The 72,089-nt window shown below is 37.9% G+C and overlaps 1 long non-coding RNA gene across 1 annotated transcript; it reads left to right on the plus strand.

The window, feature by feature from the left end:
- Positions 1–29,632: 29,632 nt before the first annotated feature.
- On the plus strand, positions 29,633–32,871 carry LOC122002547. The gene is made up of 2 exons (XR_006117672.1): positions 29,633–29,813; positions 32,564–32,871. It is a non-coding gene; the product is annotated as an uncharacterized LOC122002547 (long non-coding RNA).
- The last annotated feature ends 39,218 nt before the right edge of the window (positions 32,872–72,089 follow it).

The following is a 72,089-nucleotide window of genomic DNA, read 5'->3' on the forward strand; positions in this document are numbered from 1 at the left end:
AGGCAAAGGAGAAGCGATGACCTTATTTTTAAATAGCTTGCCATTTGTTTTAGTAAGGTATCAGAACCCTAAAGTCCAAGCATGAGTCAAGATTTGTTTTGATCAGGTATCAGATCTTTTAAGTACAGACATGCTTAAACTTATTATTTCCTTCACTAACTGTCTAACCATTTAGCTACTTGCTGATTGCCTAGAGGGCAACAGTGTTCACTTGGTTAGTCAAGTCAAGTCAATAGATCCAGTTAGATTTGACTAAGGCTGGAAGACTTGATTTGATTACTTTTAATCATGTATTTAACGCCCAGACTCATATTGATGCACAGAAATAAGCATTCTCGAGTCCAGGCTATACCCTATGCATCTCACACCGTTCTATGTTTTACATACACAATCAAGGTATACCTAGGTGTTTGTGAGATGCTCTGGCTGAGTCCTGGGGAAACATGATTTCTAGGGGGAAATCCTAGGCTAAATCCAACTTTTGAACGTCTAGTAAAGTAGGGATTTTGAAAAATTAGTTTTGCCTAGAATTTTAAAAAAAACCAAAAAGCATTAAACGGACTGAATTGAAAGTATATATTCTACCCAACACATTCCTATTTGTCTTCTAAGTGTACTGAACTCAAGTTCAGGTAAGGGTTTAGTAAAGATGTCAGCTAGGTTTGATTTTGACTCAACATAGTTGAGTACAATATCACCCTTAGCTACATGATCCCTTACAAAGTAGTGTTTTACTTCTATATGTTTAGTCCTTGAGTGATGAATTGAGTTTTTTGTTAGGTTTATTGAACTTATATTATCAATTGAGATTTTTGTTTTTTGATATTCAAGTTGATAGTCTTTAAGGGTATGCATCATCCATAGTAGCTGAGATGTGCATTCACCTAGTGCTATATATTCAGCTTCAGTGGTAGATAAGGCAACACAGTGTTGTTTTCTACTTGACCAACTTACTAGGCAGTGGCCTAAAAATTGACAACTACCACTTGTGCTTTTTCTATCTACCTTGCACCCGGCATAGTCAGAGTCAGAGTAGCCGGTTAGATCAAGGGTGCACGATCTAGGGTACCAAAGTCCTACGTTTAGGATTCCCTTAACATACCTAAGGATTCTTTTTACTAATGTTAAGTGAGACTCTCTTGCACAAGATTGGTATCTTGCACACATACCTACTGCAAAGATGATGTCTGGTCGACTTGCAGTTAGGTACAGTAGACTTCCTATCGCACTTCGATAGTATTTCAAGTCTACTGATTTTCCTTCTAAGTCTGAGTCAATTTTAACATTAGTAGCCATTGGTGTATTAATGATTTTTGAATTTTCCATTCCAAATTTACTAATTAATTCCTTAGCATATTTAGTTTGATAAATATAAATTCTATCCTTGGTTTGCTTAATTTGTAAACCTAAAAAGAAATTGAGCTCACCTACTAGACTCATTTCAAATTCATTTTCCATTAGTTTGGTAAACTCTTTTAAAAATTTTTGAGTTGGTTGATCCAAAAATAATATCGTCAACGTAAATTTGTGCTATAAAGATGTCGTTTTCAAGGGTTTTTACAAAAAGGGTTGGATCTATTTGACCTTGGTTGAATTCTTTTGATATTAGATAGTTGGACAGTCGTTTATACCAAGCCCTAGGTGCTTGTTTTAGTCCGTACAGGGCCTTTTTTAATTTGAAGACATAATTTGGATGTTCTATGTCCTCAAATCCTGGGGGTTGACCTACGTATACTTCTTCTTTAATAAATCCATTTAAGAATGCAGATTTTACATCCATTTGAAATAGCTTGAATCCTTTGTGTGCTGCATAGGCCAACAACATCCTAATGGATTCAAGTCTTGCTACCGAAGCATAGGTCTCATCATAGTCTAGTCTTTCTATTTGATTGAACCCTTTGGCTACTAACCTGGCTTTATTTCTGACTATTTCACCTTGATCATTTAATTTGTTTCTAAAAACCCATTTAGTGTCAATTATGGTTTTGTTAATGGGTTTAGGCACTAATTCTCATACCTGATTTCTTTCAAATTGGGTCAATTCTTCTTGCATTGCTATAGTCCAATCTGGGTCTGGTAGGGCTTCTTCTATGATTTTGGGTTCAATTTTTGAAATTAGGGCTATTTGACTCTGGTTTCTATATGATGACCTAGTTCTTACTCCTACTGTTGGATCACCCAAGATTTGATCCGATGGGTGATTTGTGCTTGTTCTGGTTGGTCGTATGTCATTTGAGTTAGTGACTTGTTCTTCAGATTCAATAGGTTCAGATTGAATTTCGTCATCTTCTCTGTTTATTGGATTAGCATTTCCTGTATTTTCAGTTTCATCTATAGTGTCTTCATCAAACTTTATATTTGTTGTTTCTTCTACTTTTAGGGTATTCTTGTTATGTACTCTATATGCCCTACTAGTGGTTGAGTACCCTAAGAATATTCATAGGGTTGTTTTTGATGTAAATTTTCCTAAGTAGTCTCTAGTGTTTAAGATAAAAGCTTTACACCCAAAAACTTTTAAGTAGTTTAAGTTAGGAATTTTATTATAATAGATTTCATAGGGGGTTTTATTTTGAAATTTGTTAATTAAGATCCTATTTTGAATGTAGCATGCTGTACTAATTGCTTCAGCCCAGAATTGATTAGATAGATTATATTCGTTTAACATGGTTCTAGCAGCTTCTTGTAAGGTTCTGTTTTTACGTTCTACTAAACCATTTTGTTGGGGGATTCTGGGGCAGGAGTATTCATGTTTGTATCCATTTATCTCACAAAATTCAGTAAAGTTGTGATTTTCAAATTCTCCTCCATGATCACTCCTTATCCTTTTAATTTTAGTATCTTTTTCATTTTCTGTTAGTTTGCAAAAATTACTAAATATTTCAAAGATTTCATCTTTTGTTTTTAGAAATTTTACCCAGGTAAACCTGGAGTAGTCATCAATTATAGCTAAGCAATACTGGTTCTTGCTTAGTGATTTGGCTCCATGTGAATCAAATAGATCTAAGTGACGGAGCTCAAGTAGATGGGTAGTTCTAACCGTATTGGTTGACTTGTGGGTGGACTTGGTTTGTTTTCCTTGTTGACATGCATTACAGATTGAGTTTTCAATAACTTTTAATTTGGGCAACCCTCTAACCAGTCCATTTTGACTCATTTTTGAAATGAGTCTTGTGTGCGTGTGACTGAGTCTTCTGTGCCATAACTCAGTTTCCTCTTATTGTGTTAGAAAGCACTTTATTGAGGATGATGGTAGATAAATAGTGTAGACATTATCTTTCCTAGTGCCCTTAAGTATGATTTTTGGATTATCGACATGTTTGACTATACATTCAGACTTGGTGAAATTGACTGAATAACCAGTATCGCATAGTTGACTTATACTTAACAAATTAAAATTAAAAATTTCAACTAACAGTACTTTTCGAATAATAAAATCAGAATTAAGTTCGATATTACCTTTTCCGATTACTTTCAATTTTCCATCGTTGCCGAATGCAACTGATCCTAGGTTTTTTAGTTTTAGCTTAGTGAACTTCAACCTATCTCCAGTCATATGTCTGGAGCATCCACTGTCCAACATCCATTGATTCAGTTCCTATACATAAAGTAGTTGATGGATCAAAAGACAGTTTGATTGAGTTAAGTCCCTAATTTAGCATCTTACCTAATTTGAGTTTGTTTTGGTGGTTTGATGTTTAATTGAGAATTATTTTAAATTTTAATTTGCTTAGTCATCTCACCCGATGTATATTTCAATCAGGGGATCCTATATTTTGTGAGATGAATTAGTTCAATTTATAGGGTTTTGTTTAACTTTATGTTAGATTCGGGTTTAGCTTTGGGTTCAACAAGTAGGCGTTCTTTGGATAAACTTCTGGGCTATGGTGAGTCACGAGGAGCTCATTAAAGTAACCATGCCTTCGAGGTTTCCCAAATAGTCCTACCCATTGAGCTTAATATTAAACCTTGGTCTAACTAGGTAGGATCCATTTAAGGGTAGCTTCAGTTAGTTCCACTTGGCCAAATGCACCAGGTCGAAGCCATATCTTCCTAAACATGCGATTCCCAAGTTTTCCCAACGTACTATCATCCAAAAATTCACCAGTACTGTGCTTCAAGTTAAAATTTAACCCTTTTTAATCTATCCTTATTTACCCATCCGGGTAATCTACTCTTGTTTACCCATTTCGGGTAGATTAAGTTTGGTTACCCTGTCGGGTAAAATAGATTTCGGAGTTGCCAGTTATTCTGGACTCTCCTTCTATTTGAATTTTGAATTTTAGATTTGAATTTTGAATTTTAGATTTGAATTTTGAATTTTGAATTTTAGATTTGAATTTTGAGTTTTAGATTAATTTCGAATTTTTAAATTTGAGTTTTTAGATTAATTTCGAGTTTTTAAATTTGAGTTTTTAGATTAATTTTGAATTTTTAAGATTAATTTCGAATTTTTAAATTTGATTTTTAGATTAATTTCGAATTTTTAAGATTAATTTTGAATTTTTAAGATTAATTTCGAATTTTTAAATTTGAGTTTTAGATTAATTTCGAATTTTTAAGATTAATTTCGAATTTTTTAAATTTGAGTTTTAGATTAATTTCGAATTTTTAAATTTGAGTTTTAGATTAATTTCAAATTTTTATAGTTTTGGCTCCCCCTGGATCATAGCCTCGATAAGGTTTATTGAGGTAATGTATTTGATCCTTAGGAACCCAATAATGTCCAAGTCCAACTTGATTGATCAGGTTGGACTTGGCAACCCATGCTTGGACCATTTTTCTATTTGGTTTGTTTATTAAGGATAGGTAAGATTTATATTTCTTTTTATATCCTAATCCAGTTCGATTGTAGATTGCCTTTTGTGTTCCAAGAATCAAGTCAAGGTTCTTGGATCCCAAGGAAAATCGTTCTAGGGTAGTTTCCAAATCCTTTACCTGACTTTTCATATTGGAATTCTCTTCCTCAAGTTTTTGAACTTGAGTTGAGGTTTCAGTCTGGACTTGATCAGTTAAGGATTCGTTGTTTGGCGTTTCTTTAAGGAGTGTTACCTCCTTTAGAAGCGTTTTGATTCGAATCTTGGACTTAGCTACTTTATACATTAAATAATTAATTAAGCTATATAAACGATTTTTACTTACAGAGAGGTTCGGTCCTTCTGAAACGGATGCGGATCCGTGGCTTCTTTCGGACTCGGTTTCTGATTCGTCCTCACTTCCGGATCCGTTGGTGTAGTCCTGGGCTGTCAAGGCGAGAAAGTTCGTCTGTTCTAGTTCTTCGTCGTCGGATTCCTCGGAAGAAGACTCGTCCCATGTTGCCTTCAATGCCTTCTTTCTTTTGGGTTTCTTTGGATCCTTCTGGTTCGAGCAATTTGCCTTGATGTGACCCTTCTGATTGCATCCGTAGCAGGTCACTTCGAATTTAGCCTTCGAGCTTGGTTGGGCTTCTCTAGACTGGATGGCCTTTCTGAGATCCTTTGTGTTGAAGCCCTTCTTTTTGCAGAGCTTCTTTACTAAGTTGACGAACTCGGTGGTAAGTTCATCGTCGTCTTCTGAATCTGGTTCTTCTTCTGATTCAGGTTCGGTTCTTCGCTTGATTTTTGACTCACGCGATCTCCCTGTTCCTGCAACCAAAGCCAACCCTTTCTCGGTCGGGCGTGCATTAGTTTGTTCATGAAGTTCGAGTTCTGCAAACAGTTCATCTAATTTAATGATAGATAAGTCCTTGGAGACCTTGTAGGCATCTACCATGGATGCCCACAAGGTGTTCCTTGGAAATGCGTTTAGAGAATACCTTATTATGTCCCGGTTGTCTACCTTTTGTCCAATTGCATGAAGCCCATTGAGCAGGTCTTGAATCCGGGCATGGAGTTGGGCAGCTGTTTCACCTTCCTGCAATTTGATGTTAAATAATTTATTAAAAATTAGGTCTCTTTTACTTACCTTGGTGTCGGATGTCCCTTCATGAAGTTCAATTAGTTTCTCCCATAATTCTTTGGCATTGTTGAAGGGGCCGACGCGGTTGAGTTCTTCTTTTGATAGGTCACACTGGAGGGTGCAGGTTGCCTTGGCATTAGCTTCCACTTTCTTGATTAAGGGTGCATCCCAGTCCTCGTACGGTAGTGGTTTGCCGGCACTGTCAGATGGTAGTTTGAATCCGGTTTTGACAATCATCCAGACTTCAAAGTGAGTATGGAGATATGCCTCCATTCGACCCTTCCAGTACCCGAAGTCGTCTCCGGTGAACAGAGGAGGGAGGGCAGTACTGTAGCCTTCTTGAAGAGCCATTTCAGTTTTACCTAAAGCGAAAAAACAACCAAAAAATTTCCCAAGACTTGGTCCTGGCTTAGTAGTGCGGTAAGAAAAAAAATGGACCATGAACTCGGGTGGTGTTGCACCAATTCCGAGAAAAACCGATTCGAGCGAAAAAGAATTAGAATATAGCTATGAGGCTAAATTCTAATCGACTCCGGAAAAAAATAAATACCACGAAAAAATATTTTGAATGGTGGTTGCACCGATTCAAAATGACCCTGCTCTGATACCAATTGATGGATCGAAAGCGCTAGAGGGGGGGGGGGTGAATAGCGCTCGTGGCTATTTCGTTTTTCGAAATCCGTAAATCGTACGTGAAGCTAATAGAGTAATAAGCAGCGGAATAAAGACAGTCAAACACAGAGACACAGGGAATTACTTCGTTCGGAGCCTAAGGCGACTCCTACTCGAATGCCCGCGATCCTTGATCGCTTCCGGTGGGCAACAACTATAATATCGTGAATAAGTACAAGGAAATAAGTACAACTGGAATTGAAATAATACCGACAACAAAATAATAACTGAAGCTTTAGGTCGTCGGCGACTGTAACAGCACTTTAGAGTCGTTTCTTGAGCAGCACACAGCAGAAGGAAAGCTTGTTGAATTGTTGTCCTTTGGCTGCACCCTCGACCCTCTTTTTATATTTGGTTCCGGGCGCTTGGGACCTTTCCGGGCACCTGGAGTGTGACGTGGCCAGCCAACTAGGTTGCTACACGTGGTAAAGTCGCACAGGGGATAGAGTTTGGTCCCGGGCGCCCGGACCACCTTTTTCCAGCAGGTTCCTCGCCTGCAAACAAAGGTTAGTCCGAGCAAAATACCCTGCAAGATAGTGTTAGAATATGATAAAACACAGTAAGGAATAAACGACAGTCTTCGGACTGTCCGAATCTGACTTCGGATTCCCAACCGGAAACCCTAGGTCGACCCGACGCCTACTGTTCCCTCTACGGGGAACGCGTCCTCACCTACTCCCCTCAGGAGAGATTACCTGATGCCAGTCAGGTCCTCCAGACCGACTGGACTTTCCGCCTAGGGTTACCACCCCCTAGGACCTAGGGTTACCGCCCCCTAGGGTTTTTCTCCACCTAGGGTTACCACCCCCTAGGACCTAAGGTTACCACCCCTTAGGATTTTCCTCCACCTAGGGTTACCGCCCCCTAGGACCTAAGGTTACCACCCCTTAGGGTTTTCCTCCACCTAGGGTTACCGCCCTCTAGGACCTAAGGTTACCACCCCTTAGGGTTTTTCACCTGCCTAACCGCAGCTAGGACTTTCCTGAAACACTCATTCAAATATTGTTAGATTGCACACAAACTTAACTTTGAATCCTTTGCCATTATCAAAACTAAGGTTCGATCGTCGGATGCTTCCCGCACCAACAGCTAGTAGTCTTTGTTTATAGTTGTATGTATTGTCTATTGGATTTCCGCTGTGTTTAGTTTTGGTACAGTAGAGTGAGTTGTTAGATTTATATATAACTGCGTGGTTGTATTTTTGTGGTATCAGCCGAGTAAGCTGCATATATAATTGCGTGGTTGTGTATATATTCCAGCCACTTGTGACTGATGTATATTGTGTCTGTAAAAATATTTCAGATTGTCACTCGTACAAGAGAAGTACTGTCAAAATTTCTTCGAATAAGAACTTTCTCAGGATGTGACAATTGCAGTCCGAAGAGAGTGTGTGTTTTGATTTACTAGAACCATATGCATTATATTTTTTTATCGTCCACAAAATATCACAGTAGAATTATTTCATTGCATTGTTATTTCAGTCCGAAGAGAGTGTTTTGATTTACTAGAAAAAGAGAATGAAATAACGAACTATAAAAAAATTAGTCTAGTGTGATATTTTGTGGAGGATACTTATTTTACAGTGTTGTTAAAAACACCTTGTAATATTTATCAAAAATATTTTTTTTAAAAATAAATATCAAATTAGACTTTATCCGGACATATTTGATAAATATTGCTATTAATTTATTAATAAAAATTATATAATTAGTTAAACTCCTAAACCTGGTGGTAAAAAGGTAAATATATTCGTCTCAACCTTCACTAATTTGTCTCATGTGGTAAAAAGGCGATTTGCTCGCCCCCAGTGCCCCCGCCAATCCGTCCCTAGACCAACACGAAGGAGGTAAATCACGGGTGACTACTAGCCATTAGTACAAATAGTCAAGACATGGGGGAGGTTATGCTCGATCACGCCGAGTTTCGACCCCAAGACCTCATGTGGCAACACCCCATGTCTTAACCATCACACCACCCCGAGGGGACTTCACTAATTTGTCTCATGATCAATACGAAGGAAGTAAATCACGAATGACTATTAACTTTTGAAATAATGACTAACACATAAGGGAGATATCTACACCGACTATATTAATATTTAAATTTCAAATCTCATGATAACAACATCAGTAAAAGTCCGTCCTATTATCTAAAAAATACCCGTGATTTTCAGAACGGGTTTTCAAATGGTTTGACTTAAAAAACAAGAAAACTATACATCATTTTAAATTAAAAAGGATTTATCATTTTAACAGGAAAAAAGTTTAAAATTAGAAAGGTATGTTTTATTATGATCAGTGTGTCTCATTAAAATTTTTTTTTTAACATTTTTTACTTTCAAAACACGCTTAGTTAAAATTATTATGATATTAATTAAAATTATTCAAATATTATTAAAATTATTCAAATATTATTAAAATTACTATAAAATAATTAAAATTGATCTAACTTAATAAAAATTCCTTTTAATTGTTTTATCAAAATCTTAATCAAAATTATTAAAATTCAAACAACTTATCCAATTTTTAGTATTTTTGATCAAAATGTATTATAATGGTAGTTTTTCATTTCCATTCATTGAACCCATCTTTGAATCCATTTTTTTTAATGTACAAAAATTTATAGAGGACATTTAGAAGCATGGGATAACTATCGTCAGTATTTGATATCGAATTCGTGAAACAATTTTTTTTTGTTTTTGTTTTTAACTGGAACGAGTCTTCTAATTAAATAATGGATGAAGATACCAGTTTAATTTTAATTCTTTTATTTTGGCATTGTAAAAGGGAAATTGCAGTGCGAAGAGAGTGTTTTCGATTTACTAGAACCATATGCATTGTATATTGTTTCAGATTGGTGCCAACGAAATTCTTTCCCTCAAGATCCCATCTAGAAAAAGAGAATGAAATAACGAACTATAAAAAAAAAAAGTCTAGTGTGATATTTTCTGGACGATATTACAGTGTTGTTAAAAACACATTATAATGCTATTTATCAAAAATATTGTTTTTAAAAAAATTAATATCAAATTAGACTTTATCAAACATATTTGATAAATATTATTATAAAAATTATATAATTATTTAAACTCCTAAACCTGATGGCAAAAGACGAATACGCTCGTTCTCAGCGCCCTTGTCCCAGGACCAACACAGAGGAGGTAAATTATGGACGACTACTAGCCTTTAAATAGTGACTAGCACATAAGTGAAATATTTACCTTAACTTTATCGAGATTCGAATCCCAGACCTCATGATGGCAACACCTCATGCGCTAGCTACTAGACCGTCCCTAAACCTGATTATATAGAGAGTGGTTTGTTTCTATTTTTATTTTTTTTTTTAAATAAGTGTTTTTCTTTTTCTCATAAAATAACTTTTAACCTTCTCTATTTTCTTATAAACTAATCTCCTCATTTTATCTTAAATCGGTAAAGACAATGAGCTGGCGTGTGACTCTACTATTGACTCAGTGAAGACTCCGTGTTGTCCTACAAGACAAGAAGTGTTAGTATCGGGCTAAGGAAGGGATCCCTAGTATTGACCCTTTGTCGCTTAAGTTAGTGCTTGGTCTCATAGAGGAAGAAAATAAATTGTAGTGAAAGACGTGTGCAAGTAAGAAGCCTCACATATCTCTGCTTGTAGATGGAGACCTTTTCTATAGTGTGTCTATTGCATTGTGCACGCATCTCAAAATATTAACATATTTTCCAAAGCATTTCTAAGAAAGGATAGACCATAAAGTGCCTCTGACACCTTTCCTCAAATAAGCCCGCGAATCACTATGAGTTGACAAGCTGGAAGCTTCTAAAGATGATTTGCTGACGGGATATTCTCTACCCTTTTTGGCACAAACTTTCAATAGAGTACGACAGGACATGTATGTGGGTCTCACTGTAGGTCAATCGGCCGCCACTCGACTGGCATGTCGCCAACTCAGTCGTACAGAGTAAAGCTACCAATATGTTCTTTACTTGGCTTTCATGTTGTCAGAGAGGCGCACTGTGTTTGATCGGACTTAAAGTCCGATCGACAAGGATGGTGGGCCGGGTAACTTAGTATTTGACTCTTGATCTCAGTTGCAAGTTACGGAGGATGGCTATTTGGACGGTCTGGTCGGCCTTTCACGTCCGACCATCTTTGAGGCCTGTCGGCCAAACTTGCACGATCCGTAGTATGTAGTTTCGTGGTTCATCCATGCGACTTTAACCTTTTGACTTGACCTCAACGTCAGCCAATTTTCACTACTTTGACTTATTTTTGGGAGTATATCTTTATCACCCTATCATCTTTTTTTTTAGAAAATAAATATAAAAATTACCAACTAAACCATATTTTCTATTTTCTTAAAAAATAAAAATAAAAAATTTACAAATCAAACGTTGCCTTATTTTCTCCTCCTCATTTCCGTAGAGGAGCTACTCGTCATAAAGCTCTCCCCTTTCTGCACATAGCCACTCGTCACGAAACTTTTCCCTTTCCGCATGCAGCCGCTCGTCACCAAACTTTCCTCTCATCATCGCCTCTGCATCTCTCCACAGACGACCCTTTTCCTCTCCGCATCGCCACCCTATCTCTCGACAGCCGACCCTTTTCCTCTCCCCATCGTCTCAACATCGCAGGCAGCCTTTCCTCCATCTCACCTCCTTTCCTTCCTTTCCACCGCTTCCACCACCTACACAACACACCTCCCTCTTCGCAGCAGCAACCTCTGTAGCAAGCAAGGTGCCGATACATTCCTTGATTCTACGTGATGTTAGCTAAGCTCTCCCTTGTCACCTGAAAACAACATGCTTTCTTTTCTTTTCATTTTCATGTTATAATTCTATACAAGTTTTAATATCCCCAAACTAGGTTAGCTAAGTTTTGAGTGAATCCTTTGGCTACTAATATAGCCTTATATCTCTCCACTGATCAATCTAAGTTATACTAAATAATGAAATTCCACTTACATCCCACAATATTTTTCCCTGTTAGTAGTGTAACAATCTTCCAAGTATTATTCTTCTCAAGAGCGCTCATCTTCTCAAGCACAACTTCCTTCCACTTTGGAACTTGTAGGACCTCCTATACATTTTTAGGAATGTCTACACAAGATAACTGTGAACAAAAAGTAACAAGAGATGAAGATAAATTTAAATATGACACAAACATTGATATAGGATGTTTGGTACAAGATCTGTCACCTTTCCGAAGAGCTATTAGTATGTCAGACTCAGATTAACTATAAGACCTTGGAAGAGAATTATCAGTACTAGGATGAAGATTCTCCCTCGGCTAAGAATCACGGCTATGCTATAGTGATGATTCATCTTTCCCTTTTTGATGATCCTTTCTCATGTAGATGATTTCTTTCCAAATTTGTTTCTTTTCCTTGAATCTGTTACTTGTCATATCATGTTGTGGCATTGTACTAGGTTTTTCATAATTTAATTTTTGAAAATTTTTATTGTCAAATGTAAGTCTAGATTCAGTGGAAACATCACTTATTATGAAGGAGTTTCAAAGAATGATCTTGTAGGACCGTAAATATGCTATAGGGGGGTGAATAATATTTTTCAAAAATCAAGAGTTAAAATGAATTACACAGCAGAATAAAAAGAAGGAAACTAGAAGGAAGAAGACAAGCATGCGCTAGCACAAGTAATTTTTTATTTGGTCCGGAGCCTTTGACAACTCATATTCCAAGGCCTGCACTCATCGAGCCCTTTTATTGGGTAATCCACTAATAGTTTGAAAAGATACAATAATGAAGTACAAGAACTATATATGAAAGATTACTGACAACAAAGAAAACTAAGTAAAGCTTGATGTCCGATTGTCGGTGGAGCGTTACAGCATCGTCGGAGCCTTTTTGAAGCAGTGCTCAGGAAGGAAAGTCTTAGCAGATGATGTTCTGAAGCTACTGGTCGAAGACCCTTACATAAACCCATTTTGGGCGCCTGGAACCCCTCTAGGCGCCTGGACCGTTGACATGAGTTCGACCAATCGTCGCGCTTCAACTCAGCTTCGGGATAACTTTTCTGGTGTGGCCGCTTGGACCAACTCTGGACGCCCGGATCACCCAAACACCCACCCAGGTGAGTTGGTTCGGGTGCCTGGACCAGCTCCGAGGGCTCGGATCCCTTCCGGACTCCCAGACTCCCCTTTTTCGCAATTCTTCCTGCAAAAAAGAGTTAGTCCGAATAAATAAAAATATGTTTATCCTGCAAAATAAAGTTAGCATAAATTAGCAGGATAGTAGTAGTAATTAGATCATGTCTCCTCGAGACCAGGATCTAGTCAAGGCCAGTTTCAACTTAGGTTTTCTAAATAGACCTAAGTTGGACCGACACCTATAGTTCCCTCAATCGGGAACACGTCCTCACTGGATCTCTCCTCCAATTGCTTACCTCTTACTTAACAGCTGCAGTCGCTTGATTTGTCTTCGATCTACCAGATCTTTCTGCCAGTTGTCAGACCCCGCGGACTCAACTAGACTTCAGTTAATTGTCAGGTCTCACGGACCCAACTGGACTTCTCATTAGATATCGGGTTCCACGGACCTATATGGACTTCACACCAACTATCGGGTCCCACGAACCTAGTTGGATTTCCCACCAGCTATCGGATCCTGCGGACTTAGCTAATTTCAGCCTAGTGTTAGGTCCTTCAGACCCATCAACTCCTGCACACTTGGTAGAAAGGTTAGACAAACAACACATCTAATTTTAACTTATTTGTCATACATCAAAATTCGATTATCAATATAACCTGCACTAACAGATCCTTGGTCATGTGTTACTTGTTCAGAGGTAGTAGGTTCAAACTCAACATATCATTTGACAAAAATATATTATTAAAGTTAGTAAATGAATATTCCCTTGAACTCTCCATTTGAAGATGAGTTTTCTTAAAAAGGACTATGTTTCAAAAATGTGGCATCCATTGTCATAAATTTTTTTTTTTAGTTCAAATCATAACACTTATAACCTTTTTTCATAGGGGAGTAACCCACGAAAAAACATTTCCTTGCCCTTGGCTCAAGTTTTTCGGTTATCCTATGTTCATGAATAAAAGTTATGCAACTAAATATTTTTAATGGTAAATTAGCCGAAAGACAAATAGTAGGAAAATATGTTGTAAATGTATTGAATGAAGTCTTAAATTATAGAACTTTAGATGACATTCTATTAATTAAACATGTAGTAGTTAAAATAGCTTCACCCTGCAAATATTTTGGTACTTCACTATAAGAAACAAGGTTTCAGAAACAGATTTTTGAGACAAAATTAAAATCTATTTTAGATTTAGATAAATTAGAGACAGATTTACTACAGAATTACTAGTCCGTTCCACTTTTATAAAATATAATATTTGGAAAAAAAATTTGAGATAGAATTTGAAGTGAATTTGAGACAAAATTGTAAATAAATTTTTATAAACAAAAATAAATATAAACCCTATAATTTATGTCACAAAATTCATTTAAAATTTAATAAAAAATTGAGACAGAAAATAATCTATTTCAAATTTCTATAAATTAATGATAATTTTTTTAAATGAAAATAAAATCTATTTCAGATTTATATAAATTAGAGGTACATGTGTTACGGAATTACTAATCCATTTTACTTTAATAAAATATAATATTTTAAAAAATTGAGACAGAATTTGAAATGAATTTGTAACGAAATTGCAAATAAAATTTTATAAATAAAACTAAATACAGGTTATAAACAAAATAAAAATAGATTACAAATTAGAAATAGATTTTTATGAGAGAAATAAAATTTGTTTCATAAATTACAATTAAATTTGAAATGTAATATAAAATGAATTTGAGATAACCAAAATAGATTTTATAAATAAAGATTACAAATAAAATATAAAATAGATTTAAAATAATATTTCATATATTTTGTAAAAATAAAAATAAAATTTTATTTTTTCTTTAAACTTATTAATCCTATTTAATTTTTTTCCCAATTTTTCGGCAATTTATCAAAGGGCGTACTTGAAAAATCTTAATTTACCAAAAGGCGTACACTACTTTGATATTTACCAAAGAACGCACTTTTTTAAAAACATTTCCTATTGTACCCTCCTGATAATTTGACTTTTTCTATTGTTTTTCTTTTCTTCATTATATTTCTCTCACTTCTCTCTATCCTCTGTCGACAGAATATAGGAATACCATTAGTCAATCTTTAATCACATTTTAATACATTTGAAGAAGCCAAAATAAATAATGGACATCATATTTGGACTCCTTGCAATTTTAGAAATCCACAGGAACTGAAATGGGTGCAATCGGAGCTTTCTAGGTCGATTAGTGGGTTTCGGTCAAAACCCATTGATGGACCTAGAGAGCTCCGATTGCACTCATTTCAGTTTCTATGGATTTCTAAAATTACAAGGAGTTCAAATATGGTGTACACTATTTATTTTGGTTTTTTATAGATGTTAACAAGCAAAATCAAAGAATCGACATAAAAGCCCACGTTGGGCCTGATATGGAATCATATCAGGCCCAACGTGGGCCTGATATCATTCCATATCAGGCCCATGTTGGGCCTGATTTGAGTCCATATCAGGCCCAATGTGGGCTTTTTTGCTGATTTTTTGATTTTACTTGTTAACATCTATAAAAAGCCAAAATAAATAATGAACACCATATTTGAACTCCTTGCAATTTTAGAAATCCATAGAAACTGAAATGGGTGCAATCGGAGCTCTCTATGTCCATCAGTGGATTTTGACCGAAATCCACTGATCGATTTAGAAAGCTCTGATTGCACCCATTTCAGTTTCTATGAATTTCTAAAATTACAAGGAGTGAAAATATGGTGTCAATTATTATTTTTGGCACTCCTAGTGGTGGACCAGAGGTTTTGAAAAACCCTAAATCTCTCTTTCCTTTTTTTTCCTTTTTTTTTGTTTAGGCCTGATATGAAGAGATATCATGCCCACGTTGGGCCTGATATCTCTTCATATCAGGCCCAATGTGGGCCTGATATCTCCCCATATCAGGCCCAATGTGGGCCTGATATGGGAGATATCAGGCCTAGTCACAACATAAAATAAAAAAATAAAAAAAAAGAAATAAAGAGAGATTTAGGGTTTTCAAAACCTCTGGTCCACCACTAGGAGTGCCAAAAATAATAATGGACACCATATTTTAACTCCTTGTAATTTTAGAAATTCATAAAAACTGAAATGGGTACAATCGGAGCTTTCTAGGTCGATCAGTGGGTTTCGGTCAAAACCCACTGATGGACCTAGAGAGCTCCGATTGCACCCATTTCAGTTTCTATGGATTTCTAAAATTACAAGGAGTTCAAATATGGTGTCCATTATTTATTTTGGTTTTTTTATAGATGTTAACAAGTAAAATCAAAGAATTGACATAAAAGCCCACGTTGGGCCCAACGTGGGCCTGATATCATTCCATATCAGGCCCACGTTGGGCCTGAATTCCATATCAGGCCCACGTTGGGCCTGATTTGAGTCTATATCAGGCCAAATGTGGACTTTTTTGTCGATTCTTTGATTTTTACTTGTTAACATATATAAAAAGTCAAAAAAATAATGGACACCATATTTGAACTCCTTGCAATTTTAGAAATCCATGACTGAAATGGGTGCAATCGAGCTCTCTAGGTTCATCGGTGGTGACGACGAAACCCACCGATCGATCGGGTCGCCTGCATTTCAGTTTCTATGAATTTCTAAAATTACAAGGAGTGAAAATATGGTGTCGATTATTATTTTGGCACTCCTAGTGGTGGACCAGAGCATTTGAAAACCCTAAATCTCTCTTTTTTCTTTTTTTTTTTTTTTGTTGTATCAATGTGGGCATGATACGGGAGATATCAGGCCTAGTCACAACATAAAATAAAAAAAATAAAAAAAAAGAAATAAAGAGAGATTTAGGATTTTCAAAACCTCTGGTCCACCACTAGGAGTGCCAAAAATAATAATGGACACCATATTTTAACTCCTTGTAATTTTAGAAATTCATAAAAACTGAAATGGGTACAATCGGAGCTTTCTATGTCGATCAGTGGGTTTCGGTCAAAACCCACTGATGGACCTAGAGAGCTCCGATTGCACCCATTTCAGTTTCTATGGATTTCTAAAATTACAAGGAGTTCAAATATAGTGTCCATTATTTATTTTGGGTTTTTTTTATAGATGTTAACAAGTAAAATCAAAGAATCAACATAAAAGCCCACGTCGGGCCTGATATGGAATCATATCAGGCCTAACGTGGGCCTGATATCATTCCATATCAGGGCCACGTTGGGCCTGATTTGAGTCTATATCAGGCCAAATGTGGACTTTTTTGTCGATTCTTTGATTTTTACTTGTTAACATATATAAAAAGTCAAAAAAATAATGGACACCATATTTGAACTCTTTGCAATTTTAGAAATCCATAGAAACTGAAATGGGTGCAATCGGAGCTCTCTAGGTCCATCAGTGGATTTTAACCGAAACTCACTGATCGATCTAGAAAGCTCCGATTGCACTCATTTCAGTTTCTATGAATTTCTAAAATTACAAGCAGTGAAAATATGGTGTCCATTATTATTTTTGGCACTCCTAGTGATGGACCAGAAGTTTTGAAAATCCTAAATCTCTCTTTATTTCTTTTTATTTTATTATTTTTTTATTTTATTATTTTTTGTTATTAATAGGCCTGATATCTCTCATATCAGGCCCACATTGGGCCTGATATGGGGAGATATCAGGCCTAACGTGGGCATGATATCTCTTCATATCAGGCCTAAACAAAAAAAAGAAAGAAAAAAGAAAGAGAGATTTAGGGTTTTTCAAAACCTCTGGTTCACCACTAGGAGTGCCAAAAATAATAATTTGCACCATATTTTCACTCCTTGTAATTTTAGAAATTCATAGAAACTGAAATGGGTGCAATCGGAGCTTTCTAGATCGATTAGTGGGTTTCGGTCAAAACCCTCTGATGGACCTAGAGAGCTCCGATTGCACCCATTTCAGTTTCTATGGATTTCTAAAATTACAAGGAGTTCAAATATGGTGTCCATTATTTATTTTGGCTTTTTATATATGTTAACAAGCAAAAATCAAAGAATCGACAAAAAAGCCCACATTGGGCCTAATATAGACTCAAATCAGACCCAACGTGGGCCTGATATGGAATGATATCAGGCCCAACGTGGGCTTTTATGTCGATTCTTTGACTTTACTTGTTAACATCTATAAAAAAGTTAAAATAAATAATGGACACCATATTTGAACTCCTTGCAATTTTAGAAATCCATAGAAACTGAAATGGGTGCAATCGGAGCTCTCTAGGTCCATCAGTGGGTTTTGACTGAAACTCACTGATCGACCTAGAAAGCTCCGATTGTACCCATTTCAGTTTTTATGAATTTCTAAAATTACAAGGAGTTAAAATATGGTGTCCATTATTATTTTTGGCACTCCTAGTGGTGGACCAGAGGTTTTCTTTTTTTTTATTTTTTTATTTTATGTTGTGACTAGGCCTGATATCTCCCATATCAGGCCCACATTGGGCCTGATATGGGGAGATATCAGGCCAAACGTGGGCATGATATCTCTTCATATCAGGCCTAAACAAAAAAAAAAGGAAAAAAAAAAGAAAGAGAGATTTAGGATTTTTCAAAACCTCTGGTCCACCACTAGGAGTGCCAAAAATAATAATTGACACCATATTTTCACTCTTTGTAATTTTAGAAATTCATAGAAACTGAAATGGGTGCAATTGGAGCTTTCTAGATCAATCAGTGAGTTTCGGTGAAAACCCACTGATGGACCTAGAGAGCTCCCATTGCAGCCATTTCAATTTCTATGGATTTCTAAAATTGCAAGGAGTTCAAATATGGTGTCCATTATTTATTTTGGCTTTTTATAGATGTTAACAAGTAAAATCAAAGAATCAGCAAAAAAACCCATATTAGGCCTGATATGGACTCAAATCAGGCCCAACATGATTCCATATCAGGCCCGACGTGGGCTTTTATGCCGATTCTTTGATTTTACTTGTTAACATCTATAAAAAGTCAAAATAAATAATGTACACCATATTTGAACTCCTTGTAATTTTAGAAATCTATAGAAACTGAAATGAGTACAATCGGAGCTCTCTAGGTCCATTAGTGGGTTTTGACCGAAACCCACTAATCGATCTAGAAAGCTCCGATTGCACCCATTTCAGTTCCTATGAATTTCTAAAATTACAAGGAGTCCAAATATGGTGTCCATTATTTATTTTGGCTTCTTCAAATGTATTAAAATGTGATTAAAGATTGACTAATGTTATTCCTATATTCTGCCGACGGAGGAGAGAGAGAAATGAGAGAAATATAATGAAAAAAAGAAAAACAATAGAAAAAGTCAAATTATCAGGAGGATAAAATAGGAAATGTTTTTAAAAAAGTGCGCTCTTTGGTAAATACCAAAGTAGTATACGTCTTTTGGTAAATTCAGATTTTCAAGTGCGCCCTTTGATAAATTGCCGCCAATTTTTTGTTTCCCTTCTTCGTAGCCTAACTTCTCCGTCGCATTCTTGACTCCCGATGTCGCGCGACTCTTGCTACGGTGAGGAGTCGGCGGCTACCTCGCGTGCCGGAAAGGCCATCGGCGGCCGCCTCGCGCTGCGACGTTGTTGTTGGCGGCCCCCTTGTGTTGTGGCGAGGACGGTGAAGGCCCCCTCGCGCTGTGGCGAGGGACTCCCATTGCCCCTCGCGCTATGGTGAGGACGCCCACGGCCGCCTCAGGCAGCGGCCCCGAGGTCGCCTCTCTCGATCACAAGGATGCCCGCAGCTACCTCAAACGGGGGCAAGTGCATGAATTGTTCTCTCATGAAAATCATAATTAGGGTTTTGACCAATTCTCAATCATTCTTCTATCGTTGACGTGCCTCTCATTTATCGCACTGTCAGTGATTTACATCCACTCACCATCGCGATGGATGTGAGAGACCAGATGCCGCCAACAGAAATGGCATTTGAACGAAGCGGAATAAAGGTAATTTTTCTTGATTTTTGTGGTCTATTATATTTTTCAATGATGTTAGATGAGCGTTTATATTCCTTGTTCATATTCCTTCCACATAGTACTGGGTTGATTATGCCTTGTATTGTTATAAAATCGCCTTGATTTGGTAGAGTCAAGATTGTTTTATTGTCTTGTATTATTTTTATTAAAGGTAAGAAATTGTGCTTTTTTTTTTCTACAGTCCATCTTATTATGCTCCTGTTATACAAATACCAATTGGCTAGCTTTACTTGAACGAGGCAATTCCTACGTTCCAAAATTTTATCAGTATTCCCAATGTTTTCTCTCTAATACCAAATTTAAGCACATTTTGAGCTTGCTCTTTTAATGAAATTTATATCTTTGATATTAGTTAAAGTTTATATCTTTGATATGGTTAAAACTGTTTTGCATGAATGAGTGAAACTCCAAGGTACAACTATAAAGCGTCGTCTCTTTATTGGAAACTTATTTGAATCATGGACTGATTTTTATTCTTCAAGATTGGTAAAATAAATTTTGAATACATTAATACCTTCTGATTTTTTCCTTTGACCACTACCGATATAGTTGTCAATATGCTTAACTGAAGGTGATGATCGTATTTTATACAAACTCTATGTAATTGCTCGACTCTATCCCAAGGTGAATTCCTTGTTCCAAATACTTTTAATATTGTTCCTTTCATTTGTATATATTGCTGTTCTATGCATGTTGAACCCCCTGGTTTTATTTACAGGTAGATGTATTTATCCAACTCCAAAATATGAGTGAAGCATTTATAACTTATATTAATTAGAGATGGATTTGCTCATGTTTATAGGAATTTCCCAAAACACTTCCTTTATAGCACGATGAATATTATGTTTATTGTATTTGAATTTTATAATTTTTCCATCCAGATGAAGAATGTAGCAGCGAAAAGGACATCTTCCAATCTTCCCATGGCTACTCCACCACCACTAGCAACTATTTCATCTCCAAAGTTTGGACTGCTTGTACACACAAAGTCAATTAATGCAAAAGCTGAAAGCATATATCCAAGTGCATGCACAGATGATGGTGTTACTAGAACAATTGCATTGAGAAGTTCAACTGACTTGACCTTCCAGAGTTTAGGTTTCATTTAGAAGATGAATTATCCTTGTGTGTATCAAAAGGTTAGTGGGAGTGTGGTCATATTTCTGATATTATATGTTGATGACATATTATTTATAGGAAACGATGTGCCAATTCCAATTAGTTAAAGTCTGGTTGTCCAAAACATTCTCCATGAATGATACGGGAGAAGCAACTTACATCCTCAGGATGAAAATTTATAGAGATAGATTGAAAAAGTTGTTTGGTCTTTCACAGTTGACATATAGACAGAGTGTTAAAATGATTTAACATGTCTGAGTCCAAGAAATGTTTCATACCTATGAGGCATGAAATTCACCTTTCGAAGTCTATGTATCCAAGCATAGAAGACGAGAGAATTTGCATGGATAAGATATCTTATGCGTCCGCAATAGGATCTATCATATATGTTATGTTATGTATTAGGCTCTATGTATTGTATGCTCTGAGTATTACGAGCAGATACCAGTCTGATCCAAAAATGGATCACTGGACGACTGTCAAGATGGTCCTTAAGTACTTGAAAAGAATTAAGGATATGTTCTTGGTATATGGAAATGGTGATATGATCATATGCGGATATACAGATGCAAGTTTCCAGATGTACAAGGATGACTCAAAGTCCTAGTTTGGATTCATATTCATATTAAATGGAGGCACAGTTAGTTGGAAAAGCTCTAAGCAAGACACTGTTACAGATTCTACCTGTGAGACGGAATACATTACAGCTTTGGAAATAGTAAAAGAAGCAATTTGGATCAAGAAATTTGTTGCCAAACTTGGAGTAGTTCTGTCCGCTGTTGAAGCGTTACTTGTTTACTGTGACGACACCGGAGGTATTGCATAAGCAAAGGAACCTAGGTCTCATCAGTGATCAAAACACTTACTTCGCCGCTATTATTTGATCAGGGAGATCATTAGTAAGAAAGAAATACAGCTTGAGAAAATATCCACTAAAATGAAACTAGTAGATCCTTTGACAAAGACTCTACCACAAAGCAAGTTTGAGAGTTAAGTCTATTCTTACAGTTTAAGATACCATGGCAATTGACATTAGGCCAAGTGGGAGTGTTAGATTTTGAGGAATGTCCTAAGGCAATCGCCTTACGATTTTTACTAAATATAGATTACTATTTGAGGACATATTATATGTTTGATTGCCTTAAACTCATTTACTGAATATCCGTAATATAATTCATAGCATGAAAGAAATTGTGATTGGATTACAACTAGTGATTATTTTTACATGTGCAATTATGAACGTATTGAAATTTCTCTAACTATCGAATTGATGCATTCGGACCTTCCAGAGTTTAGGTCTCATTTAGGAGTGTGGTCGTATTCCATATATCCATTTCAAATACTAATTCTCACAAAATCCAGACGATTCTTATGGGTATCAAAAGGTTAGTAGGAGCATGGTTGTATTCCTGATGTTATATATTGATGACATATTGCTTATAGGAAACGATGTGCCAGTTTGAGTCAGTTAAAGTTTGTTTGCCCAAACATTCTCCATGAAAGATATGGGAGAAGCAACTTACATCCTCGGGATGAAAATCTATAGAGATAGATCGAAAAGGTTGCTTGATCTTTCACAGTCGACATATATAGACAGAGTGCTAAAATGGTTTAGCATGTCTGAATCCAAGAAATGTTTCTTACCTATATGGCATGGAATTTACATTTCGAAGTCTATGTATCCACGCACAAAAGATGAGAGGATTTGTATGGATAAGATACCTTATGTGTCCGCAATAGTATCTATTATGTATGCTATGTTATGTACTAGGCTTGATATATCGTATGCTCTGAGTGTTACGAGCAAATACCAGTCTGATCCAAAAATGGATCACTGGAGGGTTGTCAAGATGATCATTAAGTACTTGAGAAGAATTAAAGATATGTTCTTGGTATATGAAGATGGTGATATGATCATATGCGGATATACAGATGTAAGTTTTTAGATATACAAGGATGACTCCAAGTCCTAGTCTGGATTCATATTCATATTAAATGGTGGCACAGTTAGTTGGAAAAATTTCAAGTAAGATACTATTACAGATTCTACCTGTGAGACGGAATACATTGCAGCTTCAAAAGAAGTAAAGGAAGTAGTTTGGATCAAGAAGTTCGTTGCCAAACTTGGAGTAGTTTCATCCGTTGTTGAAGCGTTATCTGTTAATTGCGACAACACCGAAGCTATTGCACAAGCAAAGGAACCTAGGTATCATTAGCGATCCAAATACGTGCTTCGCCGCTATTATCTGATCAGGGAGATTATTAGTAGGAAAGAAATACAATTCGAGAAAGTATCTACTGAAAGGAAACTAGCAGATCCTTTGACAAAGACTCTATCACAAAGTAAGTTTGAGAGTCACGTCCATGCTTACGGTTTAGGACACTGTGGCGATTGGCATTAGGCCAAGTGGAAGTGTAGATTTTGAGAGATGTCCTAGGACAATTGCCTTATGATTTTTTACAAAATATAGATTCACTATTAGAGTGCATATTATATATTTGATTGTCTTAAAATCATTTACTGAATATCCGCAATAGAATTCATAGTATAAGAGAAATTGTAATTGGATCACAACTAGTGATTATCTCTACATGTGCAATTATGAACGTCTTGAAATTTTCCTAGTCGTCGAATTGATGCATTCAGACATTATCAATTCTGTAAGACTAGCACGGGTTATACTCGGTTCGCCAAGCAACTATTTTCTCACTAGCTAGAAATATTGGGATGTCGAGAATTAAACGTGGATGTTAGTTATGGTAACTAGTTCATTGGAGTGATTTGCTGTAAGACTTCATATGATTATCTATATATATATGGATATGCCTATGAAGTTCATATTGCAGTTCGAGTGTAAGTTTTCTTCGACTTGAGGTATACAAGTCATCTTGGTCATGGAGACTTATACTTTGATATCTTAAGCAAACACTTTATTGAGGTGTGAACCTGAGATAATTGAGTATAAGTCGAAATGCTCGAAAATGTTTGGATAGCCCACAGAGGATTCACCACTCTTTGCGAGGAGACGTATGTCCTATGACCACTCGTTAGAATTATTACTCAAATTCTTTGGCCAAAACATCACATGTTAAGAATGCGAGACTCTTATACACATGTACGAGTAATTTGAATTCTTAGAATGAGAAAGTATTTCTTGAGCTAGGTGTGATGTAGTCAGTCTACTGGGGACAGACATATAAATCATATTCTGAACCAAGTGGGTATAAGACAAGTGAAAATAACAAGACACGACTCACTGTAGCCGCTGAAGGATTTAGAATTAATTCTAAGATCAACTATGATTTTTTTAGTTAATTGGGAATCATGATGTTTTACTAAATATCACTCATGATCATTCTATAACTAAGTAGTTAATTATGGGCGGACAAGATAAAACAGGAATCTATTGGGTCAAATACACTAACGAGTCTCTAAAAGATGTAAAATAAGTTAAAGATTATGATTTTTAGATCAAGAGATAAATGTTTGGTTAGATTATACATAAGACAAATATGAAAATATTTGTCATGATGAAAGCGCGGATGAGCTATATCTCTTATAATAGAGTTGAATCATATTTGGTTTAATCATGAATTAGTCATGAACTAACTTGATTTATTTGTGAACCAAACCAAGGGATTAATGAACTAATTTTTGGTTAAGGGATAATGTGTTGGATTGAGATTTCTAATCTAACTCATTAAAGAGGATTATATATAAATATAATTGGGAGAGAATTAGTAACAAGTTTCATTATTTGGTTGATTAATTTTTGGAAACTCAATCCTCCTCTCCATCTCCTCTCTCTCTCACCACCAACAAGAGGGTGCTCCCTTTTGTTGTCATGACCACCACAAGGGAGAAAAACTTTCCCTTGTGTATATCTCTTCTTCTTCCTCTTAATCCCTCTTCTTCGCTTGTAGCTAGTAACTTCCAAAGGAAAGACTTGTACTCAAGGAGTTGTCTTGATAAGCTTGGTGTGATACGTATAGAGGTGAGGTTCGATAACATCGCTACGATTGATGTCCTTTTCGTTACAGATCATCCGTAAGGTATACTTAGCATAAATTTATTTTCCATAAAATTTTAATTATGCGATCATGTTGGCATGTTATATCATTGTATGTGTGTGATGTATGTGATGTAATAATTAAGAATTATTATTGTTTTATTTTTCGCTGCGCATGTTTACAAAACGTGTTCTAGCACGTACACGCATCGGGCATATCGCAACAATGGTATCAAAGCCTGATTATGCTTCGGCATAATTATAAAATTATTTAACGGTTCGTAATTAGTATTGCAATTAATTTTAGAATTTTTTGGGAATTATTAAGATTTTTCTATTTTTGGAAGTTTCTTAAATTGTTAGGAAATTTTATTTTTGGGAAGTTTCTTATATAATTTTGAAAAATTAAATTTAAAAATATTCTTTTAATTTAGAATTAATCTTTTCTGTATTTTTCATATTTATTAAAATATTCTATTTTTAGAAAGTTTCCTAAATTATTAGGAAATACTAAATTTAGAAAAATTATTAAAAAATATAGATATGACATATTTTAAATTAAATTACAGAATTAATTTTTTCTGAAATTTTTAGATTTATTAAAATATTCTATTTTTGGAAAGTTTTCTAAATTATTAAGAAATATCAAATTTTGAAAGATTTGAAAAATCATTAAAAATTTAGATTTGAAATATTTTAAATTAAATTATAGAATTATTTTTTTTGAAATTTTCAGATTTATTAAAATATTTTATTTTTGGAAAGTTTCCTAAATTTTTAGGAAATACCAAATTTGGAATGATTTAAAAAATTATTAAAAATTTAGATTTGAGATATTATAAATTAAATTATCGAATTGATCTTTTTTTTTATTTTAGATTTATTAAAATATTTATTTTTGGAAAGTTTCCTAAATTATTAGGAAATACCAAATTTGGAAAGATTTGGAAAATCATAAAAAAAAATCTAGATTTGAATTATTTTGTAATAAATTAAGAAATATTAATTATTTATTTTCTAAATTGTTAAGAAATTAATTTAAAAAATTATTTTCAAAATAATTAAATATTCTTGATTCATAGAAAGATTCTATATGAAATATGTTAATTAAATCAGATTTATAACATATTTTTATTTTCAAAATGGAATTATAACATATATAAATTTATGTCATGTTCATATCATATTATATGCCATGTAGATGTATTAATTATGACATGGTTAGATTTGTCATGCGTGTGATGTGATTAAATCTTAATATATGTGTGATATGTTATATCATCATTTATATCATGCGTGTGACATGTCATGTCAGTATTTATGTCATGTGTGTAATTTCATGTAGATAAAATATTTGCATGATGTAGATGAGACCAAATCTCTTACTCAATATTAAAACCTACATCTTCCGTTAATATGATAAGAACTAAAGTTTAAGTTCTTGTTTAAGTTGTTAGCCAAAGTCAAGCTCAAACTTAAAATTAAATATGTTCAAATTATAAAATACAATCTCATGATTAACGGTAGGGATGTAAACGAGCCGAACTGAGCCGAACAGTATTAGGCTCGAGCTCGGTTCGTTTAAGTTATATTCGGGCTCGAGCACGGCTCGAATCGAGCTTTTATCACAAGGCTCGAGCTCGGCTCGTTTTAGAATTATCAGGCTCGCGAACAGTTCGAGCTCGGCTCGTTATTAGCTCGATTATCAAAGTTAACGAGCCTAACTCGTTAAGCGAGCTCGGGCTCGTTTAGAGCTCATTTTTTGCTCATTTTAGAGGTCATTTTTTTGGCTCATTTTAATGCTCGTTTTAGAGCTCATTTTTTGACTCGTTTTTTGGCTCGCTTAAGGCTCGTTTTAAGGCTCGTTTTAAGGCTCGGTTTAAGGCTCGTTTTAAAACTCATTTTTTTGGCTCGCGAGCCTATAAACGAACATGTTCGCGAGCTCACGAGCCGAATATCCTTAAGCTCGAGTTCGGCTTGATAAAACTGTCGAGCTCGAAATCGAGCTCGAGCTCGGCTCGATAAGATAAACAAACGAACTCGAATGAGCTTTTTACCGAATCGAGCTTCGAATAGCTCGTGAACCGTTTGGTTCATTTACATCCCTAATTAACAGATCGATTTTAAACTTGAAGCGTTGATTTGTTATGCCAAAACCATGATCAATGTGGATAGAGGTGAAGTTTGGTGATATGCATTTGATGTATAATTGTTAATGTGTTAACAACCCGATGTTTATGCGAAGATCAATCAGTTGTTAGCATAATGTGATAGTTGCATATAAGTGATATGCAATCGGTAAACTTGTTGCCTATCGCTATAACTAAGAATGACTTGTTGGCCAAAGTCAAGGTTATTCTTATCTGTAGTGGATATTAATCTACTTGGAGAAAACCTACAATCTCCCGAATTTAAGAATAAGGGTATTTGAATTTGATAAATAAATAAACCTTTATGTAAATTGTTTACATAAATAATATCATGTCTCTCATACATTCTCATTTTTATATTTCTAAGTTAATCATTTAATTATGACTTATGCTAATCTGCGTTTGATTTTAGACTTGAATAAACTGACTAGGCTAACTCCAAAGGACCCATATTACCATTGTGGTAAGATGTGACACTAGTGAAGAAATTGCAAGATCTATCTTGAGTCTGTGAAGAAGAATAAGACATACTATGTCTCATCCTCTTCAGGTATTTTATTTATTGATTGTCATGTTATTTCCTTAGACACTTGGATATTGGATATTAGGTGTGACTCACATATATGTAATGATATATAGGGGCTAAGGAATAGCAGAAGATTCGTCAAGGGGGAAATAAGTCTGCGAGTTGGGAATGGAGCAAAGGTTGTTGCAGTCACCATTGGAACATACTTGTTACAGCTTCCTAGTACACTTGTCTTAGAACTAGATAATTGTTATTTTGTTCCCATATTAATAAAGAACATTGTTTCTATTTCTTACTTAAATAGAAATGATTTCCATTTGACTTTTAATAACAATTGTTGTTATATAACGTTGAATAGTATTTTTTTATGGCACTGAAACTTTATGCAATAACATCTACGAATTAGATATATCTAGTGACACATTCAATATCGATACTGATCCGGCGGTAAGAATGGGGGACCCACTTCCTGAAGGGTCCCAGCCTGAGGACAGATGGAGGGCTGACTAAGCGGGTAAGGGCCGCGTCGAGCAGTTGAGCGGGTCCAAGCGGAGCCAGATATAACCCAGCCATCGGCTTGGGTTTCCGACGCCAAGGCGGGTGTCTGCCCGGTTGGAACCGAAGGGCCGAGCGGGTGTCTGCCCGGCTGGAACCGAAGGGCCGAGCGGGTGGTCCGTTCGGCCAGGATAAGGGCGAGGATACAAAGGTTAGCCGAACGGCCTATTCGTTCGGCTCGGGATATGGGCTGTCAGCAAAGGCATGTCTAATGATTATGCCGTACACAAGATTTCACGATAGAGGATCTTGCCGTCACATCATGGAGAGGTTGATACAGTAGCGGTATGGCCTTATGGATGCCCTTCTGACAGACCCATACCCGGGCATGGTCGAAAGCAGGTGATTGCTTTGATTGGCGTGCCCAGGCTCCTTCGAGAGGTCTATATAAGGTCTCCATTTCTTCACCGGAGGTACACGAGTCTTCAGTTTCTAAGCCACCCCTTTGTTATTCCTCGCCTGACTTGAGCGTCGGAGGGCCGTCACCGGGACACCCCTCCCGGCTCGGTTTTGTTGCAGGTTCGCCGGAGCACTCGAGGATCCAGCAGGGAGCGTCACATCCCCAGCGTCCGTTGACTCCTGGTTCGGACAGGATCAGATACATTATCACCTTGGCCATATAAGCAATTAACCTTTTACATCTACAAGTAATAAGCACGCCTGATTAGATAATCAATTAACCTTTTACTCGTGGCATTATCGCCTTGGCCATATAAGCAAGAAATGCATGTCTAAATTGTAAAAGATTACAGTTATAGAATCATTTGAATTAGATACATTTGATACATGTGATTCATGTTTAAAAGACAAGATGACAAAGTTACTTTTTTCTAGAAAGAGTGAACAAGTTGATGAGTTGCTTGAGCTCGTACATATCGATATATGTGGACAAATGTCAACTCATGCACTAGGAGGTTATAGCTACTTCATTACTTTTATTGATGATTACTCTTGTTATGAGTATGTGTATTTAATGAAACACAAGTTTGAAGTCTTTGAAAAATTTAGAGAATTCAAAAATGAAGTAGAGAAACAACTTGGTAAAAATATCAAGATACTTCAATCTGATCAAGGTGGTGAGTATTTAAGTCAAGAGTTTAAGATTATCTAAGGAACAATGATATATTGTCTCAATGGATTCCGCCATATACGTCACAATATAATGGTGTATCGGAAAGGCATAGCCGAACCTTGTTAGACATGGTTAGGTCAATGATGGATCATGCAAATCTTCTCAAAACTTTTTGGAGTCACTACAAGAAAATAAGGCTTCTGAAACGGATTTTTAAAACGGAATTAAAATCTGTTTTAATTTTTAGTAAATCAAAGACGAATTTAATACAGAATTACTAATCAATTATATTTAAATAAAATATAATATACAAAAAACTATTTGAGATGGAATTTAAAACAAACCAAAAACGTATTTATAAAATAAATATTCATAAACAAAAATAAATACAAATTTAAAACAGAATTTGATAGGAAATTTTATTTTATATATTTTACAATAGAAATAAATTCAGTTTTAATTTATATTTAATTATAAAAGAAATGTATTAAATTATTTTTATTATTATTTTATTTTATTTTAATAAACCCTATGCTACATCCTGTTTAACTTTTTCGTTCGTCTCCCTCGCTACGTTATCTTCCTTGCCGACTCAAGCTTTCCGCCGATCACTGCTTTCTCACCGACTGACTGCTTTCTCGTCGATTTTTCTTCTTGTATCTCGACGGCGTCGTGTATCTGACCGACTCTGCTGCTCGTATCTCGCCGACTCTGCTGCTCTCTCCCAAAAGGTAACCCCTAATTTCTTCTTCTTCCTCTTGCTGTGTGGACTGCCACACCGCATGCCCTTGATCTTGTTGGCGGCCACTGCTGCAGACGCGTGCGCCACCAGATAATTACTTGAGGTGGAAACCACGTTAGATGCCCGAGCGACCAAATCATAGAAATTTGTGAGATTGCTGTTGTTTAGGGAAACGCGACAGATGATTTATGTTCCTGTTCCTGTTACCTTTGTAAAGAGAAGAAGTCATGTTACTTTCATAGAATCCAGAATAACATCTCCATCTTTTGTATGCCTAAAATGATTTATGTTCACCAATGATTTACAAATTTCCTCTTTTAAAGCTTCTATCTCTTTCTTAAGAAAATCAATTTCCAGATTTTTGTCTTTGCTAAGATAACTCACTTTCTATGAACCAAATGAAATAGTTATGGTCTTGTGTTAAATGTATATTGGTAATGACAAGTGATACAGGAACTTGACTCTTTTCTGTGACAATCTTGTTTAGTGGAACTAAGATTTGAACTACCATTCCATAATATGCTGTACAGTTAGCAATCTTAAAGTTGCTTATGATTTTAAGTTTTCATCTTAGTTATTTGTCTATCAACCATGAATGTATACCTTTTACAGGCTTCTCTTTCCAGCATTGTTTATAGTCATCAATGATCTTGCTCCATATATTTTTGGATTCTGTTTTTTAGGAGAACACCACTGATCAAACTATCTCGAAAGAAAACCTAAGGAGGGTTTTATTGGTGCATCAGTTACCACATTATTTGCTTCATTTGTGGTGAATGAATACAATTCCCTTCTTTGCTGGTCACATGTTTTATCTTAATTCTCATTTGTTATCTTTTTGTCGTGTGTTGGTAGTTTACGTCATGCAGTCTGGAGATTTCTCATAACTGTTGTTAGCATTAATTGAGTTATTTCTTTATTCAGTGTATAGACATTCCTTTCAGCATCTTTCCAGATTAACCAAACTTTTCCCCTCTTTTTCATCTTCATTTAGCAAGTGTAAATACTCCAAAGTTTGTAATGTAATATAAAGCGCAAAGGAAAAGAGTGCGAGCAATGTAGATTGGAAACAAATCCGAGAATTAACTTCAAATAGAGAAAATTGCCTTTGTAGATGAATTGTGAATTTATAATTAAGTGCATCAGTAGCAAATTAAATTAATAAGATGCAATGGTCAACATTGTTTGAAGTGCTCTTCCGATTTTGGAGGTTTATTGTTTGATAACTGTTTTAGTTTCTTTCTTAGCTTGGTTCGTTTCTCTTGTTCAACTTTAGCTAATGTGATGGTTGCTAGAAATAATTCAATCACTCCAGTTTGTTTCTAAAGTTCTTTCTCCAATAACTCAACCTGTAACTCAAGATTATTGATAATGGAGGAAGAATTTGAAGATTTTGAATCAGACGAAGAAACATAAGATGAAACAGATCACGACTCTAATAATAGTGCTAGTGAAATGGAAAATTATAATGAAATAGAATTTCTATTTTGTTTATCAATCTTTTCAATTTTATTGTGTTGATTTTGATCTCATTGGTGTACTGCTGTTCTATTGTGTTGATTTCGATCTTCATTGGTGTACTGGCATTTATTGCTTCTATTAGTGTACTGTTGTTCTATTAGTGTTACTGCTATTAGTTTGTGTTAGTACTGGTGTTTACTTCATAGTGTTTATTGCTAGTGTTTACTGCTAGTATTTTGCATAGTATAATTCATACTGCATAGTGCTGATCATTGTAGAAATTTGTTGTCCACTGTTGTTGCCTTTGTTGAATTCTGTAGAAATTTTGTTTACTGAATTGTATTTGTTGTTTACTACAAATAAAAAATATTTGTATTAATTTGTCACATTTGCCGTTGTTTACTGAATCTTACTGCTGTTTTTGTTCTTCGTTGGTGTACTGTTATTCTATTGTGTTGATTTTGATCTTTGTTGGTGTACTGCCATTTACTATCGTTTATTGCTTTATGCTAGTGTTTTATTGCTGCATAGTGCTACTGCTATTGTTCTATTGGTTATGTACTGTTTTATAAATTGCTATTGTTCTATTACTGCTAGTGTTGTATTACTGCTATTGTTCTATTACTGCCAATGTTCTATTACTGCTATTGTTCTATTGGTTATGTACTGCTAGTGTTCTATTACTGCTATTGTTCTTTTGGTAATATTCTATTTATGCTAGTGTACTAGAAATTCTGCCGTTTCATATGGTTGTTCTATTGGTGTTACTGCTATTAGTATCGGTGTACTGCTATTGATCTTACCGTTGTTTGTGTTTCAAAACTAGTGTTTACTGAATTTTACTACTAGTGTTTACTGCATAGTGTCTAATGCTATATTGTATGGACAACAACAGATGCTAGAAATATTCAATTACTGCATAGTGCCTCAAGCTTTGTTTGTCTTCTCCATACTTGCCTTTTTGCAAGTCATTGAACTTTAAATACCAGTGCATTAAATGTATCGATTGCTTATATGTGCTTTGTCAATATGCAAGTGTAGTGGTGATCAAATTACTGCATAGCGCCTAATGCTAGTGTTTACTGCTATTAGTATTGGTGTAATGCTTGTTTTAGTTAAAATATGAAAGGAAGATACATATGAGGCATGCATACTGGTGTAATGCTGTAAGTATTGGTGTATTTTATTTTGTTTACATAAATTTGTCACGCTTGATATTTTCTGCAGAAATTTTATTTGCATAGTGTAATCTCTACTACATAGTGTTGTTCACTGCAGACTGTTATCTTTGCTGAACTCGTTATCACAGAAAATTAGCAAAGGGAAGAAAAACTTATCGAGGAAGGTAGGCAAAGGGAAGAAAAACTTATGGAGGAAGGTAGACAAAGAGAAGAAAATCTCAAGGAGATGGTTCATAAGATGATTTAAGAGGTTGGATATACAAATCATTAGTATCCAGGAGGATCTGGTCCCCCCGAGCGTCGTGATAGACGAAATAAAAATTATATTTAATTAGATAATATGAATATTTGGATGATGTGTTATTTTTGGATTAAAAATTAATTGCTTCGAATATTTTTAATTTATTTGAAATGTGTGATTGTTTTTGCTAAAATAATATGTAGATGAGAAAAATAAAAATATAATATAATAAAAAATTATTGATAAATTTAAATATGAATTTTGTAAATAGATTTATAAACAAATTAAAATTTTTTTTTGATATGTTATTTGAAACAGATTAATAATAGATTTAAAACAAAATGAGAGACAAAATTTATATACGAATTTATAAAGATGATTGTAAACAGATTTATAAATAGATTAAAATTATATTTAACATATAATTTATGACAGACTAATGATGGATTTAAAACAAAAGTATAAATGAATTTTATATACGAATTTATAAACAAGATTGTAAACGGATTATAAACAAATTAAGATTATATTTATTATATAATTTGAGACAGACTAATAACGGATTTAAAATAAAATTAGAGACGGAATTCGTATTCAAAATTAATTTCATTTGGTTAAATTTAAAACAAATATATAAATGGGGTTTCAATCCGTTTGTAAAATTAGAGACGGAATAATTCCGTCTCAAAATTAGCTACGGGGCTTTCAATAACGGAATTTTGAGACGGAATATTTTGTTTTAAATATTGTTTAGAGACAGAAAATTGATTTTCAGAAACAAATTTATTTTGTCTCTGAAGCTATGTTTTCTTGTAGTGAGTTATACACTCATGACTGCTGTTTACTTGCTAAATAGAGTCTCGACGAAGGTAATCTCAACTACTCTATATGAGGTATGAACTAGTAAGAAACCCCTCATATCTTATTTGAAGATATGAGGATGTCCTGCTTATGTGAAGAGAACTATATCAGATAAGTTGGACGCTAAGTCTGATAAGTATTTATATATTGAATACCATAAGGAAACTAAGGGTTACCAATTCTATCACCTCTTAAAACAAAAAGTGTTTGTTTCAAGGCATGCTACCTTCCTAGAGAAAGAATTTCTCTTGCAGAAAGTAAGTGGGATTATAGTTGACCTTGATGAAGTTCAAGAGACTCCAATAAACACTAACGAGATGCTTAGTCAAGAATCACAACCAATTATGACACAACATTCTTGTAGATCAGGTAGAACACACAATATAGCCCCCACGGGCGGGATCAGCCGGTTATGACATGGATTCTTGCAGCATGAGTCAAGAGGTCGAGGGTCTGCGGCAGCAAATGCGATAACATCAATATCTGTCCGTGCTAAAACCTGAGACCGCCATGTCATAGCTGGGCCCGTATTCACCGTGATTTACTCCCTCTCATACTTGTGGGGCCGGGTTGAGGGGGCCGCTGGGTTGGCGGTTTCCAACCTTTGCAGCAGGTAGAACACACAATATTCTTGAGAGAGATGAATTTCTTGTAAAAGAATTGAATGACATGTTACTCATTGAGGATAAGAAACTTATTGATTACAAAAAGACTCTGAATAGTACAGAAAAGGACAATTGGCTTACAATATGAAGTCGGAAATGGATTCTATGTACGAAAATCAAGTTTGGAATTTGGTGGACCCACTTGAGGGCATAACGCCTATAGGGTGAAAGTGGGTTTTCAAGAAGAAAACTGACATGGATGGTAATGTAATTACCTACAAGGCAAGGTTGGTAGCGAAAGACTATTGTCAAAAGCAATACATTGACTATGACAAAATTTTCTCACATGTAGCCATGCGTAAATCCATTTGAATACTCCTGGCTATATCCGCTCATCATACAGCCCGAAGTTTTCACATCTATTAACAAAAAGAAAGTATGCAAGCTTCAACGGTCCATTTATAGATTAAAGCAAGCATTCAGGAGTTGGAATATCCATTTTGATAAGGCAATTAAAAAATTTAATTTCTCACAAAATCCAGACGATCCTTGTTTGTATGAAAAGGTTAGTAGAAGTGGTGGTCGTATTCCTGATATTATATGTTGATGCATATTACTTATAGGAAATAAGATGCCAGTTTCAGTTAGTTAAAGTTTGGTTATCTAAAATATTCTCCATGAAAGATATAGGAGAAGCAACTTATATCCTCGGGATGAAATCTATAGAGATAGATCGAAAAGGTTGCTTGGTCTTTCACAGTCGACATATACGGATAGAGTACTAAAATAGTTTAGCATGTCTGAATTCAAGAAATATTTCGTACCTATGAGACATGGAATTCACCTGTCGAAGTCTATGTGCTCCACGCACAGAAGACAAGAGGATTTGCATGGATAAGATACCTTATGCGTCCGCATGCTATTCTATGTATTAGGCTCTATGTATCGTATGCTCTGAGTGTTACGAGCAGATATCAGTCTGATCTAGGAATGGATCACTGGACGACTGTCAAGATGATCCTTAAGTACTTGAGAAGAATTAAAGATATATTCTTGGTATATGGAGATGGTGATATGATCATACGCGGATATACATATGTAAGTTTCTAGACGTACAAGGATGACTCCAAGTTCTAGTCTAGATTCATATTCATATTAAATGGAGGCGCAATTAGTTGGAAAAGTTCCAAGCAAGACACTGTTGCAGATTCTACCTGTGAGACGGAATATATTGTAGCTTCAAAAATAGTAAAGGAAGCAGTTTGGATCAAGAAGTTGGTTGTCAAACTGGGAGTAGTTCTGTTTGTTGTTGAAGCATTACCTGTTTACTACGACAACACCGGAGCTATTACGCAAGCAAAGGAACCTAGTTCTCATTAGCGATCAAAACACGTGCTTTACCGCTATCATCTGATCAGGGAGATCATTAGTAAGAAAGAAATATAACTCGAGAAAATATCCACTGAAAGGAAATTAGAGGATCCTTTGATAAAGACTCTACCACAAAGCAAGTTTGAGAATCACGTTCATGCTTACAGTTAGGACACCGTGGCGATTGACATTAGGCTAAGTGGGAGTGTTAGATTGGAAAGTCCTAAGGCAATCGCCTTACGATTTTTATTAAATATAGATACACTATTTGAGTGCATGTTATATATTTAATTGTCTTAAACTCATTTATTGAATGTTTGTAATACAATTTATAGCATGAGAGAAATTATGATTGAATCACAACTAATGATTATCTCTACATGTACAATTATGAACGTATTGGAATTTCCCTAGTCGTCGAATTGATGCATTCGGACATCATCAATTTTGTAAGACTAGCACGTGTTATACTCCTTGGTTCACTAAACAACTATTTTCTCTTTGGCTGGAGACATTAGAATGTCGAGAGTTAAAAGTGGATGCTAGTTATGATAACTAGTTCATTGGAGTGTATATGAATATGTCTGTGAATCTCTTACTGCAGCTCAAGTACAAGTTTCTTTGACTTAAGGTATACAAGTCATCTTGGTCATGGAGACTTATACTTTGACATCTTAAGGAAGCACCTCATTGAGGTGTGGACCGGGATGATTGGGTATAAGTCGAAATGTCCGAAAATGTTTGGATAACGCATAGAGGATTCACCGCTCCTTATGGGGAGACGTATACCTATGACCACTCATTATGATTATTACTCAAAGTCTTGGGGTAAAGCATCACATGTTTAGAGTATGAGACTCTTGTACACATGTATGAGTGATTTGAATCTGTAGAACGATGAAGTATTACTTGGGTTATGTGTGACATAGTTAGTCTAGTGGGGACCAACCCATAGACCATGCTCTAAATTAAGTGGGTATAAGACGAGTGAAAGGAATAAGGCACGATTCACTGTAACTGCTGAAGGGTTTAGAATTAATTCTAAGATCAACTATGATTTTTTTGGCTAATTGGGGATCATATTGTACTACTCGGTGTCATTCATGATCGTTTTATAATTAAGTAGTTAATTATGGACGACCAAGATAAATCGAGAACCTATTAGGTCACATGTACTAACGAGTCTCTAAAAGACGTTTAACAAGTTAAAGAATAGGATTCTTAGATCACGAGATAAATGTTTGGTTGGACCATACATCAGACAAATATGAAAATATTTGTCATAATAGAAGTGCGGATGGACTACATCTCTTATGGTAGAGTTGAACCATATTTGTTTTATTATGAATTAGTCATGAACCAACTTGGTTTAGTTGTGAACCAAATCAAGGGGTTAATTGACTAATTTTTACTTAAGGGATAATTGGTTGGATTTGAGCTTTCTAATCCAACTCATTAAAGAGGATTATATATAGATGTAATTGAGAGAGAATTAGTAACAAGTTTCATTATTTGGTTGATTGGCTTTTGGAAATCCAATCCTCCTCTCCCTCCCCTCTCTCTCCCGCCGCCAACAAGAGAGTGCTCCCTCTTATTGCCATGACCACCACAAGGGAGAAAAACTCTCCCTTGTGTACTTCTCTTCTTCACTCGTGGCTAGTAACTTTTGAAAGAGAGACTTATACTCAAGGAGTTATTTTGAGGAGCTCGGCGTGGATACGAATATAAGCGAGGTTCGACAATGTCGCTACAGTTGATTCCCTTCTTATTACAGGTCATCCGTAAAGTATACCTTGCGTAAATTTACTTTTCGTAAAATTTTAATTATGCGATTGTGTTTGGCATGTTGTATCCTTGTGTGTGTGTATGATGTGTATGATGTAATAATTAGGAATTATTATTGTTTTATTTTCAATTGCGTATATTTACGAAACGTGTTCTAGTATGCATCCGTATCGGGCATATCCCAACAATAAGAATTCAAGTTGTCCTAGAACCATAAGAGAGTTTAATTAGACTTTATGATCTTTTACATGAGTTTGAGGATATATTTGGAAGAACGATAGATTGACTTTACCATCTGGTATAATTTTAACCATTTATTGAAATATTATTAATTTTTTATTTATCATGTTATTATAATTTTAAATAAATATGAAATGTATTTTTAGTTAACAATAAAGAAGATTACTATTAGGCAAATATAAAATGATACTTTACATTTTCTTGTTTAAGATGATATTCAATCTATATTATTATTTCTATTAACTTTTTGTCTATATTATTTTATTTCACTAATAAAAAATATATTCATTATATTTGTTGGTGATAGATATTTAGATTTTTGTAAATCAATATGATGGTTGAAGATAGTCTCTCTAATTGAGTATTTATTTTATAAGACTTTGTTAATTTTAAAATTTAATATTTTAAGTGTAATGTATAGTTAGTTTTGGATGCAAAGTACCTAATCATTAGTTTGCGTTTGCAATTTTGATTCAAATATTTATTAGATTAATTTATATTATCGATTTGTACTTTAATCTTTTTAAAACTTTTTTATATTTTAAATGGTGGATAAATTACGATGATGTGTAAATATCAAATTTATGTTATATATTCTAAATAAATATTAATGATCACTTTAAATGTATTTATAAATTATTATAATGATATTTATTAATGTCATTATAAATTAATTAAGATGGTTCTTTACTGTACTTTATATTGCCCTTATAAAAATATAATAAATATCAGAATAAATAAATTTTGGTGATATTTAACTTTGTCTGATTATCATGATAATATGACATATATAAATATCTTAAAAAAGACTTTTTTTAATATTTTAGAGTGTTGTTATATTTTTAAATTTTGATGTTTTTGATGTTAACATTGATATTATATAACAACATTATAAAATGTCAGATGACATTATTTTATAGTGTATTTTTTGAATACGTCATTCAAACATTAATGTCCCTATAAATATACTATAAGAATATTTATGTGTGTCATAATAGACTAATTTTCTTGTAACCTTAACTACGGTGCAACAGTGACGTATCTATGGAGTCTCCTAAATACTTAGGGTTCGATTCTTAATTATTTTCCTCTCATAAGATAATAAATTTAGGATCTTAGGCTATTAAGTTATTTGCCGTGAATATTTTTGGATGATCGATCAAAAATTTCATAGGAATCGGCCCGAAAGATTAAATACATGACTTTAACTAATTAAAAAAAAAGAAAAAAATGAGAAGAAAAAAAAAGTAACCAAGTAACTAGACTAAGATGGATTTCATATATTTCTGATATATATATATTTGATGTTTCCGTCCGTCCAAAACCACATAATGGACGTCCCCAGCAAAGAAGCCTGTGTTCAATTTTGCTTTGCTTTGAATCACCCTCTTGCTGTTTCTATCAGACTGTCACTCTTTGTTTTCTACGTAGAAAGTTCAATTCAAAGATTATTTTAAATGGAATTTAGAGACGAGTCAATATGATTTTTTTTTTTTTTTTTGCTAGTTGGCCCATCAATCCAATGCTAATTCACCACCTGGAAAATTAAGAATGAAGGTATCCTACCCGTACATCATTGTCAGGGCCGACAAGTCAGTATGAATGCAAGTGCAAGGAAAATGGCAACTCCTCTCCTTCATCCCTTTCTTTCCCTTTCACCATATAACGCAACTTTAATTATACGAATCTTTTAGACACCTACGATTATAGAATATTATATGTAATATTTTATTTCTTTAATATTTATGTTTTTTTATTCATCTATAGTTTTCTATGTGACTTGTATTTTTTTCTTTCTATTAATTCTTTCTTTATATTACTACTACAAAAATAGACTTTTTAAAATTAGATTTTGATAGTGCATCCATCCATTATAAAATTTCCTCGTCACGAAAATCCAACATAAAATTTGCTTGTCAACTAGTGCATCGCATTGAATGATCTGATAAATAATTAAATTAAATGAAATTAAATTGCTGAAACGCAATGTTTTTGGATTGCAACACTTAACCAATTAAATTCACCAAGCGTATTCTAAGCATATTCAAAATATTATTTTTGAATTTTGACTTTTGATTTTTGAGTTTTGACTGAATCACTTACATAAGTTTATAAAATACTCATTTCACATAAGAAAATTTCATAATGATCAAATTATATACTTATTTTAAATTTTATCTTTATCAATTGATTAATGTTATGAAAAATCGAATCATTTTAGCTATGTATCAAAATGTCAAATTTTTAATCAAATCAGTCGAATGAGTTTTGAAATCAGTTGAACTGATTTATTTTTTTTATTTTTTTTTGACTTTTTACTGAATCATGTACATAAGTTTGTAAAATATCTAAAATCGACTGATGGACCAAATGACCTCGGATTTACATGAAAGAAGTTTTTATATATTCGTCTATCTTTCCTGATTATTTTCATGCTCTTAAATTTTAATTTGATTAAATATATTGAGAGCAATAATTTGTTGAACACAAACATATTTGAAAAATTTAATTCGTGTTTAAAAAATTATTGTTCTCAATATATTTGGTCAAATTAAAATTTGAGGGCATGGATATAATCAGGAAAACTAGCCGAATATATAGGATCTAATTTTATATCAATCTGAGGTCATTTGACCCATCAGTCGATTTTAAACACGAATTAATTTTTTAAAAATATTTTAAATTTTTAAAAAATTATTGCTCTCAATATATTGGGTTAAATTGATATTTGAGGACATGAATATAATCAGGAGAACTAGTTGGACACATAGAATCTAGTTTCATCTCAATCCGAGGTCATTTGGTCCATCAGCCAGTTTTGTCCAAAATCGGTTGATGGACCAAATGACCTCGGATTGACATAAAATCGTTCATATATGTTCGTCTACCTCTCCTGATTATATTCATGCTCTCAGACTTTAATTTAACCCAATATATTGAGAGCAATAATTTTTTGAATACAAATATATTTGAAAAATTTAATTCGTGTTAAAAAAATATTATTCTCAATATATTGGGTCTAAATAAAGTTTGAGAGCATGGATATAATCAGGAGAGGTAGACAAACATATAAGATTTTGTTTTATGTCAATCTGAGGTCATTTAATCATAGTTTTGGGAAAAATTAGCTGATGGACTAAATGACCTTGGATTGACATGAAACTAGATTATATGTGTTCGACTAGTTCTCTTGATTATATTCATACTCTCAAATTTCAATTTGACCCAATATATTGAGAACAATGATTTGTTGAACACGAATATATTTAAAAAAATTTAATTTGTGTTCAAAAACTCATTGCTCTCAATACAGTAGGTCAAATTGATGTTTGAGTGCATAGATATAATCAGGAGAGGTAGACGAATATATACAAACTTGTTTCATATAAATCCGAGGTCATTTAGTTCATTAGTCGAACTTGCCTAAAATCGACTGATAGACCAAATGACCTCGGATTGATATGAAACATATTCTTATATGTTCGTCTACCTCTCTTGATTATATTCATGCCCTCAAACTTCAATTTGACCAAATATATTGAGAATAATATTTTTTTAATACAAATTGAATTTTTTAGGAATTGTGAGTTACTGATCAATGAAATAATAGTAGAAGAATGATTTCAGGAATTGAATTCAGATCTTGCACCCAGAATTGAAATGCTGAATTAGGAATCTAAAACTCTAGCATTTGATAAATTGTAAATTGGGACAGTTCGAGGTTCAAAACTACAACTTTGAATTAATTTTGTAGGTAGAACCAAGAAATAGAATTGCTAACTAAGTGGTTGCTAACAGAACCATGCCTTCAAATTTCATTTTAACCCAATATATTGAGAAAAATGATTTATTGAACATGAATATATTTTTTTAAAAAATTATTCATGTTAAAAAAATCATTGATCTTAACATATTAGGTCAAATTGATGTTTGAGGACATGAATATAATCAAAAGAGGTAGACGAACATATAAAAACTTGTTTCATGTAAATCTGAGGTCATTTAGTCCATCAGTCGAACTTGCCTAAAATCGGCTGATGGACCAAATGACCTCAGATTGACATGAAACACATTCTTATATATTCGTCTACCTCTCCTGATTATATCCATGCACTCAAACTTCAATTTGACCAAATATATTGAGAACAATATTTTTTTTGAATACGAATTAAATTTTTCAGAAATTGTGAGTTACTGATCAATGAAGCAATAGTGGAAGAATGATTTCAGGAATTGAATTCAGATCTTGCACCCAGAATTGAAATGCTGAAATTAGGAATATGAAATTCTAGCATTAAAGAAATTGTAAATTGGGACAGTTTGAGGCTCAAAACTACAACTTCTTTAAATTAATTCTGTATGTAGAACTAAGAAACAGAATTATTAACTAAGTGGTTGAATACTGATCATTATGATCAGTATGTTCAGGAATTTTGCTACAACACTAAATCCAGAATTGGAAATTTCAGCTTATAGAACCAGCAAGCTCATTCAATTTTTCAAGAATTTAGTATTGAGAAATCTCTTTTATGATTGATCATGAAGTTTAGAGAAGAAGATGAAGGTCGGGGTAGGTCGGTTGGAGAGGATTGAGTTGCTTGAAACACTAAAACAAAACACATTTCTCGACTTTCAACTCAGATTAATAAAACAATTAAAATAGAATTAACAACTTAAAAGAAATACGTAAAAGGCCATGATTTACTTGATTACAACTTAGATGGTTGTTAATCCAAGACAGATAAAAGCTCACTAAGAATCTCCTTCACTAAAGGTGGAGAAGCCTTTTACACATAATGAAAGCTCAGAAATGACTAGGAAACTGAATACAAAAGTTGTTATTTCTTTCCTAAGTCCAGGGGTCTTTTTATAGACCCTAGAAAAACTTATCTGCGGGTTGAAGGCACCTTCCATATGGCTGGAAGGCGCCTCCAGCAAGGCCAAAGGATAAAACTTTATCCTTTCCGCAACGGTCAAAATTGCCTGGTCGAAGGCGGAAGGTGCCTTCCATGGCAGGTTGAAGGCGCCTTTAGCTATTGAAGGCACCTTCTGCCTGAAGGTTGCGGAGGTGCCTTCAACTCCTATTGAAGGCGCCTCTAGCATCTCCATAGCTCCACTTTAGCTCTTCCGCTTATCCGATCGCCTGAGTGATTTCGATCAATCAAAATAATGTTAGGACCAAAAGTAGCTAGAGGGGGGGGGTGAATAGCTCGTCGCGTTCGCTCGGTGCTTGACGTTGCTTGTTTTTTCAAGAATATGCAGCGGAAAATACAGAAACAAATACAACCACACTAACACTAGGATTTTACTTGGTATCCACCTCCAAAGGAGGTGACTAATCCAAGGATCCACACCACGCACGCACCCTCCACTATGAAACACTCCTTTTCAGTAACTACCGAGGGCGGAGAAGCCCTACAAGACTCTCGGTACAAGAAGAAGGAAAGGGAAACAAAATACAAGCACAAAGCTTACAATGAATGCAGAAAACCCTAACCCTAGCTTCTCTTCTTGCCTTTGATCCGCCTCTTGACTCGGAGAGCTTCCAAGAACCTTCAAGAACTGGCGATCACGAGCTTTGAGAGTGCTGTGGAGGAGCTGGCGAAGATCTGAGATGAATCGGTGAAGAGAATCGTGCGCCTGCGGCCTTTATCGACGCCAACGGTCGGATCCCGATCGATTCGAATGTTCCCAATCGATCGGGAGGCTTTAGATCGATCCATGGATCGATCAGGGAACGCTGGGAACGCTGGATCGATCCACGGATCGATCCGGCGCTTATCGAAGCAGCGGCGTCCCAATCGATCCATTGATCGATTGGGACATCTGAATCGATCCACGGATCGATCCGAGCTTCTGATTTCGGAAGCTCGGATCGATCCAGCGATCGATCCCGAATCGATCTGATCGATCCGGCTCTGGTTTTGCCCAAAATCAAGTTCCAAGACTCCCAAACCAACATCCGGTCAACCTTGACCTGTTGGTACATCATGCCTAGCATCTGGTCACTCCCTTGACCTGCCAGGACTTCCCACCAAGTGTCCGGTCAATCCCTTTGACCCACTTGGACTTTTCTCGTCGTGCCAAGTATCCGGTCACTTCCTTGACCTACTTGGACTTCCACCAGATGTCTGGTCAATCCCTTTGACCCATCTGGATTTCCTCGTGCCAAGTATCCAGTCAATCCTTTGACCTACTTGGACTTCTCAACACCAGATGTCCGATCAATCCTTGATCCATCTGGATTTTTCCTTGCCTGGCTTCACTCACCAAGGCTTCCACCTAGCTTCACTCACTAGGGTTTTCCATCTGCCTGGCTTCACTTACCAGGACTTTCATACTGCCTAGCTTCACTCACTAGGACTTTCACCTGGCTTCACTCACCAGGATTTTCCTTCTGCCTGGCTTCACTCACCAAGACTTTCATTTTGCCTAGCTTCACTCACTAGGACTTCCTTCTGCCTAACATCCCAGTTAGGACTTCCCAGTCAAGTATCCGGTCAACCTTGACCTACTTAACTCTTCTTCAATTAACATCTTATTGTCAAACATCTAAACCCAAACCAAGACTCAGCTTGGTCAAACATGTCAACCTTGACCTGAGGGATGTTGCACCAACAATCTCCCCCTTTTTGATGTTTGACAATACCACAACAACACTTACAATATCACATGTAAGTTAGGCTAATCCCATAGCCTCATTCTTCATGCCACTAGGTAATGAAAGCATAAGTTAAGCTCTTCATTCTCCCCCTAAGAGGGCAAACTCCCTCTTAGATAATGAAAGCCTAACTTACTCCCTTTTTCAAGTCCTTTCATTCTCCCCCTATTGGCACACATCAAACTCCCTCGTAGGACACACTTCAACCCATGCCTCAATTTCGGGTATACTTCAACAAATCCATTGTTGAAAAACTCTCCCCCTGAAGAGTTGCGCATCGTTGTTCACAACATCACTCGTTGTGATCAACACGATAATGAAGGTCCCATACCCTTCATTTATCCTTCACTTCTCCCTCAATGTAGACAAATACCCAACCTTGAGCATTGTCAACCACCTGAGTTCCTACTTGAAATAATGAGGATATCCACTCCCCATTTCAAGTTTAAATGCTCAACCTTGAGCAAGTTCTTAACAGAAGGTTAACCACCTTCCAAGGTTCATGAAAAATAATTTTTCATGTCTTTAAAGAGTCCCTCCCCCTAAAGACATGGTGGTAAACTTCTGTCATTGCACCAACAATGACTTGGAATCCCTAAACCTTTAGGAAACCCAAACTTTGAAGTTTTGAGGTTCAAATATCCAAAATTTGAAACAAACCTCAACCTAAACTTCAACGAAGTCTTCCTTAACCATTCCATCCTTGTTTTCAACACGAAAACACCCCGTTTGTGCATACAAATGTATTTTTAAGGGTTTGGAATGGTTACATAGACTAACCATGGTTCAAAGATGCTGAAATCAGGCCTTCCCAGCCAAAATCAGCAACTTGGATCGATTGGAGTTGGGATCCAATCGATTGAACCAACTGAATCGATCCACTGATCGATTCAGTATGTGTGGATCGATCCACTGATCGATCCGGCGAGCTTCTGCTCGCGAGATTTGCCTTCTGAATCGATCCACGGATCGATTCAGGCACTCCAATCGATCCATGGATCGATCGGAGCTCTGATAGTTGCTGAAATTCCATTTCAGTAAACTTCAGAAACCCCTAGAAAATTCTACAAAAATCCAAAAATCATGAAACTTTGTGTAGACATTATTTAGGGCATACTTAATCATGGAAAAATAGTTTTCTATGAAAATACTTCATATTTTCAAAGATTGACACAAACTTGAAAACTTACAAAAACTTTAGCATTTTCTTCAAGTTTGTGTCTAACTATTCAATGGTGATTACTATCAAAAGATAGCCTTCACCAAAGTTTTCCAAAAACATTTTAAAACATTTTCAAAACCAATATCCCATCATGTTCCTTGGGCATAATGCACATGACTGGTACATTAGCTTTCCCAATGATGGGAAAACACATAACTATGTGTTTTGATGAACCCAAAACTCAAAAGAATGCACTAAATCAACATCTTGAGTTTTGTTCATCATCCTAACATCTCACTTGTATCTAATGTGTACTAAAAGCACATACAAGTCATCTTATAGGTCTTTGTGAGATGTAGATTTTGGGTTTTGTCCTAATCTAGGGATCATGCATATCTATCTAGACATTTTAGAGATATTAGACATCCACCTAGGATGTCACTTGTTAATAAGTGTTGTTAAAAGCCGTTTGTCCTTAATTACAAGGAATTAAACTTAATGCATGATTATGTTATGGCATACATCAAAATGAAATAATTTTCAAAAGAAAATATCCTATAACTACATGATGTATGAATGTCATGACATGGTATTTTTGGACTTTTCATAATAAAACATGAGTGCAAAAATAAATATGATGTCATGGCATATGATGGGCAAGCAATCATGGCAAGTTTTAGCATAAATAAAATATACCTAGATTATCTATCTAAGTATCCTTAACCCTTAGCTAATCCTAACGCATAAACCCTAGATTGCCCAATTTCCTTAAGAAAATGTCAAAACCCAACTTGACCTTTCTTTAATCTCTTGAATTTATTATGCCAATTAAAATTAAGCATATCCTCAAATATTTGCATATTTCATTTTTCTCAAGAATAATCCTAAGAAAATACCAAAATCCCAACTTGGTATTTCTTATATTTTTTTTCAATTTGTGCCAATTACAATAAAATCAATTTTTCTACCATTAGGCACATTTTACTCTTTCAAGGAATAAACGATAATTCCATTCCATTTTCAGAGGTTAACAAAAACCTTGAAAATGCTCCTTGAGTGTCAATTTCCTCAAAGTTGGGTTAACTACCCTTCTAATCGGAGTTGACACTCTCTATCCCATCTATGGGGTAGAGAAGATACTCCTAGGAACCCAATACCTATTGGTGCTCCTTGGATGCTCTAGGTACTCACTAGGGATAACTTCCCTAGATACCTTCCTAGTGACCTTGTTGGGCTTCTTAGAAGCCTTGGTCACATTTTCTAGGTCAACTCTAGGGATAGCCTCCCTTGTGACCTTGTTTGTGACTTTCTTAGACTTCTTAGAAGCCTTAGTCACATTTATTGCAAAAATACTCTTAGGGATGACTTCCCTAGTATTTTTGACTTGACCACTAGACCTAGGGTTTGTTCCATAACTATATGGAACCCTATGGTAAGAGGACACATCCTTCTTAGCCTTGGATTTGTATCCCAAACCTCTATGGCCATTAGATGACCTATGTGCTCCTAGACCTAGGCTATGCTCATTTTGCCCTTTTAGGATATTTTTCATCCTTTTTAAGGTCTTTTCCATTTTATCAAGCCTTGACCTCAAGACTTGATTTTCTATCATTAAATCATTAGTATTTGATCCATGAGCATTTTTGTTTCTAGGCTTATATCTAAAATCCTTAGAGTTATCGCCTAGGTTTTTACCTACATTCCTAGCCTTAGGGATAGTAGTTTTGGCATGTAGAGCCACATGCTTTTCCTTAAAGCCCTCATGCTTTCTATTCTTATGGTAAATCGCATTAAAATGATAAAAATTAGAGCTAACATGCTTTTTACCATAATGCAAGGGAATAGGCTCGATAAAAGATACCTTCCTTTTTACCTTGGAGGCTCCCCCTTGACTAGTGCCTCCTCCATGAGCCTTGACCACCTTCTTCCTCTTAGAGCATTGACTTCGGTAATGCCCTTTTTGTTGACACAAGAAGCACACAATGTGCTCCTTGCTTTTCTTTGTCCCGGGGGTGGTCTCCTTGAGCTTCTCCTTGCTCTTTTGTGCCACTTGGCCCTTCTTCTTGGCCAAATTGGGACACTTGCTCTTGTAGTGCCCACTTTCCCTACACTCAAAACATATTATATGATTTTTATTTTTAATTAAAACATTTATACCTTCTTGTGTAGGGATGACACTTGCTCCTCCATTTGATATTTCTTGAATTTCGGAGGTGGCACCAACTTCTTCTTCTTCACTTGACCCGGATGTAGAAGCTTCTCTTTCTTCTTGATCCGACGTCACCAAGGATTGCTCCCCCTCAATCCTAGAGGTGGAGGCTTCATCATCTTGAATATGAAACAAGGAATATGCTCCCTCCTTGTTTCCTTCGATGCATTCCCTTGAGGATGAAGCTTCTTGGATTTCCTCTTCTTCGGAGGTTGAGCATCTCTCAACCACGGAGTCCTCCTCTTGGTCTTGCTCCAATGAGTCACCCTCTCTGGATTCTTCATGATCTTGTACAGTGGAGGGGATCTCTTCATGAAGCTTGGCCAATTTGCTCCATAGTTCCTTTGCATCTTCAAATTCTCCAATTTTGCAAAGGATGGTGCTTGGCAATAGATTGACCAAAAGCTTGGTCACTTTGTCATTTGCCTCGCACCTTTGAACTTGCTCTTGGCTCCACTTGCTCTTCTTGAGAACTTTGCCCTTTGAATTTCTTGGAGCCTCGAAGCCTTCCATTAGAGCAAACCATTGCTCTATCTCCATCATAAGAAAATTTTCGATTCTTGATTTCCAAGAATCGAAGCTCGTAGAAGTGTATGGTGGAGCCACCCTTGTGTCAAATCCAAGTCCATCTTGGAATTGCATCTTGAAGTTGAGCTTGATAAAGTCTTGAACTTGAAGAATTTGCTTCAACTTCTTCACCCTCTAGCTTTTCTTGTTACGCTTGACCCTTCCGGCGATGATTCCGGTGAAGAGCGGCCTCGCTCTGATACCATTTGTTAGGACCAAAAGTAGCTAGAGGGGGGGGGGGTGAATAGCTCGTCGCGTTCTCTTGGTGCTTGGCGTTGCTTGGCGTTGCTTGTTTTTTCAAGAATATGCAGCGGAAAATACAGAAACAAATACAACCACACTAACACTAGGATTTTACTTGGTATCCACCTCCAAAGGAGGTGACTAATCCAAGGATCCACACCACACACGCACCCTCCACTATAAAACACTCCTTTTCGGTAACTACCGAGGGCGGAGAAGCCCTACAAGACTCTCGGTACAAGAAGAAGGAAAGGGAAACAAAATACAAGCACAAAGCTTACAATGAATGCAGAAAACCCTAACCCTAGCTTCTCTTCTTGCCTTTGATCCGCCTCTTGACTCGGAGAGCTTCCAAGAACCTTCAAGAACTGGCGATCACGAGCTTTGAGAGTGCTGTGGAGGAGCTGGCGAAGATCTGAGATGAATCGGTGAAGAGATACCGCAGCCATCGCCGCTGCGGCTATAAGCAGCGCTAGCGGTCGGATCCGATCGATTGAATGTTCCCAATCGATCGGGAGGCTTTGGATCGATCCATGGATCGATCCGGACGCTGCCATTGGGGAAGCTGGATCGATCACGGATCGATCCAGCGCTTATCGAGCATTGGCAGCGTCCCAATCGATCGCGATCGATTGGGACATCTGAATCGATCACGGATCGATCCTCTGTTCGCTAGGAAAAGCTGGATCGATCCACCGATCGATCCGGCACGCTACTGTGATCGATCCGATCTTGGCTTTTGCCCAAAACCAAGTTCAAGACTCCCAAACCAACATCCGGTCAACCTTGACTGTTGGTACATCATGCCTAGCATCCGGTCACTCCCTTGACTGCCAGACTTCCACCAAGTGTCCGGTCAATCCCTTTGACCCACTTGGACTTTTCTCGTCGTGCCAAGTATCCGGTCACTTCCTTGACCTGCTTGGACTTCCACGAGATGTCCGGTCAATCCCTGACCCATCTGGATTTCCTCGTGCCAAGTATCCGATCAATCCTTTGACCTACTTGGACTTCTCAACACCGGATGTCCGATCAATCCTTGATCCATCTGGATTTTCCTGGCTTCACTCACCGGGGCTTCCACCTAGCTTCACTCACTAGGGTTTTCCATCCGCCTGGCTTCACTCACGGGACTTTCATCTGCCTAGCTTCACTCACTAGGACTTTCACGCTTCACTCACGAGGATCCTTGGCTTCACTCACGGGACTTTCATTACGCCTAGCTTCACTCACTAGGACTTCCTTCGCCTATCCCAGTTAGGACTTCCCGATCAAGTATCCGGTCAACCTTGACCTACTTGACTCTTCTTCAAAACATCTTGTTGTCAAACATCTAAACCCAAACCAAGACTCGGCTTGGTCAAGCAGGTCAGGATCTCTTAGTACTCGGCTAGAGAGGGGGTGAATACCCCAAATCGCTCGTTTCTTCCTACAATTCGTTAGGGCGGAAAAATAAACTAGAAACGAAAGGAAGACTACAAACCTCAAACAAACCGATGTAACGAGGTTGGAGATTAGGGCTCCTACTCCTCGGCGTGTCCGTAAGGTGGGCGACTCCAGTCAATCCGTCGGTGGATGAGTCCCGGAGAACCGCTAATACAAACTCCTTATGGGTGGAGAAACCTCGCAACACACTCTTGCAACAAAGTAAGGAAATCTGAAACAAAGAAAGACAGCAAGAAATACAACAGAAGAAAACTCTTGCTTGCCTTCTCTTATTTGGAAGAAGCGGCTCAGCGCCTACAGCGGTGACCAGCCAAAGGAAGCTCACAAAGCTTCAACGCTTCAAGAACTCAGCAGAGCTCAGCAGAAAGAAGAGGAAGAAGGAGAGGACGCACGCAGATGCCCTTGATCCTTTATACCTGCGAAGAAACAGTGAAGAAACTAGCCGTTGCGTCGCAACGGCAAGGGTTCGGCCAGATGAGTCGTCGGGGAAGAAATGAATCGGGACGATCCCCTTCCTTTCCTTCTCGCGATGCTCGTCTCGATCGGTCCACGATCGGGACATCTTTGTCGATGCGTGGACCGATCGGTACTCTTTCGCCTCTGTTTTTCTTCGATCGGTCGCGGACCGATCGATGTAACAACGAAGCTTGTTGATGTCGATCGGTCACCGGACCGATCGAGAAAAGTATCTGGATCGGTCCGGTGACCGAGCTTGGTTTTTGCCCAAACCAAGTCCCAAGACTTCAAACCAATATCCGGTCAACCTTGACCTATTGGTACTTCATCCCTAGCATCGGTCATTCCCTTGACCTGCTAGAACTCACCAAGTGTCGGTCAATCCCTTTGACCTACTTGGACTTTCCTCAACACGGATGTCCGATCATCACGATCCATCTGGATTTTCCTGCACGGCTTCACTTACGGGACTTTCACGCTTCACTCACCGGGATTTCCACTTGCCATCCCGGTTAGGACTTTCTCATTCACCTAGCTTCACTCACTAGGATTTTCACGGCTTCACTCACGGATTTCCAATCTGCTGGCTTTACTCACGGGACTTTTCAATCCGCTGCTTCACTCACGGGACTTTCCTTCTAGCTTCACTCACGGGACTTCCCAACCGCCTAACATCCAGTTAGGACTTTCCACTGCCTGGCTTCACTCACGGGACTTTCCAACTGCCTAACATCCAGTTAGGACTTTCTCCCGGCTTCACTCACGGGACTTTCCACAGCCTAGCTTCACTCACTAGGTCTTTCCTGCTGGCTTCAAGGACTTTCTCAACTGCTGGCTTCACTCACGGGACTTTCCAACCCGGCTTCACTCACGGGACTTTCTCCTGCAAACTCCCTGTTTGGACTTTCCCCGTGCCAAGTCTCCATACTTGGACTTTTCCCGTGCCAAGCTCCCTGCTTGGACTTTTCCCCGTGCCAAGCTCCCTGCTTGGACTTTTCCCGTGCCAAGTCTCCATACTTGGACTTTTCCCGTGCCAAGCTCCCTGCTTGGACTTTTCCGTTTGCCAAGTCTCCATACTTGGACTTTTCAGGTCAACCAGGTCAACCTTGACCTAGGGTTGCACCAATAATCTCCCAACCATCTATTCTTGTCCCATAACAAGAATAGAACTCTCTCACAAGAGTCAAACATCAACATGCAACTCAACTAGGTCAATCTTGACCTAAAGTTGCATCAACAATCTTCCCAAGTCAAACATCAAAATACAACTCGAGTCAAGTCAACTCGAGTCGGGTCAACCAGGTCAACCTTGACCTAAGGTTGCACCAACAATCTCCCCCTTTTTGATGTTTGACAAAACTATAATCAAGTTAGGTTAACCCGATAACCTAACTTAGGTTTTCCAACCATCTTCCAATGTCCAATGTTCTTTCCTTGAACATTCTCCGGACATTCTCCCCTTAGGTTAACCCGATAACCTAACTTGGGTTCTCCAATAGTTCTCCCCCTTTTTGACACACATCAAAAAGAATTCCAATGTTCTTCCTCGAACATTCCTTGACATTCTTCCCCTAGCTTAGGTTAAACCGATAACCTAACTTGGGTTCTCCAATAACTCTCAAACACTCTCTTTTTGACACACATCAAAAGAAAAGGAGGGTATCAAGGTCAAGAGTTTCTTCCTGATGAAAGTCCCATACCTTTCATTGAAACTCTTATTTTCCCCTTGATACTAAGCTCAACAATCCACTTAGTGATAATCCCATATCACTAATCCTTAAAAATCTTAAGGAGTAAAAACTCCCCCTAAAAGCCAACTCCCCCTTGACCATTGCACCAACAATGTCTTTGGGAGTTCCAAACCTTTAGAAATCTACAAAAACCCAACTTCCAGCTGAAATTTCAGACCAACAGCTGAAATCAGAAACTGGCACGCTCTGATCGGTCCCCAGACCGATCAGAAACCCCATGGATCGGTCCCCAAACCGATCAGGCCTTCACCAGATCGCACCAAGCTCTCTGGTTCTTACTGGATCGGTCTGCAGACCGATCTATGCTTTACTGGATCGGTCCACAGACCGATCAGGACTTTACCTGGATCGGTCCCCAGACCGATCCAGGTTTCTGAAATTTCCTTCCCGAAATTCAGAAACTCCTAGAAAATTCCAGAAAATTCGAAAAAATGTGAAATTCTGAGGATACATTCCTCATAACATATACTACCATGGAAAAATAGTTTTCTATGAAAGTAGTTTCCATTTTTCAATCTTGATACAAAGTTCAAAAACTTTGAAAAAGTTCAAGTTTAACTCAACTTTGTATCACAATGTTCAATGATGAATGCTATCACTAGGAAAGCTTCATCAAGGTTTTTCAAATCAATTTTAAAATGCTTTTAAAACCATTTGAATTTAGGACCATAATCTTAGGGCTATATGCACATAACTTGTACACAAGCTTTCCCTATGATCCTCCATATCTTGAATTAGGCTCATCTAGGTACAAGAACTATGCACCTTGATCCTAATTCATGATCCTAATATCTCACACACATCTAAAGTGTATCAAGCACATCCATGTCAATTTTGATGTGAGATATGGGTTTAGGTATCTTAGGCTAAGGTCTCATGCATTTTCTAAACACAAATTTGATCTCAATATCAAAATATGTTTTCATCCTTAAATCAATTCAATTGATTATTAATGCAAGAGATGATGACATGGCATAAAATGGTATCATAAATGAGAACATGTGCCAATGTCATGATGTCATGGCATAAAGTTTGAAACTAAACTAACACATGACATATAAACTAGCCTAAGTATTATCATGACATTTCAAATGATAATAAAATAAATATGATGTCATGGCATGGCATATGGCAACCAATCATGGCAAGTTAGCTCAAATAAAATACCTAAATCCGTATCTAAGTATCCTTAGCCTTAGCTAACTTAAAATCTAACCCTAGATTGCCCATATATCCCTAAGAAAACCAAAATCCCAATTATGGTATTTCTCTAGGTTTTCCTCAAATTGTGCCAATTAAAATCATTCTTTTCCATAATGGCACATTTTACTCTTTAAGGAGTAAATAATAATTCTTTTTCATTTCCAAAGGTTATCAAGACCTTGAAAATGCTCCTTGAGTGTCAATTTCCTCAAAGTTGGGTTAACTACCCTTCTAATTGGAGTTGACACTCTCTAACCCATCTATGGGGTAGAGAAGATGCTCCTAGGAACCCAATACCTATTAGAGCTCATTGGGTTCACTAAATATTCACTAGGGATGACTTCCTAGCAACTCTCCTAATGACCCTCTTAGGCTTTAAAGCCTTGGTCATTTGGGACTCATCACGATCAACTCTAGGGGTGACTCCTTGTGACCTTGGTGGTGGTCTTCCTAGCCCTAGGTTTTGTTCCATAATTGAATGGAACATTATGATAAGTGGGCTTGACCACTTGGGACTTAGGTTTGTGACCCAAACCCTTTTTGTCCTTGGACATTGGTTTTTGACCCTTAAACCCTAGAGATGACTTCTCCAAGTTCTTAAGAGCCTTTTCCAAAGTATCAAGTCTTGACCTCAAGACTTGATTCTCCTTCTCTAATACCTCAATTTTTGATTTGTCATTTTTCTTTGAGGCATTCCTAGGCATGTGTCTAGTTGATTTGGGATTCCTACCTAGGTTCTCCTTAACCTTAGATGAGGTAATTCTAGGGTTGGCTTTCCTAGGGTTATCCTTATCTAGGCTCACATGTTTGGCACCTAAGCATGTGTATTGATTTCTAATGTTATCATGCTTATCATTATTGACTAGTGCAATAAAATTTCTAGCATGTATCTTACTAGTATTGCACGAATGAGACTTAAATGATACCTTAGGGTTTGCCTTAGCTCCCCTATAGAAGTGCTCGGTTTCTTGCCCTTGTGAGGTTGCCTCCCCTCGGACAATGACTCCCCCTTCGCTTGCATTGGAAGCACACCACGTGCTCCTTGCCCTTGCGTGTCGGGACTCCGGCTACCTTGACCTTTGGCGCGGTGGAGTCTTCCTTACCCTCTTTGGACACTTACTCTTGTAGTGCCCAAATTCCCTACACTCAAAGCATATTATATGTAACTTATTTGAAATTGAAATGCTTGAGTTACCTAGGTTTGGGGATGGGTGTGAGCTCTCTTCCTCATCCCTTCCGGAGGTAGATGTCTCTTCTTCTTGCTCGAACTTGAACAAGAGGAACTCTCCTCCTCTTCTTCCTTGGATGTTGAGTAGCCCTCAACTCCCAATTCGCTCCCTCCATGATGTGAGCTACTTGGCTCACTAGGCTCCTCTTCATGGCTTGAAGTGGAACTCTCCTCATGGTACTTGGCCAAGTTATCCCACAACTCCTTGGCATTGTTGTATTCACCTATCTTACGCAAAATATTAGTAGGTAATGAAAATTCAATTGTTTTAGTTACCTCATTGTTGATCGTGGATTGATGGACTTGTTCCTTTGTCCACTTGTTCTTCTCTAGAGGCTCTCCTTCTTTATCCATTGGAGGAGTAAACCCTTCTTGTACACAAAACCAGTTCCACATATTAGTCCTAAGAAAATACATCATCCTTACCTTCCAATATGCGAAGTTGTCATTGTAGAAGGGTGGAATGGTGATGTCTTCTCCGAATTGATCCATCTCTAGCTTTGCTCCCACGGGTGTTAATCCGATGAAGAGCGACCTCGCTCTGATACCACTTGTTAGGATCTCTTCGTACTCGGCTAGAGAGGGGGGGTGTGAATAGCCGCCCCAAATCGCTCGTTTCTTCCTACAATTCGTTAGCGCAGCGGAAAAATAAACTAGAAACGAAAGGAAGACTACAAACCTCAAACAAACCGATGTAACGAGGTTCGGAGATTAGGGCTCCTACTCCTCGGCGTGTCCGTAAGGTGGACGACTCCAGTCAATCCGTCGGTGGATGAGTCCCCGGAGAACCGGCTAATACAAACTCCTTATGGGTGGAGAAACCTCGCCACAACACACTCTTGCAACAGCAAGTAAGGAGAGTACAGAAATACAAGAAAGAAGACAGCAAGAAATACAACAGTAAGAAAACTCTTGCTTGCCTTCTCTTCGACTGGAAGAAGCAGCAGCTCCAAGCGCCTACAACAGCAGGTGACCAGCCAAAAGGAAGCTCACGCAAAGCTTCAACGCTTCAAGAACTCAGCAGAGCTCAGCAGCAGAAAGAAGAGGAAGAAGGAGAGGCAACAGATGCCCTTGATCCTTTATACCTGCGAAGAAAGCGAAGAAACTAGCCGTTGCGTCGCAAAGCCTGATCGGTCCGGACCGATCAGGAGAAGTGAATCGGTCCACGGACCGATCCCTTCCTTCCTTCTCGCGATGCTGCGTCTACGATCGGTCCACGTCGGGACATAACTGATCGATGCGTGGACCGATCGCTCTTTCGCCTCTGTTTTCTTGCGATGGTCGCGGACCGATCGATAACAAACGAGCTTCGATATCGATCGGTCACGGGCCGATCGAGAAAACAATATCCGGATCGATCGGTGGCCGATCCGAGCTTGTTTTGCCCAAACCAAGTCCCAAGACTTCCAAACCAATATCCGGTCAACCTTGACCTATTGGTACTTCATCCCTAGCATCGGTCATTCCCTTGACCTGCTAGAACTCCCTCAGTGTCCGGTCAATCGCTTTGACCTACTTGGACTTTCCTCAACACGGATGTCCGATCATCACGATCCATGGATTTTCCTGCACGGCTTCACTTACGGGACTTTCACAGCTTCACTCACCAGATTTCCCGCCTAACATCCAGTTAGGACTTTCTCATTCACCTAGCTTCACTCACTAGGATTTTCACCGGCTTCCTCACGGATTTCCAATCTGCTGGCTTTACTCACGGGACTTTTCGTCTGCTGGCTTCACTCACGGACTTTCCCTTGCAGCTTCACTCACGGGACTTCCCAACTGCCTAACATCCCAGTTAGGACTTTCCACTGCCTGGCTTCACTCACCAGGACTTTCCAACTGCCTAACATCCCAGTTAGGACTTTCTCACTGCCTGGCTTCACTCACCAGGACTTTCCACACTGCCTAGCTTCACTCACTAGGTCTTTCCCCTGCCTGGCTTCACTCACCAGGACTTTCTCCAACTGCCTGGCTTCACTCACCAGGACTTTCCGACTGCCTGGCTTCACTCACCAGGACTTTCTCCCGTGCCAAACTCCCTGTTTGGACTTTCCCCGTGCCAAGTCTCCATACTTGGACTTTCCGCGTGCCAAGCTACCTGCTTGGACTTTTCCCCGTGCCAAGTCTCCGTACTTGGACTTTTCCAGTGCCAAGTCTCCATACTTGGACTTTTCGCGTGCCAAGCTCCCTGCTTGGACTTTTCCGTTTGCCAAGTCTCCATACTTGGACTTTTCAGGTCAACCAGGTCAACCTTGACCTAGGGTTGCACCAATAATCTCCCAACCATCTATTCTTGTCCCATAACAAGAATAGAACTCTCTCACAAGAGTCAAACATCAACATGCAACTCAACTAGGTCAATCTTGACCTAAAGTTGCATCAACAATCTTCCCAAGTCAAACATCAAAATACAACTCGAGTCAAGTCAACTCGAGTCGGGTCAACCAGGTCAACCTTGACCTAAGGTTGCACCAACAAGGTCAACCTTGACCTGAGGGATGTTGCACCAACAAATAAGGCTCACCCGAACCAAATTTCCAGCCTTCTTCTCGAGCAGGCTTCCGCTCTAGCTTCCCATCCCTCGAACGTCGCACACGTCCTTCTTGTCCACCGGTGTATTCTTCTGTAGCATCTCATCCCTTGGACACACCGAACTCATCGGCTCTCTCTCGTGCTATCCTTCTCTCTAGCCGCGTCTTCCACTTGACTTCCTGTGCTTCTAAGCTCCTGCACACTTAGACACATGGATCAAAACATAACAGGACCTAACCTAACTTGGTTAATCACACCAAAAACAACATTGGGGTTCCAACAATCTGTCCTTTTTTTGATGTGAGCAACCCAAGTTAAGTTAGGGTAAACCAATCATAGAGTGAAGATAATAAAATTACAATACCAGGTAAAGATAATAAAATTGTAATTATGCAATAAAGTGCAAAAATATTTTCAATTTTAATTTAAAATTTGAACCCCGTGGTTGTTTTGATGTGATCAACCAAGTTAGGTTAGGTCATGCTTGTTATTTGATTCCTGCATCTAAGTGTGCAGGAGCTTAGGAGCGCAGGAAGTCAAGCGGAAGATGCAGCTAGCGAGAAGGACGACATGGGTAGGGAGTCGATGGGCTCGGTGCGTCCGAAGGACGAAAGAGCTGCGGAAGAGTATACCGGTGGATGAGAAGAACGTGCGCGGTATTTGAGGGACGAGAAGCCGGGACGGAAGCCCACTCGAGGAGAAAATTGGAAACTGGGTTCGGATGAGCCCTATTTCGGTTGGCCGCAATCACCCAAGCGATCGAAACTTTGGAAGCCTTCGTGGAGATGAAGAAAAGCTGAAGAAACCATTGGAGGTGCCCTCAACAGTGTTGAAGGCACCCTAAACATTGAAGGCGCCTTCAACATTGATGGAGGTGCCCTCAATTGGGTCAACTCGATTGTTTGCACGTGGATAAAGTTTTATCCGCTCACCTCGGCTGGAGGTGCCCTCTGTTAGTTAGAGCTCTAGAGCCAATCATTTGATGATTGTATGGACTCATTGTATCATATTCTTGTATATTAATAAAGGCATTTGGATTTTGGTTATTATACTTACTTGTATTGGTGCTAAATAAACTAAGTATAATAATGTCCTTGAGTAGATGGTTCTCACCTATATCAATCGGTTAGTTGAACCGATAGTGAGATGATATAGGGAACACTACTCTTAATCATTCCTAGTCAAGTATTAACATTCAGGGACAATGTTAATGCAATAAGAGTAGCATGTAGGTCAACTCGATGACTTGATCTCACAAGTCATGGATATATAGATATCAAGTTGACACATGGGTATACATTAAAGAATGTATACTGAATGACCCGTCATGAGAAAGTATCATGGATCGTTATATGAGTGTCATATACTTTCTCATGTGGCTATTAGTATGACTACTAGTTCTTAGACCTGAAGTCACCATAGATCCCTACATAAGGAGTTATGTACTTTGGTTTCGTCAAACGCCACCCGTAACTGGGTGGACTATAAAGACGATTACTGGGTATATAACAAATTATGCAGAGGGATGTGAGTGATGTAGATGGGATCTATCCCTCCTATATGACGGGAGAGACATCGGTATTCTTGATAGAGTGAGACCACGAAGTGCATGGCCATGCCCAAATGAGTCAATATGGGATATTGAGCTCATTTGATTTAGTGAGCCTACTTGGAGTTCAAGATTTAGATTGGTCAGAGGATGACACGGTCTATGCCTCACATTGATCAATCTAGATGTCTAGGATAGAAGGACACTTGTCATATATTGTGAAGAGTCACAATTAGTAGTCACAAGGTGATGTCGGATCTCGACATTCTTGTAACTTGGGTAGTAATGATGTGTTGCTAGATACCGCTCATTACTTATGCTCCTAAATGGGTTTAGGGCATTGCCAACGTTACAAGAACCTATAGGGTCACACACTTAGGATAATTAGATGGAGATTAGGTTCATATGATGAACCAATAGGATTAGATTCATTTGATGAATCAAATTGGATTAAGAGTAATCCTAATTGGGCTAACTTGAGTTCGACTCAAGTTGATTCATGTGTTCAATGAGTCTAATTTAGATTTTGACTCATTGAATCAATATAATTAAATGAATTAGATTCATTATATTAAGTTGGCTTGAATCAAATGGTTGGATTCGATCAACCATGGAAGAGATTTGGTCAAGTTTGACTTGACTTGAGAGGAAGATTAAAAGTCAAGTTTGACTTGACTTTATGCCACCTCATTGGTGAGTTGGCGTTGATGTGGACCAATGATGATGCTCCACATCATCATTGTGTGCCATCTCATGGAGGTTACAACTCTTTAATGGCTCCACATTAATTGCATTTAATGTGGAAATGGGAGTTACACTCTTTTGAATGTGGCCGGCCACTATGGTAGTGGAATGAAATGAATTTTTGATTCACTCCTCATTTACTCCTTCTTCTTCCTCAAGCTCTCCCTCTCCCTCTCCTCCTTGCTTGGCCGAATCTTACCAAGGTGCTAGCACACCTTTGTGTAAGGTTTTCTCCACCTACGTGTCCGTGTGGATACTTCTAGAGGACCGACGCTTGACGGTCTTGAGATCCGGCAACTCCTTGGAAGAGCGGGAACGCGAAAGGGCACGCAACAAGGGTAAAGTTCTCAACACATAGATCTAGGAGTAGATCTAGATTTTTGAAACTCGTATTTGTATTTCGTTCGGTTTTCCTTGCACGGATCTACAGCTTTGGGTGATTCGGGGTTTCCGCGGCCCGAAGAACCCAACAGTGTTATCAGAGCCACGTGCAAGGCTTGTACGAGTTTAATTTTTTGATTTTATGAAAACTAAAGTTTCTGTAATTTTCTGTAAAATTATGATTTTTGGGTTTTTATGAGTATTTTTCTCGAGTAATCGAAGCACAAGTGTTTAGACGCTTGTAGGCTTCGACTACCGGGAAGATTTTTCCAAAATGGTGATGTTTCGACCCAAATCCGTTTGGGACAACGAGCGAAGGCGCTGTAGGATCGCTTAGGAGCAACTCACGATGGTTAGATCGTGGGTAGGGTCACTTCCCCTAACCCCGCAAGGGGATTTGCTTCGCGATTGCGCCTGAAATCGCTAATCGGGACCGCCGGGAAAACTCTTCTCAAAGGTTTCGTCCCAAATTGTTTTGGGACAGCGGACTAAGGCGCTATAGGATCGCAAAGGAACCCTCGCGATGGTTAGATCGCGGGTAGGGGCGTTGCCCCTGGCCCCGCAAGGGGATCCGTTCCGCGAAACGGGACCGCCGGGAAATTTTACTCGTAAAAATTGTAAAAAAATTAATTTTAAAATTATAGAAAATTATGAAAATATATAATTTTGAATTATATATTAATTTTGTGATAGTCATGGCCCAAAAACCCAATATGATTGGATTGTGTTGTAATTCATAATACGGCCTGCGTGCTGTTATGTGTTTGCGCGTGTTGTATGTTTTTATTTTTCCGCGACCTGCGCGTCATGCCTTTCTCATATATTCTGGTTGTAAATTAGATTTAGACTCGAATGTAACTCGAGTTTCAAATTGTAATGTACAAATTGGAGCGGTGGAGGGTCCACACGAGACGGAGTTCCGAGGCGGGCACGAGCAACACAAGGTGGTCAAAGGGAGGAGCTTGGAGAAGCTGTTGACCCTAGGTTGACCATTCGATCTTCTCATTGGCTTGAGAAGATCGTAGTAGGGCCATGACTAAATCACAAATAGATTAATTAGTTAATTGCTTATGTATATGATGCATGTTTAATAAGTAATTAGTTAATTAGTGCCTTGCGATTAGATTAGATCTAAGTCGTGCACATGATGCACCCTTGCGATTAGATTAGATCTAAGTCGTGCACAAGATGCATCCTTTTCGATTAGATTAGATCTCGATCGAACCAACTCTAAATGCGTAACCGTGCCATGATACCTATCACTACCTCGATCACATGTATTGTTGAATCTGCCAAAGCAGAGCAATACATATTATCTTGGTAGTGTACGGAGGGACAATTTTGGTCCCGCCTATCAACGCATGGGTGAATACAAACTCAATTAGATTGAGTATTCCTAGTTGCTCGGTTAGATCGAGTCAACTATAGGCATTCTTCCAACGGTTGGAAAAGATAGGTCAAAATCACATCTATATTAACTCTCGGGCGTATTAGCCAAAGCTAACTTGAGTTTTAATATAAATGCGGATATTGATTTTATAAACAAGAGTTGTATAGAGATGTAATTGGTAATCGTTACCTACCGATCATACTAAGCCTTGGCCGTATTAGCCAAAGCTAACTCAAGGGTTAGTATGATGTGGATCTTGTCCCACAAGAATTATAGTATTCAGTGGGAGCATCATTTAGTTAAAGGCATAATTAAATGATTTTAAAAGAATATGATATTTATTTCTGCAAATTTTCTGTTGTAGATAACCATGACATCGAACACAAATTCCTTCTTCCTGCGATCTGTCCTTGAGAAGGACAAGCTCAACGGAGCGAATTTCTTGGACTGGTACAGGAACTTGAGAATAGTTCTCACCCAGGAACGTAAACTGTACGTTCTGGAGCAGCCCATTCCGGAGGCTCCTCCTGCCACTGCCACGCGAGCTGACCGGGATGCTTACAAGAAGCATCAAGATGACGCATTAGATGTGTCCTGTCTTATGCTCGCGACCATGAACTCTGAGCTTCAGAAGCAACATGAGTTGATGGGTGCTTACGATGTGGTTGAACATCTTTGTCACCTATATCAAGGACAAGCAAGGCACTGGAAGAGGAACTCCAAAGAATACCTGGAAGATCTTAAGAAGAAGAGAAATAAGATTTCTACTTCAGGTATACATGTTATAGAAGTCAACCTCTCTATTTCTTCATCGTGGGTATTAGATACCGGATGTGCTTCGCACATTTGTACTAATGTACAAGCGCTGAGGAATAGTAGGGCATTGACAAAGGGTGAGATAGACCTACGAGTAGGCAATGGAGCACGAGTTACTGCTATTGCTGTAGGAACTTATCATCTATCTCTTCCCTCTGGGCTTGTACTAGAGTTAGACGATTGTTGTTATGTGCCTGCATTGACTAAGAACATTATATCAGTTTCTTGTTTGGACAAGAAAGGATTTTCATTTATAATAAAGAACAAATGTTGTTCTATCTATTTAAACGATATGTTCTATTGTAGTGCACCTCTAATAAATGGACTCTATATTCTAGACCTTGAGAGCCCTATCTATAATGTTAGTACCAAGAGGTTCAAATCGAACGATATGAACCAAACCTACCTCTGGCACTGTCGCTTAGGTCATATAAATGACAAGCGCTTATCCCAGCTCCATAAGGATGGTTTACTGGACTCATTTGATTTTGAATCATATGAGATATGCGAGTCATGCCTACGAGTCAAGATGACCAAGACTCCCTTTAGTGGGCACAGCGAGAGAGCGACTGATTTGTTAGGACTCATACATAGTGATGTATGTGGCCCTTTCAATGTCGCTGCTAGAGGCGGTTATAGGTACTTCATCACATTTACTGATGACTTCAGTAGATATGGTTATGTGTATTTGATGACACATAAATCTGAATCCTTTGAAAAGTTCAAAGAATTCAAGAATGAAGTACAGAACCAGCTTGGCAAGAGTATTAAAATACTTCGATCAGATCGAGGTGGTGAATACTTAAGCCATGAGTTTCGTGACTACTTAGTTGAGTGTGGGATTTTATCTCAACTCACTCCTCCTGGAACACCATAGTGGAATGGTGTATCCGAAAGGAAGAATCGTACCTTATTAGATATGGTATGATCTATGATGAGTCACACAGATCTTCCGACATATCTATGGGGATATGCTCTAGACACGGCAGCTTTCATTCTCAACCGAGTTCCATCCAAGGCCGTGATAAAGACACCATATAGGATATGGACTGGGAGAGATGCCCAGGTGTCTTTCATGAGGATTTGGGGCTGTGAAGCTTACGTACGACGTCAAGTCTCAGACAAATTAGGACCCAAATCCGACAAGTGTTATTTCATCGGATATCCCAAGGAAACTAAGGGATATTACTTCTACATTCCCAGTCAGTTGTGGCAAAGACTGGGGTCTTTCTAGAAAGGGACTTTGTTTCTAGAAAGACTAGTGGGAGCGCGTTCGATCTTGAAGAAGTTCAAGATGCGAACAATAGCACTGATGCCTTGATGGAAATTGAACTGGAACCACAAAGTGTTTTGGATGATGCTGTTCCACAAGGAGTTGAGGAACAACAACCGGTTCAAGTAGACATACCTCTTGGCAGGTCTGATAGGGTACGTCGTCAGCCTGAGGGATACTCATTTCTCTTGTCTGACCATGATGACGTTATGCTCATAGAGAATGAGCCTACCACCTATCAAGAAGCTGTGATGAGACCAGATTCCGAGAAATGGCTAGAGGCCATGAGATCCGAAATGGAATCCATGTACACCAACCAAGTATGGACTTTGGTTGATCCACCTGAAGGGGTAAAACCCATTGGGTGTAAGTGGGTCTTTAAGAGAAAGACTGACATGGATGGACTTATCTATAAGGGTCGCTTGGTAGCTAAAGGTTTCAAGCAGATTCATGGTATTGACTATGATGAAACCTTTTCTCTAGTAGCGATGTTTAAGTCCATTCGGATCATACTTGCTATTGCAGCCTACCATGACTATGAGATATGGCAGATGAATGTCAAAACCGCGTTTCTGAATGGAAACCTGCTCGAGGATGTGTACATGACACAACCTGAGGGTTTTGTAGATCAACAGCATACTAGCAGAGTATGCAAGCTGCATAGGTCCATTTATGGACTAAAGCAAGCTTCTCGGAGCTGGAATCTTCGATTCGATGATGCAATCAAACAGTTTGGTTTCATCAAGAACGAAGATGAGCCTTGTGTCTACAAGAAGGTTGTAGGGGATATAGTTGTCTTCCTCATATTGTATATGGATGACATACTACTCATTGGGAAGGACATCCCTATGCTTCAGTCTGTCAAGACCTGGCTAGGGAGTTGCTTCTCAATGAAGGACTTAGGTGAGACATCCCGCATTCTAGGGATACAGATCTATAGAGATAGATTTAAGAGATTGCTTGGCCTAAGTCAGAGTACATATATTGACAAGGTACTCCTTCGGTTTGCCATGCAGAACTCCAAGAAGGGATTTCTGCCGATGTCACATGGCGTGAGTCTTTCGAAGACTCAAGATCCCTCTTCTAGAGAGGAGAGAGACCGCATGGATCAGATCCCTTATGCCTCAACCATAGGATCAATCATGTACGCCATGCTATGTACTCGACCTGATGTCTCGTATGCTTTGAGCATGACGAGCAGATACCAGTCAGATCCAGGTGAAAGTCACTGGATAGCGGTCAAGAATATTCTTATGTACTTAAGAAGGACTAAAGAATATTTCTTGATATATGGAGGCAATGATGAGCTAGCTGTAAAGGGTTACAGTGATGCTAGCTTCCAGACCGACCAGGATGACTATAGATCGCAGTCGGGGTTCGTATTTTGCATTAATGGTGGTGCTGTCAGCTGGAAGAGTTCGAAGCAGGATACAGTAGCTGATTCTACAACAGAAGCCGAAAGGAGGCAGTTTGGATCCGCAAGTTCATCACTGAACTTGGGGTGGTTCCTAGCATTGCTGACCCAGTTGAGCTCTATTGTGACAACAATGGAGCTATAGCACAGGCGAAGGAACCTCACTTACACCAGCGGACCAAGCACATACTACGGCGCTTCCATCTCATTCGAGAGATTATCGATAGAGGAGATGTGAAGATTTTTAGAGTACCTACAGAGGCTAACATCGCAGATCCCTTGACCAAGGTTTTGGCACAGAGAAAGTATGATGGTCACACTAGGTCATTAGGCCTTAAAGCCTATACTGATTGGCACTAGTGCTAGTGGGAGATTGTTAGTTAGAGCCCTAGAGCCAATCATTTGATGATTGTATGGACTCATTGTATCATATTCTTGTATATTAATAAAGGCATTTGGATTTTGGTTATTATACTTACTTGTATTGGTACCAAATAAACTAAGTATAATAATGTCCTTGAGTAGATGGTTCTCACCTATATCAATCGGTTAGTTGAACCGATAGTGAGATGATATAGGGAACACTACTCTTAATCATTCCTAGTCGAGTATTAACATTCAGGGACAATGTTAATGCAATAAGAGTAGCATGTAGGTCAACTCGATGACTTGATCTCACAAGTCATGGATATATAGATATCAAGTTGACACATGGGTATACATTAAAGAATGTATACTGAATGACCCGCTATGAGAAAGTATCATGGATCGTTATATGAGTGTCATATACTTTCTCATGTGGCTATTAGTATGACTACTAGTTCTTAGACCTGAAGTCACCATAGATCCCTACATAAGGAGTTATGTACTTTGGTTTCGTCAAACGCCACCCGTAACTGGGTGGACTATAAAGACGATTACTGGGTATATAACAAATTATGCAGAGGGATGTGAGTGATGTAGATGGGATCTATCCCTCCTATATGACAGGAGAGACATCGGTATTCTTGATAGAGTGAGACCACTAAGTGCATGACCATGCCCAAATGAGTCAATATGGGATATTGAGCTCATTTGATTTAGTGAGTCTACTTGGAGTTCAAGATTTAGATTGGTCAGAGGATGACACGATCTATGCCTCACATTGATCAATCTAGATGTCTAGGATAGAAGGACACTTATCATATATTGTGAAGAGTCACAATTAGTAGTCACAAGGTGATGTCGGATCTCGACATTCTTGTAACTTGGGTAGTAATGATGTGTTGCTAGATACCGCTCATTACTTATGCTCCTAAATGGGTTTAGGGCATTGCCAACGTTACAAGAACCTATAGGGTCACACACTTAGGACAATTAGATGGAGATTAGGTTCATATGATGAACCAAGAGGATTAGATTCATTTGATGAATCAAATTGGATTAAGAGTAATCCTAATTGGGCTAACTTGAGTTCGACTCAAGTTGATTCATGTGTTCAATGAGTCTAATTTAGATTTTGACTCATTGAATCAATTTAATTAAATGAATTAGATTCATTATATTAAGTTGGCTTGAATCAAATGGTTGGATTCGATCAACCATGGAAGAGATTTGGTCAAGTTTGACTTGACTTGAGAGGAAGATTAAAAGTCAAGTTTGACTTGACTTTATGCCACCTCATTGGTGAGTTGGCGTTGATGTGGACCAATGATGATGCTCCACATCATCATGGTGTGTCATCTCATGGAGGTTACAACTCTTTAATTGCTCCACATTAATTGCACTTAATGTGGAAATGGGAGTTACACTCTTTTGAATGTGGCCGGCCACTATGGTAGTGGAATGAAATGAATTTTTGATTCAACTCCTCATTTACTCCTTCTTCTTCCTCAAGCTCTCCCTCTCCCTCTCCTCCTTGCTTGGCCGAATCTTACCAAGGTGCTAGCACACCTTTGTGTAAGGTTTTCTCCACCTACGTGTCCGTGTGGATACTTCTAGAGGACCGACGCTTGACGGTCTTGAGATCCGGCAACTCCTTGGAAGAGCGGGAACGCGAAAGGGCACGCAACAAGGGTAAAGTTCTCAACACATAGATCTAGGAGTAGATCTAGATTTTTGAAACTCGTATTTGTATTTCGTTCGGTTTTCCTTGCACGGATCTACGGCTTTGGGTGATTCGGGGTTTCCGCGACGCGAAAAGCGGTTTTCGCGGCCCGAAGAACCCAACACCCTCAAGGTTCGAGATAAGTTTTCCAGGGGCTATATAAAGGCCCCTGGAGCTAGGAAATAATTCAATCAACTCTGTATCAACTTCCTAGCAACTCTTGAGCTCTTTAAGTGTGTAAAAGACTTCTTCGCCTTCAGAGAAGGAGACTTTTCTAGTGCACTTTTTCAACCACCTTGGATTAACAACCTTCTTGGTTATATCCAAGTCAAAACGCTGAGTCTTCTTTCTTTTTTGTTATTCTGGCTTATTTTATTGTTGCTATTATTTTTGAGTTGGAAGTTTTGAGGAGGGTATTTTTTTAGACAATTCACCCCTCCCCTCTTGCCGGTTCCGCTGCACCAACAAGTGGTATCAGAGTAAGACCGCCTCAGAAGGACTAACCGTCGTCTGAAGCAACAAAGATCAAGACGATGGCTGGAAGAAGTATTCATCCCTTGAAATTCGACGGAGACTTCGGTACATGGAAACTGTTGGAACCCCAAGGTGTTTTGATGTGATCAAACAAGCTAAGTTAGGTCCTGCGTTTGTTTAACCCTTGTGTCTAAGTGTGCAGGAGCTTAGGAACACAGGAAGTCGAGCGGAAGACGCGGCTAACGAGAAGGACGGCACGGGGAGAGAGCCGACGGGCTCGGTGCGTCCGAGGGATGAGGTGACCAAAGAAGAGTACACCGGCGGACGAGAAGAACGTGCACGGCGTTCGAGGGACGAGAAACCGGGAAGGAAGGCTGCTCGAGGAGAAGGCCGGAACATGGGTTCGGGTGAGCCCTATTCCGGAAGGCCGAGATCACCCAAGCAAACGGAGCTGGAGCGAATAGACCCGGACCGAGATGAGATGGATCGAGACGAGCTGAACCGGAGTCGAAAAGTCAACTTATGTTGACCTTAGGGCTCCGGGCGGCCGGAACCGACCGGGGCGCCCGGAACCCTTTCGGACACCCGGAATCGAATTTTCAACAGGATTGAGTTTTGACTAGATCCGACCGTTGGGGGATACAATTTATCCCCCCCAGGGCGCCCGGAACCCTTCCAGGCGCCCCGACCAAGGCTATAAATATAGCCTTGGTCCAGAAGCAATTATCAATTAAGAGAAACTACTTGTAATCCAGTGCTTTCATTTGTGTTATTTCTTTCTGTGCTTTCAACGCTGTAAGAGGCTACTCCGCCTAGAGGAGAATCAATTAGTGCGCCTTCTTTGCCTTGGATTAGCAATCCTCTGATTGCAAACCAAGTAATTTCTCTGTGTCTACTTTCTGTTTTAATTAGTCTCTGCCTTTAAAGTTAGTTGAATATTCGAGAAGGGTTTTTGGTTTTATTTTGTAGGGCAATTCACCCCTCCCCTCTTGCCGGCCTCCAAAGGGACCAACAGAAACGACGAATGGGAGTATTCTTCAAAACTAAATTTGAAATCCTTTTAATAATGAAATATGGATATACAACGCCAAAAGACAAAGAAGAATACAACTGGACGAAGAAGGAACAAGCCGATTTCGTGGCCAACAGAAAGGCAAAGTTCCATCTGCTCAGTGTGTTGCCGCCCCAGGAGGTAAGTCGGATTAGAAGCTACGATTCTGCCAAAGACCTCTAAGAAAAATTCCTGGAGCTCCACGAAGGCACCTCAGAAGCGAAGTTAGCAAGGCGGGACATCCTTCGGACTCAGCTGACGAATCTCCAGATGAACAACGACGAGAAGGTAGCACAACTCTACGCGAGAATTAAGGAGCTTATAACTCAGCTGATCAATCTTGGAGAATCGGTAACGAACCGAGATTCTATCCGACATGCGCTCAACACCTTCCCAAGAACTCCAGATTGGTCGTCCTTAGTAGATGCTTACTACATCTCTAAGGACTTTGAGGTAAGTACTTTAGAAAATTTATTTTCTACTTTCGAACTTCACAAGTCTCAAATTATAGAGCCGAAACAAATAGAGAAATCAGATCTCAATGTTGCCCAACAAGCCAAGATGGACGATCCCGACTCCGAAGCGTTGATCGATGAAACTGAAGCGGCGCTATTGGTAAGAAAATTAAATAAGTTTATTAAAACTAATAAATTTAAATCGCAATCGAGAAAGAATCAACGTAACAGAAGGACGGTCCGATGCTACAACTGCAACGAGGAATGACACATCAAGGATGACTGTCCAAAACTAAAGAAAAAGGACAAGGAAGTCTCAAAGGCCGACGTCCTCGAAGCGCAAAAGTCTGAAGGCTACATGGGATGAATCGTCATCCTCGAAATCAGAAGTCGAAGCATTCTCAGGAGTAGCACTGATGGCAAACCATCAAATCTTTAAAGAAACCAGCTCAGAGATAAGCATAGATGAAGGGGGAGGATCATCAGAAGAAGAAAGCTGCGATAAAGGGGGAGCATTAGAAATAGAGGTAAGTAAGATACATTCTTTAACTCCCAAGCAGTTCTTTCAGTTTATTAAAGTACTCACTAAAGATTTAGTTAAATTAGAAAAGGAAAACAACGAGTTAAAATTAAACTTAGCTAAAACATGTCCTCTTGAGATGTATGATAATCTAAAATCAGAAAATGAAAAATTGAAAACTGAAATTGAAAAATTGAAAAATTGAAAAATAATGCATGCTTAAATAAATTTCCAAAATAAAAAATTAGAATTTATGGAAAATTGAATTGGTATATTAGAAATTATCAGGGACAACTTAGAAAAGTTCCCAAAAGTTATGTACCCTCTAAGTTCTTGATTAATCCAGTAGGAAGGAACCTATACTGGGTTCCAAAATCTTTTCTAGTTAAATTTTTAAGTTAACGCTTTCAGCAAGAAAAATTAAACAGTTAATTTCTTTTAAGGCTTTGTCTAAGAAAGTGGTTGTTGCTCCAATAACCAAGAAGGCATAGTTCCTCGTCACTGCCTGGAAGCCAATATATTAAAATAAAATATTTAATTAACTTACTGATATAGCATTGAAAGTAAATAATTCTTTAAAATGTTTTTCCAATTGCCTAAGTTAGAATTTTTTATTAGAAAATTTTTCTTGCTTAAATTTTTCTTTACCAATTCTCAAAAATATTTATGTTTACAAAAACTTAGAAATTTTTTTATTACCCTATTTTTTTTGATGTGATCAAAGTGGGAGAGATAGATACAAGTTTAAGGGGAGTTTTAGGGGAGTTTTAGGGGAGTTAATATTTTTAAATTTTTTTTTACTTAGTGTTGCAAATTCTTTTATTGTAATATTTTTGCTTAAAATGTTAGTTTAGTAATTTCTTTAATTACTTGTATGTTTTTTTTCCTAACTTGAACTTGGGTTGATGCACATCAAAAAGGGGGAGATTGTTGAACCCCGTGGTTGTTTTGATGTGATCAGCCAAGTTAGGTTAGGTCCTTCTTGTTATTTGATCCCTGTGTCTAAGTGTGCAGGAGCTTAGGAGCGCAGGAAGTCGAGCGGAAGACACAGCTAGCGAGAAGAATGACATGAGTAGGGAGCTGATGGACTCGATGCGTCCGAAGGACGAAAGAGCTGTGGAAGAGTACATCGGTGGATGAGAAGAACGTGTGCGGCGTTCGAGGGACGAGAAGCCGAGACGGAAGCCTGCTCAGGGAGAAGGCCGGAAATTAGATTCGGGTGAGCCCTATTTCGATTGGTCGTAATCACCCAAGCGATCGAAACTTCGGAAGCCTTGGAGGCACCGTCAATAGTGTTGAAGGCGCTCTAAACATTGAAGGCACCCTCAACATTGATGGAGGCACCCTCAACGTTGAAGGCGCCTTCAATATTGTTGAACGCGCCCTCAACTGGGTCAACTAGACCGTTTACGCGCGGATAAAGTTTTATCCGCTCACCTCGGCTGGAGGCGCCCTCAACCTCGTTGGAGGCGCCCTCAAGATTCGAGATAAGTTTTCCAAGAGCTATATAAGGGCCCCTAGAGCTAGGAAATAATTCAATCAACTTTGTATCAACTTCCTAGCAACTCTTGAGCTCTTTAAGTGTGTAAAAAGCTTCTTCGCCTTCAGAGAAGGAAACTTTTTAGTGCACTTTTTCAATCGCATTGGATTAACAACCTTCTTGGTTGTAACCAAGTCAAAACGCTAAGTCTTCTTTCTTTTCTGTTATTCTGGCTTATTTTATTGTTGCTATTATTTTTGAGTTGAAAGTTTTGAGGAGGGTATTTTTTTTAGGCAATTCACCCCTCCCCTCTTGCCGATCCCGCTGCACCAACAATAATTATATGTCACCCTAGTATATTTCTTCTTATTGGCCTTGGATGACTCTCCCTTGCCATTATTATTTACTACTCTAGCATATGATTTCTCCTTAGCTTTGGAGGAACCTAATTTGATATTTTTAGGTTTTTGACTACCCAAACACATGTCAAGTCCTTTAGGTCCAATAATGAACCTATCTAGAACTTTCTCTAACCTATCAAACTTTTTCCTTAAAGCTTGATTTTCCAATTCTTGATTTTTAACCCTAGAATCAACATGTCCATCATGGGCATTCTTAGACTTACCCTTCCTAGGCATGTGTCTCTCTTTCTTGGGATTAATGCCTAGGTTTTCACCCACTTTTCTTCCTTTAGCAAAGTGGTTTAGGTCTTATTAGGTCTAACCTTAGTATATGATTTCTTAGGGTTATCTATCGTGTTAACCCTATTCCTATCATTATACCTAAATTCATCATTATGCATGAGTACATAATTTTTAATATTCCTAACAAGCATGAAGGAATTTGAACTTTGGTTAAACTTCAAAATGGGGATTACCTAAAAACCTTTGAAGCTCCTACTTGACTTGAGCTCCTCTTCTTTTCCCATTTCTTCAAGTGCGCCAATTTTTTGAGCTCTCTTCTCCTTAGGCACTTCATGTGGTAGTGCCCCCACTCACCACATGTAAAACACTTAATGTGCTTTTTCTCCTTGATTCCATCCCTACAACCCACGTTAGTTCTTAAAGCCACTTTACCAGGTTTAGGGATTACCTTCTTTACCTTTTTGAGTGAATGACACTTATTCTTGTAGTGATCCATCTTACCTCACTCAAAGCATTTGATGTGGTCCTTTATGCTCTTCTTGGTAGTTGAGGTGGAGAGTTGAACTTCCAAGATCTCCTCTTCCTTAAATTGCTCTTTTTCCTCTTTACTTGAAGATGTGGATGGTTTCACTTCTTCCTCCCTTGAAGATGTGGATGATACCTTCTCATCTTCCTACTCCTCTTTGGATGTTAAGCACGTGTCAACATCTGATCGATCCTTCCCTTAGACTAATGAACCCTTCTCCTTGGGTTCCTCCACTCCTTTGAGTTGTGTAGTATCT

This window comes from Zingiber officinale, chromosome 7A, assembly GCF_018446385.1.
Source record: "Zingiber officinale cultivar Zhangliang chromosome 7A, Zo_v1.1, whole genome shotgun sequence".
Taxonomy (NCBI): Eukaryota; Viridiplantae; Streptophyta; class Magnoliopsida; order Zingiberales; family Zingiberaceae; genus Zingiber; species Zingiber officinale.